This window comes from Cricetulus griseus, chromosome 5, assembly GCF_003668045.3.
Source record: "Cricetulus griseus strain 17A/GY chromosome 5, alternate assembly CriGri-PICRH-1.0, whole genome shotgun sequence".
NCBI lineage: Eukaryota > Metazoa > Chordata > Mammalia > Rodentia > Cricetidae > Cricetulus > Cricetulus griseus.
Genome location: NC_048598.1, coordinates 53,428,116 through 53,488,850, shown reverse-complemented (window position 1 = coordinate 53,488,850; position 60,735 = coordinate 53,428,116). Strand labels below are relative to the sequence as shown.

At 50.5% G+C, this 60,735-nt stretch overlaps 2 protein-coding genes across 7 annotated transcripts; both read left to right on the top strand.

Annotated features, from left to right (window-relative positions):
- The first annotated feature begins 1,153 nt into the window (after positions 1–1,153).
- Tnni1 (troponin I1, slow skeletal type) lies at positions 1,154–33,840 on the top strand. Of its 6 annotated transcripts, none has more exons than XM_027417507.2 (11): positions 1,694–1,710; positions 2,247–2,301; positions 6,557–6,601; positions 25,333–25,362; positions 26,032–26,035; positions 28,087–28,128; positions 28,617–28,748; positions 30,277–30,366; positions 31,412–31,588; positions 32,426–32,535; positions 33,487–33,840. In XM_027417507.2, the coding sequence occupies exons 4-10, from the start codon at positions 25,352–25,354 to the stop codon at positions 32,531–32,533; spliced, it is 564 nt and encodes a 187-aa protein (XP_027273308.1). In that variant the 5' UTR covers positions 1,694–1,710; positions 2,247–2,301; positions 6,557–6,601; positions 25,333–25,351; the 3' UTR covers positions 32,534–32,535; positions 33,487–33,840. The 6 variants fall into 6 exon arrangements, with proteins under 6 accessions (XP_027273306.1, XP_027273310.1, XP_027273308.1 ...); XM_035445289.1 differs by lacking the exon at positions 1,694–1,710 and adding an exon at positions 18,211–18,273 and having other exon boundaries at positions 2,269–2,301; XM_027417505.2 differs by lacking the exons at positions 1,694–1,710; positions 6,557–6,601 and adding an exon at positions 1,154–1,453.
- Positions 33,841–43,340: 9,500 nt separating this feature from the next.
- Lad1 (ladinin 1) lies at positions 43,341–55,212 on the top strand. Its single transcript, XM_027417503.2, has 10 exons — positions 43,341–43,563; positions 48,357–48,494; positions 49,799–50,681; positions 51,275–51,379; positions 52,161–52,204; positions 53,303–53,375; positions 53,474–53,608; positions 53,832–53,918; positions 54,152–54,226; positions 54,564–55,212. Exons 1-10 carry the CDS (start codon positions 43,493–43,495, stop codon positions 54,567–54,569), a joined length of 1,617 nt encoding a protein of 538 aa, XP_027273304.1. The 5' UTR covers positions 43,341–43,492; the 3' UTR covers positions 54,570–55,212.
- The last annotated feature ends 5,523 nt before the right edge of the window (positions 55,213–60,735 follow it).

Genomic DNA, 60,735 nt, shown 5'->3' with positions numbered 1-60,735 from the left:
TTGAAAAGGAAAATGACAACCATATAGGGACCATAGGATGCTCTGTGTATTTATCATGGTGGTTCTCAACCTATGGGTTGCAACTCCTCAGAGAATCGTGTATCAGCTATTTATATTATGATTCATGACAATAGCAAATTTACAGTTATGGAATAGAAATGAAATAATCTCATGGCTGGGGGTCACCTTCACATGAGGAACTGTGTTAAAAGGTCGCTCACTGGGAAGGTTGAGAACCACAGTTCTATCGTGTAAGGAGGCTCACTGGTTTCCTGGAGCTACTGAGAGAAACCATTCCACCACTGTGACTTACCCACACAAGTTCAGTTTCTCATGGCTCCAGAGGCCAAAGGCTATAGTCATCCTGTGGGACCAAAATCAAGATACAGATTGGCTACATTCCTGCTACAGCTCCAGGTGAGAAGTTCCTGGTCCCTTTTGCCTCAGATGGCTCTAGGCATGCCACGGTTTGTGCAGCACTAGCAATCCCTGCCTCTGGTCACAGTGCTTTCTGGTCTGTCTGCCATCTCCATGTGCCTTCCTCATACGAGGACACCTTTGGTGACATTTGCACTCCACAGGAATCATCAAAGTCTTGAGATACCGCCTCAAGATCCTTAATGTGTTCACGGGTTTGAAGGACTAGAATATGGATATTTGGTGCTTCATCATTATACCCCAAAAGGTGTGCCAAGAGGGGAGAAACTGAGGCACACACAGCATAAGAAACTGAAGCCTGGAGCTTGAACTCCCAGATCTACTTCTCTGCCACTAACTACTGTCCCCACATGAGTCATGAGAGGAGGCTCAGGACAGGCAGGGCCAGTTCTGTCTTTACCCATCTTGGTAGCCAGAGCCAGAACCAGGGTCCTTCTGGGCCCCCTGGCTCCTCTTTCCTGCCCCCACTTTCTCCTTGGCGCCGCGTGGGAGGCCCTGGCTTTGAGACAGAGGAGTCTGACCTCACGGCAAGAACTCTGCTTTCCTGTCCCTGTGTGAGGGAGAAGCATCTCTCTCCAGCACGGCTGCTCAGCCCACAGTGTGGGAGGCTGGGAGGCTGTAAATCCCCTGTCCGCCCACGGAAACAGCTGGGTCCTGGGCACATCCTGTGAACTTAACCCCTTCCAGGCTTGTGGACTCTTCCTTTGGGCTGAGCTGGGAGGAGGTGGAGGCTTCTTCAGGGCCAAGCAGGGTTTCTGCTGCTGTCTGCGATGCTGGCAACTGGCCCTAGTACTGTTCGTTGAGGGGACCTGAGACTGACCCTCCTGCTCTAAGTCAGGAAAGGCTGGGCTAGTTAACTCTTGGTATGGCTGGCAAGACCACAGCAGGATGGGTGTGGCCTGGGGGCACAGGAGCCTAGCACCCAGGAGGCCCATTGTGCTGAGCCAGACCATCCGGGTTTCTGTGATAAATCCTGGACCAGATGGCCATGCTGCGCGCACACACCTGGCCCAGGGTAGGGTTGCAGACAGCAAGCTGCTTGCTTAGCCCTCTACTAGCAGGATGGAAGCTGTCCAGGGAGCAGGGGCTGTGTTTGTCTTTTGCAGACACTAAATTCTCTATAAATGACTCAATGGGTGCTGACAGTTTCCAGTTCTCCCAAAGCATTTCGTCTCCCCTTTTTTCCCTCCTTCCCTTCCTGTCTCACCATATAACCCAGGCTGGCTTGAAAAGCTGAGTTCTGCCTCTGCCGGCTGAGTGCTGGGATTACAGGTGTGCACTACCAAGACTACTTTAAAGAAGTGGCTTCTCTACCCAGTGCTGGAAATCAAACTCAGAGGATTGCATGTGCTGGGCACGTACTCTGCTACACGCTTAGCTCTTAGCCTCTCTTTCTGTTTCTTCTTTCAAATTTATTTAAATTAATTAATTTATTTTTGTTTGTGCCATATGGGCAAAGGCATGCCATTGTGCGTGCATGTGTGTGTGTGTGTGTGTGTGTGTGTGTGTGTGTGTGTGTATGTGTGTGTGTGTAAAGTGTGTAAAGGCAACTTTAAAGAGGTGGTTTTCTCTTCTGTTATATGGGTTTCTGGGATCAAGCTCAGGTCATCAAGCTTGACACCAAGTTCCTTTACCTGCTGAGCCATCTTGTCAGTCCTTTTTGCCTCTTCTGCCATCATATTTATATGATGCTATTATTGGGATACCTGCCACTCTAAGACACCCAGTATAGGGATGGAAAAACTTAGACTGGGCCCTGAGTTCTGACTTCTGTTCCTTACCCCTCCTGTTGGCCTTGTATCTTCCAGGATGCCTTCAACATCATAGAGCCTTCACCCAGGTTGATTTGCCAGCCCTACACAGGTAATGAAAGCATTTGATTGAATATTACATGTGGGTTAGAGCCGCTGGGTACCGGGTATGAATTACTAAGTAGTGAATTAGAAAAGGATAGCAAAGGAATAAGGAGGGGCAGGATTGTGAAGACAAGGAGGGGCAAGCATCCCTGGATAACAGAAGACATGTTGGCCAAAGACTGCAGAACAGAACCTGGCAGATGACTGGCCATTGTAGGGTGAGAGAAAAGTACCAAGAGCCACAGCATAGAGAAGTATGAGTTGTGGGGACCCAGTTACAGCATTTCAGAGGTGGACCGGGCCTAAGCCTGGTGGGCCAGGCCTGGTCCTGGTGGACTGGGATCTGCTCGTTCCTCAAGCCACAACAGCAACACAGTGGTTCTGAAGAGCCCTCTCAGGATCGCACAGCCAGTGTCAGGCTGCCCAGCAGGACAAGGAACCCTTGTGTAGGCTCAAGCATCAGATCCTGCTCCACCCTCCCTGGCCCTGGGGGAGACGTGGGGGACGGCAGTGGTCGGAAGTTCAGATCCTGAGGAGGCTGCAAGCTCATGCCGCAGGACTTCTGCTGGGCCTGGGGTCACCTGGAGGTCTCCAGAGAGCCAGGATGGATCTGGGAACCAGCTCTGGTTGCTGGAGCCTGGGGGTGGGGTGGGGTGGGGTAGGGTGGGCACGGTTTTGTAGCCTTCCTTGAACAACAATGTTAAAGTTTCTAGATATTTTCCCTTACACACACACACACACACACACACACACACACACACACACTGGAGATGAGTGCAAAGGATGACAAAGCATTCTTCACTATGGAGAAAACATCCCACAAGAGGAGAGGCTGTCACTAGGACTATCTAGAGGCTGGCAAAGGATGCTTTGGGTCATATAGCCTTGTAATGGGGTTGGGAGATCGGCAGAGAGCAGTTTGCTAAAGGATTGTTATGTTCAGAAGCCCAAGGCCACCTGGGGTGGGGACCAAGACCTTCTACTGTGAAGGTCACAGCCCTCTCATTGATCCCCCTCCTTCCTCAGCCTCCCTATCCATCCAGGGCAGTCCCCTGGGAGCCTAGGCCAAGCCTGTAACATTCCAGGGAAAGGAGGTGCTGAAAATCTGGTCCAGGGGAAGCACAAGGGCCACTGGGACAGCCCAAATCTACTTAGCTTTTCCTTGAAATTCCACACTCCCTGGGCGTTTGGCAGGGTCCTGGAATGTGTGCTTCATTGGAACAATTTGTCTTTCATGGTCCATTTGCATCAATCAGCCCATTGTTCAATGCCTTAGCTTGGACCACTCTGGCTAGCTGAGGCCTCCCAGTGCTTGTGGGGGACGAGTTAGGAGATATAGGGTGTATTTGGGAAGGGGCGACCCCTGGTGGCCCAATCTGTAAACACTCAGGTTCCCGGGTTGAGCGTTTTCCTCAATGCTTGACTCTTTATTCCCCACTCCCCACTCGGTTCACAGGAGCCCTGGAAACAATCTGAGAGAAATATTTTGGGAGCTTAAAAGGCATTGATAACACAGGCAGGGCAGGCACTTGATGAAAGGAGGGCGCTGTTGTGAGAAAAGAGAAAAAAAGCCTAGGCCACGCCTGTGATGCATGCCGGGATTGCCCCAGTGTCTGTGTGGCCAGCCATCCGCTCTGGGCCTAGGGATTTATTTATAAAATGAATGGGTGTGGGCAGGAGGACAATATCTAATACTGCCAAAATCCCTTTGATTTTGAACCTACATCTGAACCTAGGGTTTGAATTCTAGATCTACCATTTATTAGTGGAGAGCCGGCTAGTTGCACTGACGAACTTCAGCTCCTCCATCTTGTGAAATGAGGATGGCAACGCCCTTAGTGCTTACTACGTGTGGATTCCATGTTTGGAGTTAGTCTTCTTTGTTAACTTTGGAATCATCCACATCAGTACTTGTGGAACTCGGGGTCATCTGCAAAAGGCAGGGTGCCGGACAGTTTTAACTGTTGGCGGCAGACAGGCACAGATTTGCTGAGGCCACATGAGGTGACTCTATGTTTTGTTGTTGTTTTTGTTGTTTGTTTGTTTGTTGAGACAGGGTTTCTCTGTGGCTTTGGAGACTGTCTTGGAACTAACTCTTGTAGACCAGGCTGGTCTCAAACTCACAGAGTTCCGCCTGCCTCTGCCTCCCGAGTGCTGGGATTAAAGGTGTGTGCCACCACCACCCTGCCTGAGTATTTTTTTTTAAGATTTATTTATTTATTATGTATACAGTGTTCTGTCTTCATGTATGCCTGCAGGGCAGAAGAGGGCACTAGATCTTATTACAGATGGTTGTGAGCCACCATGTGGACTCAGGACCCCTGGAAGAGCGAGCAGTCAGTGCTCTTAACTTCTGAGCCATCTCTCCAGCCCTGAGTATTGTTTTTTTTAAAAGATTTATTTATTTACTTTTATGTGTATGAGTGTTTTTCCCATGTATATGTATATGTGACTGTTAGACCCCCGGAAAACTAAGGTATCCGGGGTCCCAGGCCACAACCTCGGTCACCACAATCACCGGGCAGCAGGCAGATTCGAGAGCTTGCTACAAACTGCATGAGGCTTTATTGTTTTTTTAACGAGCTAACCCCATGTTTGCTCGGGTCTTTCACCCACCTGCCATGGCGGATGGCTAGCAAAGACAGCTTGAACCGCTGCAGAGAGAGATCTTGAGGGCAGCATAAGGGGAGTGTCTAGGGGTACGCAGAGGCTCACGATTGGTGTGCCTCCAGGCTTGGAGGGCTTGCCCTGTGTTGATTGGCCAACTGGTTGTTATGGCCCATAGGCCCTCCCAGGGTGGTTGCTATGCTCTGTGTATCATTGCTGTGCGCTTGTCCATAAAGTACACCCAGGGTCGTAAAGCATAGCGCCATCAGCTAACTTCTGATTGGTTCCTTGTCACGAGGCAGGCACCTAACCTCTAGTGACTAAGACAAGGTCCTAGCGAGCACGTGTTACTGTCATGGCTGCTGAAATGGGGGGGCTGGTCCCTTCATGACCAGAGAGTGCCTGGTGCCTGTAAAGCTTAGAAGAAAGTGTCCACCTTAACTGGAGTCAATATGTGGGTGCTGGGAATCAAACCCAGGTCTTCTGTAAGAGCTATAAGCACCGGCTGGAGAGATGGCTCAGAGGTTAAGAGCACCGACTGCTTTTCCAGGGGTCCTGAGTTCAATTCCCAGCAACCACATAGTGGCTTACAACCATCTGTTATGAGATCTGGTGTCCTCTTCTGGTTGCAGACATACATGGAAGCAGAATGTTGTATACATAATAAATAAACAAAATATTTAAAAAAAAGAGCTATAAGCACTTCTAACTGTGAGTCATTTCTCTAGCCCTAACAAGTGTTCTCTTAAGGTTTATACAGTTCTATTTCTTAGGGGGGTATGTCAATGCTTTTTGTGGGTGATCTTAATATGGTTATGGAGCATAGTACAGATATCCTCTCTGGGGTTCCTAAGTACAAGAAAGTTGTGATATACTTCATGGTGAAAGTATGTGGGATAGACCACTTTCACGAAGGGGCTCATTATAGTGCTGTTGCCTATGAATTCAATGTTAATGGGCAGTATGCATTCAACAAGGTGTCTTTAAGCAGAAATACCCCCAATACATATTATGAATTGATTGCTTGATAATCAGATTGTGTCCAGGGACTCCCAGAAACCAAACCCTATGTTTTTCCTAGAGCAAGTCGTCCCTATGTGCTGATTGAGTGTGTAAGTGACTTTATAGACGACAATTTCTGCAAATATGAAATACCTATAGTCATTTCACGGCATACCAACTGTGGCTTCATAGGTAGTACAGTTATTACTGTCCCATGATGTCTGTGTCCACCTGTCTACCTCCTGAAGCCTCTCTGGCTTTCCTGTGGGCCTTAGAATCCACCCTCAAGTGTCAAGAAGTGGGATCCTCAAGTTTGCATTCTCAGACATACCAGCCTAGCTTTATTGCTCCTGCCTGGAACTTCCTGCGTGAACACAGTTCACTGGGTTCCATTCAAAGGCCCGCACAGCTCTGGTGTGACTCACAAAGGCTCTTTTCACTGCCATGACCTCATCAGATCCTCTCAACAATAGCAGGGTGGTGGCATCACGGCTCCCTTTCTACAGATGAGCCTGGAGTTCACAGAGGCTAAGTAAGCAGCCCAAGGTCACCCAGTATGCTGGCAGTGAAGTCAAATTCCATTGTCTTTCCACCATGAAAAAAAAAACACTCTGGAGGAGGCAAGAGCCAGATTTTGTTATTGATGCTTCTAGGTGAAGGAGTGCATTGAAGTCCCCAAGGAAATTGGCTGGGAGCAGGTGAGTGATAAATATCTTAGCACCCACTCTCCAGCCTCTGTCTCTGCTTGCAGCTCCCTCTCTCCTCCCACCTTCCATGACCTGCAATTCCCATGGGAAGCTCTGAGTTACCTGCCTCATCATCATAGTCACCTTCCTAAAAACCAGCTCTGATGTTCCTGCATCCCAAGAGCAAATGGGACACTTTTGCCTGCAGGAGGGTCCTGTCCACACTGCCCTGTCCACTTCAGGCAGGGGAATCTGAGATCGAAGAGGGCAGACACTGTCTGAGGAGGTTGTCCCTTTGGGTTTTCACACAGCTGCTTCTTGTTATATCTACACAGCCACGGAAAATCCTTGTCTTCCTCAAGTCTGTTCTACAAGGGTACCAATCCTGCTCATGAGGCCTCCACCCTGTGACTTTATCATCATTCACAACCCTATCTCCTATTGCCACCCAGTAGGGGTTATGATCCCAATACATGAACAATTTCCTTATCTTCACACTTCTGAGCCAGAGAAGCCCCGAGACAGGCAGATTCCACTGAATAGCCCAGCCTGGCTTCAGAGTCACAATCCTCCTGCCTCTCCCTCCCAGAATGCTGGGATTACAGGTGTGTACCACCATGTCTGACTGTACCTTTAAATCTTTGACAGGTTTCTCTGTGTAACAGCCTTGGCTGTCCTGGATCTAGCTCCATAGACCAAGCTGGCCTCAAACCCAGAGATCCTCCTGCCTCTGCCTCCTGAGTGCTGGGATTAAAGGGGTTTACCACCACGACCTGGCATACTTTTGAATCTTTTGGGTATATATCCAGAAGTGGAGTTCCTATATCATGTTATAAATTTATTTATTTTTCTTGATGAAAACTGCACGAGGCTTTATTGTGGTTTAACGAGCTAACCCCATGTTAGCTCGGGTCTTTCATCCACCCACCATGGTGGATGGCTAGGAAAGACCATAAATTTATTTTTTAATTATAAACTTTTAGATTTATCTATTTTATGTGTATGAATGTTTACTTACATGTATATATGTATGTGTGTGTGTCATATGTGTGCCTGGAACCTGATGAGGCCAGAAGGTGTCAGATCCTCTGGAACTGCAGTTGCAGTTAACATCTACAGGCCCACCATGTAGATCTGGGAACCGAACCCAGGTCCTCTTCAGGTAGCCAGTGCTTCTGGACGCAGAGCCATCTCTTCAGCCCCTGCTAGCTTTACTTTTCAGATTGCGAGGCCCTGCCACACTTCTGGGAGCCCATCCGGCCTCCCACCGACAATGCAAAAGGTTCCAAAGCCTCCACCTCCCCACCTCCTCTTCCTGGGATTAATGGCGTGCGCCATGAACACCCGGCTCTAAAAGTCTTCTTTTTAAACTAAAGCAAAGAATAAATGAACAGAGACTGAGAGTGATCATGTAGAGTAGCATTTTGCAAGTGAGGAAACAGGTGCAAGAGACTTGCTCTGCTCCTTTCATTCTCTTGTGTTGGGGTAGTAGTTGAGTGTAGCAGGGATCAGAACTGGTATATTTCCTCATGGACGTGCCCATGAGGAAATGTACCATCTTTTCCTCGATGTCTGCTGCAGCCGTCCTGATGAGTGGTCTGCACTGTTTGTTTCTGAGACAGTGTCTCCATATGGGCCAAGGTGGACTTATACTCAGTTTCCTGACTCTGTCTCCAAAGTGCTGGGGCCTCAGTTGTGCTGTGTTTCCACACTAGTCTGGCATGCAGCTTTGATTTGCATTTCCCTAATGGATGGTGAAGGTGACCATTTTTTGTGGCTTACTGGCCATTGACATAGCTTCTCTGAGGAAATGTATCTATTCAAGTCTTTTAATCTGTGTGAGATGGCCCTCTCATGTGACTGTCAAGCTATTTGCTCCATTTCACATTTAATGTAGGACTTTCTCCATAGCCACCTTTGCTTTTACTTTTACTTATTTTTTGGTGTTAGGGAGCAAATTTGGGGCCTTATGCATTCTAGGCAAGGGCTCTGCTACTGAACTGTATCTCCAGTCTTAGTTACATTTTTAAGTATCGTTGTATTATATTTTAATATGTTACTGTATTGCTCATTCTGTGTTATTCATATATGAATATTATATATCACACACACACATATATATATCATATATATATATATATAGAGAGAGAGAGACAGACAGACAGACAGACAGAGAGAAAGAGAGAGCGTGAGAGAGAGAGAGGGAGAGCATGCTCAGGCTGTCCTGGAACTTACTATGTAGCACAGGCTAATCTCAAATAATTTGAAATTTTCCTGCCTCAGCCTCTTGGGATAATAGGCACATAGCACCATGCCCATTTTAGTTTTGTACTATTTGATAATGATGATTTTTATGGTTTGGGCTTCCATCCTAACATGCTGAAATCTGGTTGCCATTGTAACGTCATTAGGAGGCGAACCCTTTAAGGGCAGCCTGGGGTATGAGGCTCTGCCCTTGGGGGTGATTTTTTTTTTTAAAAAAGACTTTTTAAAAGGGGCTTTCAGCCGAGGTGGTAAATATCTGGAATCTAAGCACTTGTGAAGCTGAGGCGGGGGAACAGCCTAGAGTTAGAAACCAGCCTGGGCTACATAAAGAGTTTGAGACCAGCTTGGACTATGTGGTGTGTCTGAGGCCAGCCTGTACTATATAACAAGAGCTCCCCTTCCCACTTCCCCCCCAAAATTCTATAGTATTTAAATAGACAAACATGTAAGGGGGGGTCTCTTTCTTGCCTGTTTACTTCTGCTATGTGGGAAGGTAGCACTCTGGAGTCAGGAAGCTCCTTCTTGGAGTCCCTGGGCTATAGAGCAGGGAACCAGTGGGTCTCTGTAGGTTATAGATTCCCCCATCCTGGGCATCCTGTTTCAGCATGATGGACTAGATGATGACGATGGTAACTGCCTCACACTTGGCCTCTAGTTCTCTCACCTTCCAATCCCTCCGTATACCACAGGAACTGTAATGTCACCCTGGCTTATATGATGCATGCATATATATATGGCTTCATGCATATATAAATGCATGAAGGCCATGCTCCCCAGCACCTGTGATCACTTCTGTGTCCACTCTCAGTTACATCATCGCCTTCTGCTGGTACACAGCCAAGCCCTTCACGTCCTACCAAGAGCAAACTACCTGGAATCACCTGACTCATCCTTTTTCATGCCACTTTGCTGTCTGCTCTGTTGTCTGACAAGCTCTTACATGTCCTGTGTAATCTTCCTTGCGGATATGCTCTCTCTGAGATAATTTGTCACTCTCCCCTTTGCTCTTGATCAAATCTAGGGCCTTGCTCATGCTAGGCCAGTGTGATACACTGGGATATATCTCAAGAAACTTTTCTTGAGACAGTCTCATCTTGTAGCCCAGGCTAGCCCAGAACTTAAGATTTCCCTGCCTCCTGAGTTCTGGGATTACAGAGGTGTGCTCCCATGCCTGGACACATCTTTCTTCCTCATGGGACAGGAAAACACAGCTGTTATTATGCGTGTCAAAAATGTTTGGGGGAAACTTTTTGGGAGAAGTTAGTTTCGCTGTCTCGATTTTGGTATGAATCACAGAGGAGTCACACGTGTCAGGGCTCAGGGAGGGGATAGAACATGTGTTTTAGTCCAGCCTGAACCCTGAATAGTTCTGAGGAACTCAAATCAGGAAGTGGAAATGTTCGTGGGAGAGAAATGTCATTTTGACGCCAGGTATGGAACTTCTGGCTTCCTGGACTCCACTAGTCACTTTGAAACATTATATGTATATATTATATATATAATTATATATATTAATATAGCCTTGAAACATAATTTATTTAAAGATATATCTTTCAATAATGTAAACAGCAGCATGAATTTTCTTCAATTGGCCTTGTCTCTCTTAAACAGTTAGAACCAGGTCTATTTGCTCCCTCCTCTTTGCTGCCCTCTAGTGGCAGCTAGAAGTCCTCAAGTCTTGGCTATGTCCAGAGAGAACAAGGGCTGTCCATGTGTGTGTGCCTGTCCAGTGCACTACGAACAAAGTCTCTCTAAGTCCTTGGAGACATCTGTGTGCACAGTACTGGTGTCCTCTTCCCCATGCATCCCTGACGTCTCTGAACCCTCTGGAATTGGAGTGTGTAAGAGGTCCTGGCTCTCAAAAATGTGGTTTCACAAGTTCCGGGAGGAAGCTCTATCTTTTCCCTGAAAAGTTGAGGACAGCACACTCAGTTAGAGCTTCCAGGGAACTCCTGTGTGGGCCTCAAGGAAGACCCCAATTTAAGGAAGGCAAACACTGTCAGAGCTGCTGGATTGAGTTTACAGTAGATGCTGACATGTCCGTCCTGTGGCTGCATTTGTTGCTTTCCAAGCCTTCCCTGGTGTTGATCCAGAGGACCTTGTTGGGACAAGGAATGCATGCAGAATGCGCAGGAGGGATGGGGGAAGAGCAGAGACTGGAAACACATCTGCTTGTTTATCCCCTGGGTGGGGCAGGAGGAGGGATCGGAATGAGAGATGGAACAGTCATAATGCAGCCAGATACTTGGAAGTTTCCATAGATGTCACACACATATCACAGACACGCGGTCCTTGAGTGCTCCCTCAGGCAGCAAGGAGAACTTCATCTCCTTCTCCAGGAACCTCGGTGTCTAGACACTCACGGAGAACTAAAATATAGACAAAACAACAACAACAAAATCACATCTCCAGAATCGGATGCTTCATTCACTACCTTTGGGGTTATTTTATTTAACCACAAGATCCTCAGAGCTCACTAGCAACGGGCAAGCCTATTCGGAATGACTTGGACTGAAAACAATTCCCTGGAGCCAGCAAGATGGCTCAGCAGGCAAAAATGCTTGCAGGCAACCCTGGTTACCTGAGTTCAGTCTCTGGGACCCACGTGGTGGAGGTAGAGAACCAACTCTTACAGTGGTGACGTGTGTGTGTGTGTGTGTGTGTGTGTGTGTGTGTGTGTGTGTGTGTGTAAAATTTAAAAATGCCTTGGTTGATTTTTATTGATGACAGACACTTTTCAGGACTAAGAAACTGCACTTTTTTTTCTTGATTATCTTATATCCTATATATCTATCATATGTCCATCTATTTTTCTATCTATCCAGCCAGCCAGCCAGCCAGCCAGCCAGCCAGCCATTGTATAAGGAACACTTTCCTGATTCATCTAGGATATACTTAAAACCAGCTTGCTCCCCAGTTAGTGTTGGTGAGGAAAATTGCCCAATCCGAGCTCACTTTGGTTCCACTACCTTGATTCAAGGTAAGGCACTGGTAGTTTCCATGCTTGCACTGGTACCTTCTATGCCAATGCCGGCACAGTCTAAAAGGCCAACAGTGCAACACAGGTCCTAACAGGCCACACTGTGAGAAACACTGCCCATAGATTTTTCTCAGGATGGCCTCGGTGAGGAAGAAACTGTCTCAAAATGGTCAACACCACCTTTATGGTCAGCATGGAGGCTGAGAGAATTAATTATATCCTCTTGTCGAATCCCTGCCTCTACAGTGACCACGCTAGGTGGGTGCCTGCAGGACCGTGCCCCCTGCTGGACTTCCCATACACTTGCAAGCAGAGCTTTGTGTTAGGGATTCTGCACCTGTGGATCAGAGAGAGAGGAGATGGTGAGGGTGCAGTTGGGGAAGAGACAGGTTCTATGTTGAGGAGGAGGCGAAAGAGGGGGGCTCCTCTTTCTTCTACAGAAAGAAGTGTAGGAGCTGTCCCTGTGTGGAAAGAGTGGGGCCTCATGGAAACCCACTTTCAAAAGGCGTTTGGAAGATGTTATCTTCCTGGTTATACTTCCTTGGAGTCTTGAAGGGACTTCATTAGACCTGCTAACTAAAGGAGTCACCTGCCCAGGTACCTAAAACAGGAGCATGGAGGAAAGGCATTGGGCTTGGAGGGGACTAGAGAGGATGTTGGTGTGGGGAGGAGGCCGAGTGGCCAGCACACACATAGGCAGGCCCTTTGCTTGGGCTTCCCTGGTATGCCTGGTCCTAGCCTCGCCATGGGATAGAGAGGGATCACTGCTTAGGCGCTAAGTCTGATAACAGCAGAGGCCCAGGTCCCCAGCTGTTGTTTCTTTGTATGTCTGAGCACACTGTTGGAGGTCATCACCTGTGTCAAGGACAGAACAGGGCCGGGGTTGCTCCTCCCCCTGGCAGGAGACAGCTGGTTCCAAAAGCCTGGACAAGGCAGCTTTCCAGCCAGCTTCTCTCTTAGCTGTGAGCCCCCGACCTTACTTCAGGATCCCAGGAAAGGCCCAGATCTCTTCTGGGCTTGGATGAGTCCCCTTGCACTGTCTCTGCTCAAGAAATCACCTCTCAGTGCTAGCCACTTAGAGAACCTTTGTGAGCACCTACTATGTGTGCCCTGGAGGGGAGAAGATACAAAAGAATGGGTCCTGGGGTCCACACTCCAGTTCCTCTCAGAGAAGGAAACAGATGATGCTGGTGTGGGGGTGAAGTGTGGGCAAGAGGGACATCGGGGCCTGCAGGGCCAGGAGGAGCAGCACCTAATACAATCGGGGTGACTGGGAAGACTGAAGGGTGGTGGGAAACTGGAGGGAGGGAGTCCCTGAAGGTAGTGCCAATGCCCGTGGCTGGAGCTGGGGGAGCAGGACACCAGGGAAGCTATGAGGAGTGTGAATCAATTCCATAGCCACATCATGTCTTTGCAGGAGCTGGAGAGGGCTCTGGCAGCGAGGAAGCTGTGGTGGTAAAGCTGGCTATGACCAAAACAGACCTGGTGGCCCTATGCAGATCAGACACCTTGAGGGGGAGCAGGGCAGGCCCCAGGGCTCAGCTGGCTGTGGGGAGTGGCTCAGGGGTGGTTGCTGTGTCTTCCTGTAACCCTGAAGACAGAGGGAACAGGTTAGGGGCAGACAAAACAGGACTCACACCAAAACTAGTGGATGAAGAATGCTTGCAAATGCCTGGATGAGAGTGATGGTCCAGGGAAGGCCTCAGACAGGGATTCAGGAGGGATGCAGATGGTTGGGAGCATAGAGTTCATTGGGGAGTTATTAATGCCTTGAGTAGACAGACAGACGATAGACAATAGTGTGGTGGGGCCTCTAAGGAGAGCTCAATCCCAGCACCAGGGACAGGCAGCATCGCTGGAACTCTGAAGAAGAGAGGAAATCATGGCCCATGCGGTAGAAGTGTGAGTCTCTTTGTATACCTTCCTAAAGGTGAGGTGGTGGCACAGGCTTCACAGTGCAAGTCTGCAGCTGGCTCTCTGACTCTGAGGTGGGAGGCAGGGAAGGGAGCAGGATATGTGGCTACCAATACCTGCTTTGATATTAATTCACTCACCTAGGTAAGAAACTTGGGTACCAGGTAGTCTGTTAGCTAGAGATTCACAGGCTGTCTCAGCAGGGCTTACCTGTCTGTTTCTATGACAGGGGAAAAACAGCTGCAGGTACCCTGGTCTAAACAACAGCTGGATTTTTTTTTTTAGTTTTTTTTTAAAGATTTTATTTATTATGTATACAACATTCTGCTTCCATGTATATCTGCACACCAGAAGAGGGCAAAGATCTCATAACAGAGGGTTGTGAGCCACCATGTGGTTGCTGGGAATTGAACTCAGGACCTCTGGAAGAGCAGTCAGTGCTCTTAACCTCTGAGCCATCTCTCCAGCCCCCCCCTTTTAATTAATTTATATTTAAATTAAAATAATCTTATTTTACATACCAATCCCAGTTCCCTCTCCCTCCTGTCCTCTTATTCTCCCCACCAATCCCCCATCCGACACCCCTTCTGCTCCTCAGGGAGGTGAGGCCTCCCGTGGGGGATCATCAAAGTCTGTCACATCATTTGGGGCAGGACCTAGGCCTTCCCCCGTATATCTAGGCTGACAGAGTATCCCTCCGTAGGGAATAGGCTCCCAAAGCCCATTCATGCACTAGGGATAAATACTGGTTCCACTGCCAGAGGCCCCCTAGACTGTCCAGGCCCCCCAGCTGACACCCACATTCAGAGGGCCTGGATTAGCCTTACGCTGGTTCCCCAGCAGTCAGACTTGGGTCCGTGAGTTCACACTTACTCAGGTCAGTGCAACAGCTGGATTCTAACCTTCCTTTCTCCCTCTCTCCTTCCCTCCCTCTCTTCCTCTTTCCTTTCTTCCTTTCTTTTTAAAATTGTGTCTATTTGTCTTGTTTTGTTGAGACAGAGTTTCCTATGTAGCCCTGGCTGTCCTGGAACTCACTCTGCAGACCAGGGTGGCTTTGAACTCAGAGATCCACCTGCCTCTGCTTCCCACATTCTGGGATGAAGAACATAGCCAACACACCTGGCTCTAGCATTACATTCTCAGTCAGGAGGTCTTTCAGGAGTCCCCCCCCTCTCCTACCACCTCCTCCTCTTTGCTTCCATCTAAACAATGGTCAGGTGGCATGGCTGGGACTTCATCCCCATTACCTTGCTCTTGGCTTCTTAGTCCCAGGACAATGCTCCTGATGACAAAGGGGGACAATCATTTGTGTTCCTCTTGTTTTGTTGCCTGGAGGAGGGAGTGTGGAGGCAGAAGAAAGGGGTCAGAAGTCCTAAGCTGGGACCCTTTTGAGGTCTGGGCATGACTTTCCTGGGGTGCTCAGTGCCTGGTATTTAGAAAACTCTAACAGGGCAGCCGAGTGGACAAACATATAGCTGCAAAGTGGAGTGCCTGGGGACCTGCCTGGTTCTGAGGGAACTGGAGGGTAGTGGGGAGAGCAGACTGGCAGAGCAGCTACTCCGCTTGTACCCATACCTCGGGCCTGCGGGCTTTGGGGCAAGCTCAGGCCACATTTGGACATTTTTACCCCATGTTGTGTCTGCCCAGAAGGGGACCTTTGAGTGATTCTCACCTTTGTCTCAGACCGTTGACCCCAGTGTGACCTGGTTAAAAACACACAGTTCTGGACCTGACTCAGCCCTGCTGAAGCAGAAACTTGGGGTTGGGAACCAGAACTTGTGCTGTGACAAGCCTTCTGGGAAATTCTGAGGTATCACCGTTTAGAAAGCCACTGGGTTAGCATGGGCTAGCATGCACTCACTCTGCTACACACCAAGTGGAATCCTGCAGGGGCAAATAAACAATACAGACCCTGTCACCGGCCCCTTGAGACGGCTTTCCCAGGGGCAAGGTAGACCAGGCTCACCTGAAAGCTAATAGAATCACATGAGTTGTGCAAAAGGACACCTAGGAGGGCCGAGGCAAGCAGGTCTGGGAAGGAGGTTGCCTCTCTCTAAATTGTGTGTGTGTGTGTGTGTGTGTGTGTGTGTGTGTGTGTGTACAAACATCCCTGCTCTGGGGGCCTGAGAGTACAAAGGCACAGATACGGAAACTTTAAGAGCCTGTGGTTCTACAGAGTGAATGGAGTCAAATGGCCAGGGTAAGGTGCCGGGCAGGCTGGGCAGTGCATAGGAGAGGTCTGCGGGCTGGAGTCGTCAGGCTGGGGGTATACTGGGCACGGGCAGTGGGCAGGGTGAGGTAGCATTAGGAGAGCTCCATGATGACCTGGTGTCCCAGTTCCCAGGTTCACTGACTGCTCATGCGCCAGTCTAAAAAGAATTTGTTTATGAAGGGTGGGACCCGCACCTGGTTGCTAGCTCTCTCCATTTCCATGCCCCACACCCCTTTCCTGTGCCCCACAGGGGCAGCCCCGAATCCTACCTACTTATTATGGGGATTTCTGGTCAGGCAGCCTGTTCTGCAGGGACCTGCCAAGGCATGGCCCAGCCCGAGGCTCAAGGCAAAAGGGCCCAGGTGACAGCAGGGAGGCAGCCTGGGGTGACGGTGCCCTTGTCTATCACAGCACATGGCTGGAGGCAGGAAGTCGGCGGCAGAGAGACAGGGGCAGATTTAGTGTAGAATGGAGTACAGCTTTAGCTCAAGGAGCTGGAGGGAGAAGTGAGACAGCAGGTTTGGATGCAGGGTGTGGGAGGAAGTCCCAGGCAGGCGTGGGAGGTAGCAGTGTGAGAAACGCTGCCCTGCTGAAGGTGGCAGGGCCCCACCCAGCCGCTGTGGAGCCTACAGGAGCCGGAAGACGCTCACCCTCCTCACTCGGTGGGCTTTTTGCATTTGCTCCTCTCATTCCCTCTCTGCCCAGCTTAGGCATCCCCGGAGCACAAAGAAAACTTCTTCCTCTTGGAGTCTTAGAGCTGAGAACAGAGGCAGGAACTTCTGGCTCTACAGACACCGACAGACCTCTAATGAGTACCCATAATTCAAAGCAGCACTTTAGTTTTTAGGGCGCTTTGGGTCCCCGACTGATTGATCCACTCCAATTTACAGTAGCAAAATCTGAAGTTGAGAACACCGAAGAAATACACGTTAAACGGTTTACTGAGCAGGTCACGTATATCAGGCTGTCACCAGGGACCGGGGTACAGTTCTTGCCGTGGGTCATGGAGTGAGTTGCTTTCCTACTGTGAGCTCTCTTTTCTCATCAGTACAATGGGATTAACAATAGTGCCCACCTCAAAGTGATTCTGAGACTTCAGTGAGAACTCACTAAAGGGCCATGAAGTCACACAGAAACAGAGCACTTGCTTTAGCACATTTGAGGCCCTGGGTTCAATTCCTACCACTGTCCAAACCAGAATACACTAAGAACTTAACATTGGCTAAGTGCTTGCCTGCCTCACACCAGACCTTCGCAAAGCCCTTTGTACACATTACCTCACCAGAGCCCCACAGCAATCCTCTGAGGTAGACACTATTATTATCTCCATTTTATAGATGAGGAAACGGAATCTCACAAGGGTCAAACTGCTCAAGTTACACCAGATCAGATTTGCTGGGAGTGAGGCTGTCTGTCTCCAAGCTTGAGTGTTGACTCACTGCACTAGGCTCTGTCTCCAATGACACAAGCCTTCCTGACACAGGCTGATCTGTGGCGTGAAACTGAGGAGTGTCAGCTTCTCTTTGTTCCAGCAACTCTATCTTCCTTCATCCTCCACCCTCTCCTCAAGGTTCACGGTAGATACCTGGCCCCAGAGCAAGGATAGGCTCGGCATGGGATATAGTGGGTGTGGAGAGGGAGGCTTGTGCTCGACTGTCATTGAGGCATGGTCCCTGAACAGTGTGGGAGGGCTGGCTGGCAGGGCAAATGAACAAGCTTTGTCATTTGCTAATTTAGGTTCTTCTGCTTTCCAAACAATGCCAGGGCAGCTGGGGCTAGCTGACAGGTGTCTGTTCCTGTGACGACTGATTCTACTACCCATGGCCTGATACTTCCTTCCTCCCATTCTCTATGGTCTTTCTAGCCCTGGGAGAGACAATAATGACATTGAAAACCAGTGTGAGCCAGGCGTTGTTGGCGCACGCCTTTAATCCCAGCACTCAGGAGGCAGAGGCAGGTGCATCTCTGTGAGTTCAAGACCAGCTTGGTCTATAAGAGCTAGTTCCAGGACAGCCTCCAAAGCCACAGAGAAACCCTATCTCGGAAAAAAGAAAAAAAGAAAAACAAAACAAAAACAACAACAACAAAAGAAAACCAGTGTGACTAAAGGCTGGACACTCTTCACCTAGGTCTTCTTTCTACTTTCACCAACTCCCATCCAGAGTCTTTTTCCTAGTTATGCCGCACACTTGTTTCCAACCTAGAAAGCCCTGGATACTGCTGACATGCCTCTTCCCTCCCTCCTTCCAGCTCAAACTGCCCTCAATTCACAGCAACCCCCCTGCGTCAGTGTCCCAAGTATGGAGATTCCAGGTGCGTCATCTTGTACCACTTTTGCTATATTCATTTCTCGTTGGGTTGAGGGCCAAGTTCTGATCGTGACCATCCTCTCAAGGCACAACTTCTATCTACACTGCCTACGATTTTTCCGGGGACTTTTAAAAGAAGCTAAAGGAAGTTTATCGCCTGTCCCAAGGAGGGATTCCCCAGGAGGCAAAGAGGAGACCCTTGGAAGCCAGGCCCCCTAAGGTCATGGCATACCCCTAAGATAGTTTACCAATGAGAAAACCAAGGTTTTAAGAGGGCCTTGGGGAGCCGGTATATTCAGCCTTGAACCTACATTTAGATTAGGTTCTGAAAGGTCAGCATAAAAGTTGGGGATGATGCTGAGGTGGAGTGGAAATGGGGGTGAACTAAGCTTCTGATTCAGCAGAAAGTAGGAACTGAAGGTAAAGCTGGTAAGGCATTAGAACAAGAGCTGTTCCAGCATTTTCCATGTGCAAGTGGTCATCCTAGGAAACCAGAGGAGAGCAATGAGCATGGTGGGACGGGTTAGCGCCCGGACACAGGTGCAGCTGAGTGCATTCTTCAGCCCCTGCAGTCCCACCCTGAGGGTTATAGAAGCCTCAGTGCCTGCCGGGCTTTGTGCATTAAGAGGAGGAGGCTGTCTTCTTGTTTGTTCAGTGGACACCTATGGGCCTTAGCAGAGTCAAAGACAAAGATGGAGTGTATTTGGATTAGAAGGAAGTACTGAAGTAGAGTTGGTTAGTTAGACCAGTGTTAAAATTAGGGAAGTGTCTGTGACAGAGGGGCTGTGTGGTAGACCAGAACTGCTCACCACATGGCCTCTCCTCTCCATGTTCTCCTGGACTGTAGTCTTCCTCTGCTGACTTCCTGTGATCCTCCCAGAAAGAGAAAAACTGGCTTTTAGGAAGGGCAAGCCCTAGGGGCTTTTTGCCAGGAGAGTGTCAGAGGCTACCTTAAGACTACCTTGCTTTGGTTACACTCTACCTCCTCTCATTCTTATCACTGATTTTTCTGGCTGGCCCCAAGCCTACCTGACGATCAAGCCTGAGGCCCTGCAAGTCACTGGAGAGAGCCCATTAAGTTCTTATTGCCGCTATAATAAGCCACCACAAGCTTAACCATTAAAAAACAACACAAGTTATTTTACAGTCCTGAAGGGTCAATGCCTAAAACAAGACTCACAGGCTGAGAAGTGATGCATTTGCAGGCCTGCTTCCTTCTGGAGGCCAAGAGAGGGATTTCCTTTCCTCTTCGTGGTCCTGGATGCCACCTATGATCCTTGGCTGGCACTCACTTCCTCCAACTTGGAGGACAGTGTGTTGCATCTCTCTCTCTCTCTCTCTCTCTCTCTCTCTCTCTCTCTCTCTCTCTCTCTCTCTCCTTTGGCCTCTGCTTCCTTTTCACATTCATACCAACCCTGAGCCTCACGCCTCAGTCTTTAAAAAGGCACCATGAAAACTCAGGAAAGTCTCCTGTCTTAAGTCACATCTGCAATGTTCCTTTGCCATATAAAGTACCATATTTATATTGCCATTAGGATATGGGCATGTTTGTGGGGCCATTATCCATGTGACCCCAGGAAGTTCTGCCTGGGGATTCTGGAGAGCTTTGAGTGCAGTTTCTGGCTCCATGTCTGAGGAGAAGCCAGACATAGCCTCAAGGCTCTGGGGTAGCTGTCCCTGTAGAGGAAGTGAGAGACCTGTCCTGAACAGAGGTGAATGGAAAAGGTGGTGACCTTTATTGTTAGCAAGGGGGTTGGCCAGGAGGAAAGTGACAGAGGCACACTTGGCAAGGACAGCGATTGGCCTAGCAGAGCAGAAACACTCAGGGGTAGAACTTTAGATAGAGACTCCTACTGGAGATCACAGGGCATACCAGTGGGTGGGTTCTGGAGGTCTCTGCACCCATTTCCCTACCCAGGGAAATTGGAAATTGGATTACAGGGCATAACAGACTTAGTTTTGAAGGCCACTTCTGAGTTATATTAGGAGACAAACCCTGGACAAGTCTGTCGGCTAGACTGCAAAGCCAGAATTGGAGCCGTGAGTCGGGGTGGACCTGAGGGTGAGAGTTAAGCTGCTGGGAACCACAAGGTGTGGAAGGAAAGCAAATGGAGGTAGAACACTGGGACCTACCACAAAGGGGCTCCAGGCTTGCTTTTCCCAAGACCCTCCACACTGCCTTGTGTTTCCAGCAGAGAGGACACCCTCCTGGGTGGCCTGCATTCACAATGACTTGCTGTAAGCATACAGTCACCTAATTTGTGGTTTGTTTCAGTCCTCTTTTTTTTTTCAGTCCTCTTTTGTACTTCTGTTTTGTGCTTTGCCATATTATCTTTACTTTCCTTTTCAAAAAGCAAAATAATTCATGTAGTCAACTCATCTTTGGTGTGAGGTCTTAGAAGAAATTTCTTGTAGGTGCTGGGGAGATGGTTCTGCTGTTAGAATGCTTGCTGTGCACTGAGTTTGGCCCTTAGCACATATGTCACAGACTGGGCACATCACCCCAGCACTGGGGAGGCAGACACAGGCTGCTCTCTGGAGCTCTCTGGCCAGGCAGCCCGGCTGAATCAATGGACCCCAGGTCCCAACAAGAGAGGTCTCAGAAAATGCAGCAGGCATTTCTCAAGGAATAGTACCCCAGGTTGGCTTCTGGCCTCCCCATTTACCATTACACCTCTGTACACACTTATATATACACCACACACATGAGAACACACACACACACACACACACACACACACACACACACACACACACACACACCAAATGTTTAAAAAAAAGAGAGATCTACAAAATTCAAGGCAGTAAGCCCCAGTGGACCTTTCCCCAAAGGTCCTAGATTCCTCTGCTGCAGCTGTTCCGTGTGATTGGTGCCTGTCTATTTTCTACCCCAGCCTCTCTACTGGAATCCTATGCCCAAGCCCCATAGTTTTTGAGACCCTGTCCTTTCTCCCTGGCAGCCATCCAGAAAGAGGCTACCCAAATGTGCCCTGTGAAGAACAGGCTTGAAGTCATCTCTGCTGTTCAACCAAATATTAGCATCCTCAGGGCAGGTTATTTCTTCTTGTTGGGCACTGGAACTGTACTGCCTTAACTCACCCTTGCCCACCAATTCCCTCCCTACCTGAGCCCGCTTCTGACCTCCCAGAGAGGTCAGTGCTCTGCCTGTCCTGCCTAGCCTGGGATCTTGGCCCACAAGATGACCGACTATAATAGCCACAGGATTAACATAGCAGGCATTGTCTTTCTCTGACTATAGGGTGGGTATTATGTGTTCATCAACAGTCCTAAAAATACCCGATAAACAGGTGCAGCCCTGCAGTCCCAGCCTCCTGGGTCAGTTAGCCTCTGATTGGCATGAAGATTAAGCAGGGAAAAAGACTGTTAGTCTCCCTGGGTTCAAGAAATGGAAGGTGGGGTGCTCTTTGGAACCTGGACAATGGAGACTCCTTAAAGCCCACCCAAAGAAGTGTATAGAATGTCTTCAGATCCTCAGGCTTCCATGAACATAAAGATGGCCCTGCTGCCACTGTGACTCAGCTGGGCCCCAGAAACATGCCACCAAAACCCTGCAGACAGCCTCCTATCTCACTGGTGCCAGCGTCTCAAACAATTATGTCGTCGTCGTCGTGGGCTTTTTGAGGTTTTTGGAACATGGACTGGGGCTTCATGTCCACGTGTATTGGCAAGAGAGACAGTGACAGTCTGTTGGTTCCCTCCCTAGTCCTTAATGGTTCCTCAGGCTTCCCAACGCCCAGATCTCCTTCATCCCACTTCCTGTTCTCATCTCTGGTCGGCTCCACAGCTGGTCTTTTACTCTCTATCTTTCCCAGTCGAGTGATGGTTTCCCCCAGTCAGAGGCTCTGTGTGTGTGTGTGTGTGTGTGTGTGTGTGTGTGTGTGTGTGTGTGTACTCCTGATGCACACACACTGGTCTCTAAGCCTGTGTGCCCTGTGGTATACACTGCAGCACGCATCTGCCCTGTGAGGTGTGTATGGTGGGAGGGGGTAGGAAGGAGGGGCAGCTGGAGGGGCAGTGGCTGTTCTATTTTTACTGGCCAGTTGCCGGAGGCCACAGTTTTCATAGCCTGCCCTCAGCTCTGCCCCCACAGTCTGCAGTTTGTGGTGAGGCTCAGGCCAGCCTAGCTCCACGAGGACTAAACTAGGTAAGTGTCTATGGCCCTGACCATGGACCTGGGTGAGCCTGGGTAGAGAACTGGGGTTTTGTTTAAAGGGGGAAATAAGGTTTGGGAGATGTTTCTTGTTTGGATAAGTAGGTTTGTCAGCAGAATGCTTTCTAATAGTCCCAGCCTTTTGTCCCATGACATGGCACCTCTCCTATAAGATGCTGTGAGAGGTGGAACCCAGAGGGACAGAATAGTCCAGCATGTTCCTCAGGAGTCCAAAGCAGAGCCCATTTGATTGTGCTCTCACCAGGGACTGCAGCCAGTGGCATGAAGGACTGTGCTCCTGGTGGGAGGGGTGGCTCTGGGGCCTCAGGTCTGCATTCAGGAGGTGTCTGGGGCGCAGTGACAGTGGTCAGTGCCTTCAGTGGCAGGACAAGAAGATGACTGGCATGAAGGACTCTCAGGAGACAGGTCTAGATGTCCCTTTGACCAAAGAGACCATTTTATTTCTTTGTCCTTTGTCTCTGACAGGTGCTTTTAGCTCTCTGACTGTCTCATCTGCAGGTGAAGACAGACTGCCAATGCTCTCCATTGCTTCTGGCTCTGAGTTGTAGAAGGGATTGCTGGGTCCTCTCATGGGGGAGGCAGATGGCAACAGCATTTAGGGTGAGGGCTCAAGGAGCCTGTGAGCCCCTAAGCTAGGACGATATCCACACTGTGATGTTGGGAGGAGCGGAGGAGCTAAGGGAAGCCCCTACCCTGAGTTTGAAGTCATAAAACAAAAGAAGTTCTAACACTGGACTTCCTGGTCACAAGCTTGGGAACCCAGCTTGTTAACACCCTGTTCAGGAGCATGGAGGTGCCCTTGAACTAAGATCCAAGGTCAGGGGTGGGGAGCAAGGGTAGAGCTTGAGTCTACTTAGATGCTTGTGTTCCTATCAGGTGTGTCAAGAGGCTAGTTCCTTTCTCTATGCTGTCCCTCACACAGGTTTGCACACTCACACACATTCAGGCTTGGTGTGGAAAGGCTGTCAGCTTTCACACCAAGGGCCTCAGGGCCAGGAAAGTGAGCATTGAGTTAGGGCCCGGAGCCTGCTCCCTTCCCTCTAGTTCTGGGTTTTCTGTTATCTCCTCATTTTCCACTTGTGGTACAGATGGAATTCGGCCCTCAGCCTCACTGCTATCTACATCCTGGCTTCTAATCAGGTCCCTGTTTGTCTTCCACAGGGCCTGTCAAGGGGGCCTGCCTGGTGGGTGTCAGAGCACAGGTCAGGGCCTCATGCTTGCTTGAGACCCCTGGATCTGGCATTTGTCTGTGAGGCAGTTGGGGACTGCCTGGCGCTTGGCAGGAGGCCCAGGCTGGTCCCTTCAGTGGGCCCCACATTGGCGACAGTGGGATCTTACGAGATAGAGGAAGGACAGACATGGCTAGATGCCCACCAGGGCAAAGCACTTCCTAGGGAGACAGATGTGAGACCCACTCGGCTGCACCTTGCATTCTCAGAGGCCAGACGGATGTGGGTGGGGTGCATCTTTGTCAGCCAGTGTTTCTTTTTGGACTTCCCCAGTATCTTCAGAAGAGCAGAGTCCTTGACCAGCAGCTGTGCATAGGATCTAATTTCAGCTAAGCATCTTGGGAATGCATAGATGGTTCCCACACCTCTTCCCCTGCGCCCCACGGGGACAGCTGAGACCCCGGGGTCACCTCCCACCTAGCCTCACTCTCCCCACAAGAGAGGCTTAGATGGAAAGCTCTGTAACAGGCTGGGATTCATGGTCACTGGTCCCAGGTTTTTTGTTTTTGTTTTTTTTAATGGGCGCAAGAAGGGTAGCTATGGAATGACATTATTGGTGGGCGCCTTGCAAGGCTCCTGTACTGCTCCAAACTAGGTTCATGAACCAAATCTAAGCAAGGACGCTGAACCCCATGCCTGCTGCCTCTCTATATACACCGCTCCTCCCACTCTCCACTGTCTCAACCTCCTGACCCACCCTACATATCTGTCCCCAGCCTGGCTGTCCCTGCTTCCCTACAGTCATTTCCTCTACTCTCTGCCTACCTGCTCCAGGATGCTCTAAGTCAGGGCCCAGACAAGAGGGTGGATCAGGCCTGAAGCCTCTGCAGCCTTCAGAAGCCCATCTTGACCTGGGTCCAGAGACGGCCTGTCAGTGGCTTCAGACTGCTCCACAGCTGTGCTCTCTCAGGATGCCAGGCTTCTATGCCATTATGCCTTTAGTGACTGAACTTGCTTTACTTCCAAGTGAGATCTGGTTGGAATAAAATGTCCAAGGGTTAAATATTAAGAAGCACAACACTTATCTAGGCTCCAATTTTGCAGAAAGGAAAACTGGTCAAGAAAGAGTGAAGACACACTAGGAGTTTTTTGTTGTTGTTGTTGTTGTTTTTGTTTTTTTTTCCCCCCCGTCCTGCTGTAATCTCTACTCAGGGCTTCTGACCACCTACCCAGGGCTTCTAGGCACCTATTGGATGGCTCCTCTGGAGTTGGGCCAAACAGCACCCAGCTGCCAGCTCCGTGTCAACTTCTATTCTGCTCCTCCCGCACCTTCCCTGAGTCCTAATCCACACCTAATCCGGGTGACAGCTGAATTCAGCTTTGTGTTCAAGTCTCTCTCCATCAAGTCCTATTCTTACTTTCCAACCACATTGTCCATATTGCAAAACAGATTCCATCCTGTTTTGCACCAGAGTCAGCAGTGTTTTTCTGGAAACAGCCATAGGTAAATGTTTTAGGCTTTGCAGGCCACAGGAGGATTTTGTCCGTGTATTCTGTTTCGTTGCTGGTGTTAAGCAGAACAGACAGGTGTCCTGCTGGAATCTGTCATGTTGACTTCTTCCTGTTATCTAACTCTCCACCTACAAGGGGTTCGCAGCTGAAGGTACAGCTTTTCCACTAACGATTCTTCTGTGCCCTCTAGGTGCTGCCTTGCTACCACCATGCCGGAAGTGTAAGTTGTTTCTTTCCTATACAGGGCTCCTCGGAGGCATGTCCCTTCACCACAGATTTCAGCCTGGCAGTTTGGGACAGCCTGGCTCACCCCGCCCCAAGTTACTCCCAGCAGAAGCTCCTGAGATAGGGATGGTTCTTAGTGCCTGGTCAGCACTAAGGTGCTTCCCTGAGGTGTCCAGGAGCTCTCTCAGCTGAGCAGAGCTCAGTTCCAGGTTGCCCTGGAGGATGTGTTTGGCCTAAGCTTCAGAGCTGGCTTGTCAGTACTGGTCAATAAACTGCACACACTAGACTACCACATCACATGGCCATGGCAGATGAATGAAGCTTTGAGAATGCAGGCCCAGGGATAGAAGTTTCGCATTAACTGTGGCCCTCTGTCAAAGCTTACACAGCCTCCCATTAGATCGCCTACAACCTTGAATGACCAACACCTCCCAAAAGGAAAGTCCAGTAGCCCAGAAGGTTGTTGGGTTTTTATTCTTATTTGCTGAACTCCTGAAGTGGTCCCCCTGCCCGATGGCTGATGTCTTTCAGACATGTTGCTACTCGTGCCCTCCTCTCCAAGCAAATCTGCTTGGTTCTGTTGCTGCTCATGTCATGTATTTTGTTTCCACTCACTCTGTGCTCTGCTTTTTCCTCCGGTCTGTCCTATGATGGATGCCTAAAGCGAGGTGAGTGATGCTGGGGTTTCTTAGGTCTGCAGACTGATGAGAATGGGGTGGGCTTGAAGAGCAATCAGAGATTGGGTCAAAGCCAAGGTGGGAGTGGGGATGCCAGTGGCTGAGAAAACTCCCAGGAGAAGAGAAACAGTGAGTGAAGATGCTGTATGATGCTGGGCTCCATGGATGCAGGGGGTCGCTGCTCCAGGCCACAATGCTTCTCACAGACATTCCTGTGGCCGGCACCACAGATCGCAGCATGGCTTCATACCTTTGTGAATGGAAGTTCTCCCTCAGCCTCTCTCAAAGCTCCTGCATCCATCCCTGGGGCATCATTCTGCCTGTTGAAAAGTTGATGCTGCACAGAGCCATAACTGAAGGTGAAGGCTATGACTGAACGCTGAGGAAGGCGTGACGCTGTGGTCACCCTGCTCTGGATACTCTGTGGTCCAGATTTCTTCGGGCTGCTGAGAATGCAACCTGCATATCACTCAGGGGTGGGGACTGAAGGAAAAGATGATGTGCTGACTTAAGTGGAGAGGAAGTGTCACTGGTGGAGGGAACACTTGGCCTGGATAGTCTCAGCAGAAGCAAATACACTATTTTCCAGTGACCTATGAACTCTTGAGTTTTGCTGAGGCTCCTATTAGAGTGAGTCCTCAGAGACTGTTGGTTAGCTGAAGAGGCCAAGTGCTTACTGACTGGTGGGGAACCAAGGCTGCAAAAGGTCATTCCTCATGGTGTGTCTGGGTGGGTGAACCAGGAGCTGTAATGACTACAGCAACCGGCCGTTTCTCTCCTTTCCTGGAGTGTAGGCTTTCAAAGACGAAAAGATAAGCTACTGTGAGCAGGTCAGAAGTTGTATGCTCACTGTGCTGAGGCTCATCCATTCCCTCTCCCAGACACTCCCACAAAGCTTCATCACTTCTGCCTGACATACTGCAGGGACCAAACACAGCTGTGCTCTCCCAGGGTGGTGCTCCATGGGAGCACCCAGGAGTGACACAGGGCTCCCCAGCTTCATAGTCCCATTAGTTAGCAGTGAGGTAGCTCTGTAACCTTCACCACACTGGGGACACTGCCACAGGGCTGGGACTTTAAACATTCTTTTAGACAGGTTCTTCCATGTAGCCCATGCTCTCCCATGATGGCCCACACCATGTGAGCCTCCTGCCTCAGCCCTGAGAGTGTTGAGATTACATATGTGATCCACCATACCTGGCCTTGGCAGGGACTTACAAAGAGTTATTAGAACATATCTATCTAGTCATCAAGAATTTGCCTGTAGCCAGGTGGTGGTATCACACGGCTTTTATCCCAGCACTAGGGAGGCAGAGGCAGGTGGATCTCTGAATTCAAGGCCAGCCTGGTCTACAGATGAAGTTCCAGGGCAGCCTGTTATACAGAGAAACCCTGTCTTTTAAAAACAAAACAAAACAAAAACAAAAAAATTAAAAACAACAAAAAGCCAAAACAAAAACAGATGGAAAAAAATTAATTGCCTGCTCATTTTGATTAGAAGATACAGCAGTGTTTTCAAATCTTAAAGATTTCTGTGGGTGAAGGTGACTTGTAGAGCAGTTTGATGTTCACACAGACATACTTCCCTTATTTGGGAAACATGTAGCATATGTCTCTGGCAGGAAAGAACATCAAAATATAGCTGCATTATCACCCAGAGTGCTAAAACATACGCCTGTTTTAGGCTTTTCGAAAAGGTTGCTTATCTGTGCCCTCATTTTATCTTGGTGGCACTGTGAACTAAGTACAGCTGTCAACATGTTCCCTTGCAGATGAGGAGGCACCTTAGAAAGCATATTTGTAGAACCCAGCCTGCAGCAGACTGAGGACTGCAAGGCAGGGCTTCAAGGTAGCTGACCGAAGCACAGCGTTCCTTGAATTTGACTGGTTCAGTCCCAAAGATGAGCTTTAAACGCCCTAAATAAATGAGCAGAGGATTCTGGCTAATGATGAAGAACCACAGCTGGTACTGTGCTAGTCTGGACCAGAATCCCTGTTTTATAGCCCCTGTTTTACCATTGGTCTTTCCTTCTCATCCTCAGAGGAAATCCAAGATCACTGCCTCCCGCAAACTCATGCTGAAGGTAAGGCTGGTCCCATGGGAGATGGAGGGAAAGGGGTGCAGAGGGCAGGGAGGGAGAGGAGGGAGACCAAGGAAGGGTAAGGGAAGAAGCTTGGTCGTACCAGAGCTGACTGGTGCAGGGACTTTATCCTGCCCCTCCTGCGTGCCTGAGTGTGTGTGTGGGGAAATAGCCTGGGGAGGGATTCCTTGTGGAGGGAGAGGAAGGGGCGTGGTTTATTTTGATACCTTTCTCTCTTTGGAGCTCTGTGGGGCAGACGGGATAGCAAGGAGGGAAGAGGGCGACTTGGGGTAAATAAGCTCTGGGGCTCAGGAATGCCATGTGAGCCGCTCTGTGTGACTTACACAGGGCCTGCTAGCAGCTACTGCACACACTGCCACACTGAGCGATGGCCTCAGACCCGGAGTCTGGAGGCTCTTTTCCCCTCACTCGGTGATGCTGGATAGGGAATGAGAAGAACCACCTTGGCTCAGTGGCTTTGTCCTTTCTAGAGCCTGATGCTAGCCAAGGCCAAGGAGTGCTGGGAGCAGGAACACGAGGAGCGAGAGGCGGAGAAGGTGCGCTATCTAGCGGAGCGCATCCCCACGCTGCAGACCCGCGGCCTGTCCCTCAGCGCCCTGCAGGTAAGCCTGGGGGGCTGGGAAGGGACCCTCTGTGGGTCTGAACTAACATAGCTCTGTAACTCACAAACTCTGTAACTGCACCTGAGGTGACGATGTGATACTCCAGTTTACAGACTTGAGAGGGGAGTCCCAGAGGGGGAGAATGGACTTAGTTGGGCAGAGCCGGGGTCTGGCATCCCATCATCTAGTGCAATGGCATGACCTTGGGGATGAGCAGGATTTAGGAAGGCTCATATTCCTCCAAAGATCTGCCCCTCCTTTTAGAGATGAATCTTCACTGTTTGTAGTCAGTTAGGAATTGCTTTAACGCCAGTGACTGGAGAGAACAGACCAGATGCAAATATTTCCACATGTCTCCCGTGGCAGTGGCTATTTTAATTTTATTATTTTTGCTTAACGTATAGTTTTCAAATTTTCTACTATTAACTTATGTTACTTTTATGATAAGAAAGCTATGTTTTAAGAAATGGACTATAAGCCTTCTGTAGAGGCACATGTTTGCAATCTCAGTGCTCAGGAGGTAGAGGCTGGAGGATTGTGAATTAAAAACTTTTTAAATTAAAACATTTTATAAATCTATTTTGATCATATTTCTCCTCCCCTAACTCTTGCCAGATTCTTCTTACCTCCTGGCCACTCAACTTTATGTTATTTCTCTCTCTAATAGAAGAAACAAAAAAAATGAAAATCAAAACAAAGAAAGAAAGAAAGAAAGAAAGAAAGAAAGAAAATCAGGGTTATGGTGGTGTTCACCTTTAATCCCACCACTCAGGCAAAGACAGGTAGCTCTCTGTGAGTTTGAGGTCAGTCTGATCTACAGAGTGAGCCAGGACAGAGCTACATAGTGAGACCCTGTCAGAGGGAGGGAGAGAGGGAGAGAGAGAGAAAAAGAGAGAGAGAGAGAGAGAGAGAGAGAGAGAGAGAGAGGGCAAGAGCAAGTGAGCGAGAGAGAGGGAGGGAGAGAGAAAGAGAGAGCGAGAGAATGAATAAAACACACACACACAAAAAAAAACCCAAAACATGGAGTCCATTTTGTGTTGGCCATCTACTCCCGGGCATGGGGCTTGGCATACCCAGTAACCCTCCAATGAGGGACTGATTTTCCCTCCCCACCAACTATCCATTACAGGCAGCTTCCTGGTTAGGGCGGGATTTTGTCAGGCTTGAACACGTGTGGCTCTTGCATGTACTGTCACAGTCTCTGTGAATTCATACATGTGAAGATTGTGAGTTTGTGCCTAGGCACCCTCAACGACAGGGCTTTCAGGCCAGCCTGGGCTACATACTGCCACAAACTAAGAATAAATAAATAAAGCCCTAAGTTATCGTTTACAACAAGCTAGAATAAGAAAGCACACACAGAGCAGAAAGGAGAGCAAAGGCTTACGTCCTGAGGCGTCACCCTGATGGAACTTCTAGCCGCTCCTGTTGCCATCACAGTTCTAAGTGTGGAGAAGAGAACAGGGAGGCTGGAGCTGGTGGCCCTTTCCCCTCTCCTCCACTCTCATGCCATCTATCTACTCCTCAGGACTTGTGCCGAGAGCTACATGCCAAGGTGGAGGTGGTGGATGAGGAGCGATATGATATTGAGGCCAAATGCCTGCACAACACGAGGGAGGTAAGGCCAGGGAGGGTGGGCCTGGGCCTGTGCTGGGTGGGCTGGGCGTCCTATGGCCCACCTCTTCCCAGGGGCTGGGGGGCAGCCTCTCAGCATGAAGCTTTAGTTTTCTGCCCTAGCACCATAAGAGGGAGATGGGCGGGAAGGATAGGCGCACATGAAAAGAACAAACTTCCTCCCCACCTGTCAAGAGAGACCTTCGGAAGTGGCTGTCCTGGCTCACCCACACGAGTAATCAGATGTCTGTTAACATCTTACTTCTGTGAAGGGCTGTCATGTCTGCTGCACCCTTTGATCTTCCCTACACACCTGTGGGTGACATGGGGGCTGTTACCCGACCCTGACAAATGAGGACACAGAAACTTACAAAGGCTCAAGTCACACAATGGGGGCCTAGTATACACTTGCTCTCTGCTAATCACTCCCATACTCAGCCCTCCTTAAGCATGGGGTGCGAGAGGCGTGGGGCCGGCCAGTAGAGAGGTATGGGGGAGGCGGGACTTCCGGTGCAGATGGGCTGCTTCTGAGCATTGGCCCAAGGTGAGCAGGCACTTCCCTACCCACTTCCGCTGGCCCCGAGATTGATGTGTGATGTCATTAAGCTCCAGAGAACTCCCTTATAGACCACACCCTATTCCCAGGGTGTAGGATTTAGGGCTTTTCTACCTGCTGGGTTAATCTAGGCTCTGCTGCTCTGCACACCGCCTGGGCAAGGCCTGAGCAGCAAGAGCAGGTATGGAGGAACAGAAAAAAGCAGTTCACTTGCCACACAAGGCTTTCCAATGTGAATGATGGCTTAGTGGCTTTTCATTTATTTGAGGCTTGGTAAAGGGAAGGGGGTGAAGTTAACTACTGGGCTTACTCTGTAAAAGTTCCTGGTGACTCTTTGGAGAAGGATGGGTGGTTCTGGCACCTCAGAAAGTATAGCCTGCAGCCTGGGGGACTTGGGAGGCAGCTCTAGCTGGAGGCCTAGCAGTTAGATCCCCGGGAAGAGAGGGCTGGGTCTAGCGTCCCCCGATAGAGCTTGGCTCCTTCCCTCCAACAGATTAAGGACCTGAAGCTGAAGGTGTTGGACCTCCGTGGGAAGTTCAAGCGTCCACCCCTGCGCCGGGTCCGTGTCTCAGCTGACGCCATGCTCCGAGCCCTACTGGGCTCCAAGCACAAGGTATCCATGGACCTACGAGCCAACCTCAAGTCTGTGAAGAAAGAAGACACAGAGAAGGTGAGGGCCACTCTCCTCAGACTTCCTCCTCCTGCCTAATAACCTTTACCTGTCGATTCTCACACAGCCCAAGGCACTCTAGTTATTCTATGATCCAGAATAGTCTAGAACCCCCTTTGAGGTCAGTGTCACAAGAGGGAAGACAGGCTGCTTCCAATCTGAGGCGAAGATAGCACAAGACAGGCTGACTGAGGAATAAAGTGAGAGCCTTGCTCCCAGTGTCAATTAAGGAGCAACTATTGCCCCTGTCACCATGGCTTCTCATTGTGGCTGTAGGAACTTGAGTATATAGAAATTGGAGAACTGAGTTCAATTACTTGCCTAGCAAACAACAACTTCAAGTTTGTTGGCCTCACAGTAAATGCTCAGAGCTGACACACTGCGAGAGGCAAGTGTGAGAGAGAAATCTCTGATCCAGGAAACCTAATAAAGATAAACAAGCTCGGTAATATGCTGACAAATGGAAACCAGCCAGACGAATCAGGAGAGGCTTCTTGGAGGAGGTGACTGAGCGGTAGTGTGTCACACAGGAGGGTATAATGGGGCTTGGAGGTGAGGCTGTCTTGGGATACACTGGAAACCAGCCCTGTGACCCCATCACAGTCACCTAGGACCTCCCAGCCATACAGCCTCATACTCTCTGTGGAACCTCGGCTTAACCTGTGCCCTGTATGGCTAAGGCATCGTCTATCACATGCTGGGCAGAAAACATGGGGATTTCCTATCTCTCTGAGGAGGTAGATTTTCTCCCATGTGATGTCTCGAGCTCAGGGGCATTTGTTGCTCCCCACCCCTCCAGCCTGGTGAGTTTCTGACATGGTTGTGGATTACCTACAGGAGCGGCCCGTGGAGGTGGGAGATTGGAGGAAGAATGTGGAGGCCATGTCTGGCATGGAAGGCCGCAAGAAGATGTTCGATGCTGCCAAGTCCCCAACCTCACAGTAGAGGTGCTTAGGGGAGGCTCATCCTGGGGTCCCTCAGAGTCCCCAGGATGCTTGTCTTGGGGCCCCCTGAGTCCATGGGGTGCTTGTCTTGGTGCCCCTCAGAGTCCCCGGTATGGCACTCAGGATACGTAAGAGATGTAAAGCTGATGTAATACGCAGGAGAATTCTTAGGAGTCAACCCTCTTGAGCGCAGGCCTACTCTAGTACCTTCAGATACTAGGCCTGGCATGTCTGTGTCAGGTCCCCTCATCTATAAAACTGCGGCTTGTACCAGATTGGTAGTCCTGAGCCTGGTTGCAAATGATTGAACTGGAAACTGTGGGGCTGGGGGAACCTAGGAGGTCCTGAGGCAGGCCCGAGTCTGAGAGTCCAAGGTTAGACAATCCCCAAGGTCCTCCAGCTCTAACTCTCCAAGAATCTCACGTCTTTCACAAGCTACTTGGTGACATTCTTTATTTGTATACCCCCAACAAAGCACCCTAGTCACTGGTCCCAGGGGGGACTACCAGTTCAGAGACACTAAGTCTACTCCCCCAGAAAAACAGCCAGAGGAACCGACAAAGAGGAGGATTTGAGCCATAACAGCCCTGCTGCGGGAGCGTGGAAAGGAGGGGCACAGGCAGGTCTGCAGTTGGCACACAGCAGACAAGGCTCTCTCCCCAGAGCAGATCTCAACTAGTGATGGGAGAGGGTTCACGAATGAAGGGGAAGGGCTGAGGGTGCAAAGGTCAGCTGTGGGAGGAAACCAGTCATGGAAAATGACAAGGACAAGGAGGACAGGCTCAAGTCAAGGAGCTCAGGTTCTGGGCAGAGCAGCTGATGGGTCTCATGGGTGGTGCAAGGGAGAAGCCCCAGAGACCGTGGGGACTGTGTGTGCTGTGTGTCAGTCAGTGACACCTAAACAGCACGCATCACTGGTATCTATTTGATAGCATCTCCTCTCTGTCCTTACAGATTGGCTTGCTGTATGGCACTCCGGGGTCATACTCCAGCCCCACTCACCCATCTTTCTGCCAGCGCCTGGAACATCCCTGCTATGCCCTTCCTCCCTCCAGCCTGTATGGCCAACTTTGGCGTCAGGATGAAATGGCACAGAAAGGAGAAGAGAGATGCGAGTGTCTGAGACTTCATCCCAGCAGCACACACGAGGTGTGCTGGGGTACCACACCGAGGGGCCATAGGCTGAGGAGGGAGGCAGAGAGAGCACCTGCCCTACAGCCCCCCATATTGCTACCCTCTGTTTCGGTTGCTACCTGCAGTGTCCACAGGCATCACAACTCTCCAGTAAAACTCTATGTTCCTGATGGTTTCTGAAGCTCTGTGGTTAGTGTTCAGAAAGTGAAGACGAGGAGTGTGTGGAAAGGGATTTGAAAAACTTCAGCCTTGAGTCAGGAGCTCAGGATCATAATGGAAGGCTAAGGATTTGGTGGCCACCTGCTAATGTGCCCCAAGGAATCTTTCTTCCAAGTCACATTGACATCACACACTCTCACCATCCAGGGATCTCAGCTAACACCTGGATCTCTAACAACAGGTGTGCCCTTCTCTAGCTGTCAGAGGGGCATCCCATTTGGTAGTGTACCCTGCCTAATTTTCCTAACCTCCATAAACATGGACTGTCTGTTCACATGTACCTAACTGTTGTGGGCCAAGAGGTCAAGGTCAAGGTGCTTTCAACGGCCTTGATGGTTTGCAGATTTCTTTGCACTCAGGCCTCTCAGGAGGGAGACAAACTGTAATTCCATATCTGGCCACCAGGAGGCTCCATCCATCATCTCTGTGTCTGGCTGCTCAAGTCTTAAGTCTTTGCTCTCTGCTCCAAATTACTCCCTCCCTTACTGAAGGCAGAAGGAATTCCCAACTTCTCTGCATGGACCCTCTGTCTGTTCCCAGAGGGCAAGAGTCTGTCAGGGACCCTATCTCTTCTCACATTCCCAGTCAAACATCCCCAAGACTCATTCTTTCTCCAAGGTGGTCCTGCCAGTGGTCTGACCTTTGGATCAGTTCCTTTTTCTATCTCACTAATGTCTGGACCCAAAACCTTAGAGGGGCTTAAAACAGGGGGAGATGAGTAGGTGTAATGAGGGAGTTGGAACAGCCCTGGGTCCCCACCCCACCCCCACCTCCACTTAAAGGAGCAAAGAGCAAAATTCTGGGACAGAGTGGAACTTGGCTTTAGGGTGGTGCCAATGGCAGTTCCTGAGCTAAGACTACAGGGAAGTGACTGGTCCCCAGGACTAGTCCCCGCAGAGGCTGAGCTGTCTGGACAGTTCCTTTCACCTGCCCCTGGAGATACCCGGCTCTACCCTCTGATCTCCATGAATTATCTGTCATGAATGCCAATGGCCGGTGCAAAGTGCAGTGTTGTTACCTCCTGGGGCACAGTCTGGGGCAGGCATGCTCAGCCTGCCTGTGGCGGTAGAGACCAGCAACTTGGGGTGTGTTAGGGAAGGCAGCATCTAGAATGAGGTTTTGCTATAAACACATCAGTAGGCAGAGTCAGGGGTGTGCAAAGAGCACACTTTCCATGCACTCATGCCTGTAGTCATGGATACACCCAGTCACACATACAAACAAAGAGAGAGAGAGAGAGAGAGAGAGAGAGAGAGAGAGAGAGAGAGAGAGAGAACACGCTGGGGAACCTGGCAGGGCTGGTTCATGCCACAGAGCATAGGGTGAGGCTTCGTGCCTGAGCAGCCAAGAAACCCACCCTTCCTTGCCTCCCGGCTCCTCCCGGCTGGCCCGGCTCCAGAGAATGTCTCAATGTTTTGTCTCTTTCCAGCCCTTTGATAGAACCTGGCCTTAAGTTCCTGAGGCAAATTTCAGTCTGCCAGTAGACTATTAACCTAGGGCTTTGACAGATTGGGGTCTCCACCCTGCCCTATAGAGGTGGGAGACTCAAAGCAAACAGGGTATACAGAGAGAGGGCTGCTGGGAGGTGGGGGGTGGGGCTCCCAACACAACCAAGCCTATGGTCCTCTGGGAAAGGGCAGAGGACCCACGCAGAGAACTCCAGAAGGTCACCAGCCCCATTATTCGGCTTCCGGTGCCCTGAGCTGTCTCCTTGAGGATGGACTAGAGCTCAGATAGATACCCAGACTTATCTGGGGAAGACTGAACCCCTCCACAGCAAGGAGAAGATGGGCTTCAGCAATGGGGGAACTCATCGAAGGGTCTTTTGTTGTACCCTAGGGTGGGAAGCGTGATATCTCTAGAGTCCTGATTCTGCATGGAGGTCCACAGTCCACATGACTGGAGTGAGCCTTGGGGCCTCTCGCTGATTGGCAGCTCCCACACATAGCATGTGACCATGTGCCAGGCACCGCTTTAGATACCGTAGTCATTTAACCTTCACATCAATCAACCCTGTGAGACAGCAGCACTGTCTCCATCCCCATGCTGTGGGGAGACATTGAGGTGCAGGTAGTCTAATGACTTCCCAGAGTCACAAAGCAAAGAGGGAGGTGGAACTTAACTGCGGCAGATAGCCAGCATCCAGACTCTCATCCACTAGTTCCATGGCACTATTTGCAGTAATAACAATGACAAATGTATCATGCCAATTTGTCACACGTTCTCAGAAAAGCTTGGAGGCAGATCTCTAGGAACAGAGCCCTGGAGGGTTTAGGACACTAGGATATAAGGGCTGGAGATTGACAGCTGTGGCTTCATGGGGGACTCTAGTTCCACTTGCCGTGGAGGTTACTCTTTTCTAGGACCCATCTTGCTTCAACGGAGTCCAACTAGCTACTGTTCAGTAAGGACTCCATTGGAGTCCTACCTGTCTACCAGGGAGTTCCCATATCCCTACCAAAAGGGGAAGCCGTTATATGAGAGGCAAGACAGACCCGCACGGGCAAAGGGGAGGTCTTCTTCAAATAGTTGGACCTAGGCTGAGAGTGGAGGCCCAGGACCTTCTTGGGGAATATCTGGTGTGAACAAACCCATAACAGCTGTGTGGGCATGCCTCTCTCTGCAGCTGGGGATGGCAGGATGTTCCTCTCTCCTGGTTAGGAACAACCAGGGCAGGATGTCACCTGCTACCACCATGCCTGTATTAGAGTTCTCTGGAGGCCAGCTAGTGTCTTCCCTTTCTCTCACAAGGTGCCCCGTTCCCTCTGGTCCCAGGGCCCCAAGCCCAGCAGTGTATCTGAATCTCACTCTCAGTGACTGGTGCACTTAGGGCAAGCCTGTACTTCTGGGGCTAAAGTGTCATTCTGAAGGAGGGGCCAGGTTAAACTTTAGCCACAATGGCCCCCCGTGAAGTGAGTCACACCCCCCACAGGGTTCTTGGGCTGGGCAGCTGTAGGGGCAGTTTTGTTCCAGGTGGGTGACCAAGCTGCTAAAGTCTGGGACAGGTCTCTGGGACCTGTGTAGATGGCAGCTTCCTCTCCTGACCCCCTCAGGGGTCTCTTTTCTCAAAATGTTTGCCAGCCTGTGGGGCCTACATGCAGGGAGGGGAGGGGGTTCTTTATTCCCAGGATATATGCCCAAGCTGGCTGTGGTCCCAGGCCCCAAGATCAAGGCAGAACAGGATGAACTTGGTAATCCCTGTGGCATTGGCACCGAGTGTGGCAGTCAATGTGTGGAAGCTTTCAGAAGCAAAGTGTCTTGCTCAAGGTTGTGTGGGACTCGGACACAGGTCACCTGACCCCAGTCTGCTTGGAAAACTGATTTGAAGGAAAGCATTGGTTTTTCTAGCCAAAAGCTGAGACTGGGGCTCTGAGGAACCTGCCTATCTCAAGACCCCACCTGACTCCAGTGCCAGCAAGTGGCTTTCTTCACTGGTGGGGCCAGTACAGGCTGGGCAAGCCTAGTCCTTTGCCTCCCCTGGGTGACAGGCAAGTGTTTCAACTTGGAGCCCCTGGGGGGGGGAGTGTGTGAATGCCATGGCTGCTTAGAGAAAGGGTGATCCGGGGTATGGGGAGCCAGATGCCACTGGTTAGTGAGGTACACACACTGTGTTCTGGTGACAATGGTCCCCTGAGAATGCCTCTCCAAATGGCAGTTTGTGATCCTAGCTTGTCTACTGTGCTCTGCTGAGGAGCCAATACCACAGATGCATGGTAATCCCAGAGCTGATGCAGAAAAATGGAAATGGCTGGCCTTTCTCCCAAAGCATGCAAACCTCTCAGTTGCTATTTTAGTATTAAAATAGCCTTTGCGTGCTAATTGCTTTCTAATGTCTTTTAAGACAAGGTCTCCTTGTAGTGTGGGCTGGCCTTGAACTCAGATCCTCCTGAGGAACAAACCACTCTGACTTCTAAGGTTCTTAAGTGACAAATTAAGACAGTAACAACACCACTTCAGTAACAAAAACCAGGGACCACTGGTCTAGGGTCCTCAGGATGTGGGTGCTGTTGCTCTATTTTTTTCCTTTCTCCAACAGTGCCAAAGGCACAGCGGCTACTCAGTGGTGAGAGAAACTGAAGTGAAATGTCAGGGTGTAAAGGCCAGCTGGTCAGGGCTGGGGATCCCCCAGATTTCCATTCTAGCCTTCCTGGAAAAGATTCCCTATGAGTCTTGTGTTTGGGGGGATTCCAGAGTCTGTTGTAGGGTGCCTCAGAACCTCAAGGGAGGGAAGAAGAGGGGTGACCTCCTCCTTATCTTTGGCTGAGAAATGACAGAAAACCCCTGTCCTTGGTCAGGGGCTTCCCAGCCACAGCGGGCTTTGCCTTGATGGATTTTCCTTGAAGGAAGTGACCATCACATGCTGACACTTTAAACATATGTGTAAATAAAGAATTATAAAGTGAGCACCCTTGTATGGACTGTTTGCTTATTTTTGTGGTGCTATGGCTTGAACTCTGGGACATGCAGGCAGAATCTTGGTCACCAAACTACACCCCAGATTCCAACCACTCAGTTTCAGATCCAGGATATTGTGAAATACCTTTGAAACCCTTGGGCCCCTCCCTCACCACAATGCCTTTCTCTCCATAAAGGTTAATAAACAGGATCTTCAGTTTTGTGTTTACAGGAGTCTCCCTTCTCCAAGAGTTTGCTTTCTACAATTTCAGTTACCCGTGGCCAACTCTGGCCCAAAAATACTAAATGGAAAAAAAAATCGCAGAAACAAGTAATTCATCCATTTAAAATCCCATGTGATTCTGAGTAGTGTAATGAACTCTTATTCTATCCTGCCCAGGACCTAAATCATCCCTTGTCTTGTGTATCCTGGTGTAGCTTCTATCTACTAACCATGTGGCCATCTCTGTTCCCAGATAAGCTGTGTGGTACCACAGTTCTTGTCTTTAAGTCATCCCTATTTCCTTAATGGCTCTAAAGCACAAAGGTCCTATAGTTGACACAGTTATCACAGTGTGTGATTAAATTGTTTCCCCACCCCATCCCCCCTTTTTTCCCCTGTATCTCAGGCTAGCTTGGAACTCACTGTGTAGCTTAGGCTAGCCTTTAACCCTTGGCAATCTTTCTACCTCAGCCTCACAAGAGCTGGGATTATATTCAGGAGCACCCCCACCCTCACACACTTGCTCTAGATGATTTGGTGTTTTGTTTGCTTATTTTCTGTGTAGGTAACTGGATCTAGGGCTTTACAAATGCTAAACATAGGTTTTCCAGCTGACCACCAGTGCCAGCCCTTTATTCTTAGCCATTCTTTGTAATCTCTTAATGTGTCTATATTATCAATTAAGCTTTCTCTTAAGTGTGTATAGGAGAAACATCACATACAGGGTTGGTACTATCTGTGATTTCAGGCATTTCCTGGAAGTCCTAGACGGATCCTCTAAGGATAAGGGACTGCTACACATTTCTCTGGTTCTTTGTACATTTCTATGTTTTGTGAACCCCTGGTCTGCGCATTGCTAAGGGTCGAACTGTCCTGCAAGCTTTATATAAATGCATGCATTGTGCCCTTTCTCTTTCAACACTGGGTCAAAAATTCACCCCTCTGCAGTTTGTTCATTTTCACTGCCAAGAAATGATGAAGATGCCATCCTTGATTCATTCCCTTCTGCTTCTTTGAATATTCATGGGCCTCTCCTCTGGTGTTCATGCCCAAGAGTTTTTCTATCCAGGAATGCAATTGCTGGAGAACAGGAACATAGTTACCTTTGGCAGCTGTACCATTTACACTCCATTTGCAACTCAGAGAGCTGTTGAGGCATCACACCCTGGCTTTACCTGATCCCAGGGGTCCTGGATGCTTAGAACCCCTTGATCTCAGCTTCCTGGTGACTCCAAATGTCACTTTCAATGGTACAGACTTTCTTCTCAAATAAAGTTAGTGTAATTCTCCCAAACTGCTATTGAGCACCCGGTGTGCTCAGCACAGTGTTCAGGGAACACTGAGGGGAGATTCGTTTTCAAGATGTTTGGGAAGTCAGGTCAGGGGCACAGATACCAACACCAACTCTATGCTGCTGAAAACGCATCCCTTCCTCTTTCCTCCTCAACCCCTGCCCTCGGGCTATGGACACACAATGCCAAGCCATCAGCTGAGCTCCCACACCGACATCTGGACATCTGATGACCTTCGGGACAGCTCCTTCTAACACCTTTAATTCAAATGGGTATTGGGTGCCGCTGACCCTCTGACAAAGCGGAGGTAACTCCTCAAACCGAGCATTAATTATCAGGTTAAAAGGTCAAGAAACCCTCTGTGGTCTACAGTCAACTTCCTCCCTCAGTCCTCTGGAATCCCTGGCCCTCTGAATCCCTGACTCAACTCAGTCTCTCTCACACCAGGCAGAGAGGAGCCACCAGCCATGGCAACCCACAGCTCAGCTTTCCGATGCTAACCCCACCTCCTGCATAAAGCTACCTTTGATTACCCCCGCCCCACCCCCTCCGGTCCCTAGCCCATTGTGGTGGCTCATGACTTAATTCTAGCATCCCCAGCCTTCAGGATGCAGAGGCAGGTGGACCTCTGGAGGCTGCCAGTTCTGACTTCTCAACCTGCAGGGCCTGCAGAAGGAGCCGTTGATTCCATTTCGGATCTTTCAGGCAAGATAAAATCCCCCATCCAGGCACCTGACCTTGGCTTGCTCAGTTCCGCGTGGAAAGCAAATGGTGCTGCACCCACCCAAATAGTTGTTAACCGGTGGTATCCGAGTTGCATTAGGTTGGTGCAATATTAGTTACAGTTGTCTATGGCCCTCTTTCTTCCCAGGAGAGCCAAACTGCTTCCATGGCACAGTTAAACGCTGCCCCTCAGCCCACGGTGGGGTGGGGTATCAGAGAGCAAGGGCCGTGCCTTTGGTGCATATGGTATTTATTTATTTATTTATTTATTTATTTATTTATTTATAGCTGTTGTGCACTACCGGTCTGCCTTTGGTGCATATGATATTTATTTACTTATTGCTGTTGTGCACTCCCTGTTGGTGTGTTTGAGCCTCATCTCCTTTTGAGGGAGATTGACTTTCGAGGGGATGTTTCTGAGATGAGCAGTGTCTGCTCATCTCAGCAGAGTCTTCGAGATAGTTCCGACTTCTGGGGTGTTCTCTAGGAGCCCCCACTTCCCCACAGCTGCCGGCACTCTACACCTAAGATTACGGCACCTGCTCTAACTTTTCTGCTCAGCTTCCAGCTCTTGGGTTTCTGCGGACTAAGTCGATTTCCAGGCAGCGAGCTCAGCCTGACCCCGATCTTTGGGTCCCGCCCCCGCCCCAGTCCCTGGCACTCCGGACCGCGACTCGGGAGAAGACGCGGGCCGGCGCCAAGCTGGTCCAACTGGTTCTGAGCAGGAAGTCTCCCGCCCTCGCCCCCAGCAGCAGAGCAGCCCCGCGCTAGCCCCGGCTTCGGTGCAGCAGCCCGCAGCCCGGTGCGACAGTCCCGCGCGCGGAGCGGCCGCGCTGGAGACCCGCCCCGGCGGAGCTCAGCCCGGCTTTGTCTGGGACGCCCACACCCCAGAGGCAGCTCCCGGGGCCGGCGAATGGGAGCGCGGCGGCGCGGGGCCGAGCCGGGCTGAGATAAGCTGCCATGTGACCCTACCTGGCGCGGGGGAGGGGCCGCAGGTGAGCGGCGGAGCGCGGAGCTCGGCACGCGGCGGCCGCGGGGCTCGGCAGCATGTCGGTCAGCAGGAAGGACTGGTCCGCGCTGTCCAGGTGAGAGCGGCCACTGAGGCCGGGTGGGCCGGGACTGGGGGGCAGCCTTTCCCCTTTGGATCTCCTCTCCCGGACACAAGCCTGCACCCCTGCCGAAGCGGGCGGGCCCCTGGGTCTTGTTGCTCTTCGGTGGAGTCAGAATTGAGACCAAACTCTCGACCCCTCAGGTGACAGGGAGGGTGGTCTCCCTGCTCCGCAGCTTTCTGTCTGCTTAGGTCCTAACGAATAGGTTAGGGGAAGGCTGGTCCGCAGCCTGGACAGCACAGGGTGCCACTGTCTGTGAGGGCAAAGAAACAGTTTACAGGACTGGGAAGATCCAAGAGTTACCTCAAGTCTTATTCTTGAGTGAACCTCCAGTTTCTACGCCACTGTTAAGACTTTTAGAAAAGGTCTGGGAAGAGTCCTTTAGCCCCACCTAATGGAGTCAACAGAGCCCGGTCTGTGACTAGGGTCAGAGAAAACAGCTCCCCCATCCTGAGAGAGACTCAAATTCTGAGTTTGCATTTGGGGTGGCATCTATGCTGGGGGAAAGAGAGTTGCTATCCCTGTCTGTGCTGCAATCCATGTTTGTGACCTGGTCCCAGTGGGTCAGAAACTGTATTTCCTATCCCCACCTGCTGGACAGCTTATCAGGGTCAGAGAAGCCTAGGAGTGGGTGGGTATCTAAGAGGCAGCCCCTCTCTTTGTGCCTCCTCTTGGAGCGGCCCCTCCCTCTCCAGAACTGTCGAAAGGAGCATCTTTTCTTCCACGTCCTGCCACTGAGTCCCCAACTTGGAATGCATCCTTTGTCTTAAGGGAGCAGAGGCTCTTTCTATTCCTTAGGCTCCAGCCAGGGTAAAGAAGGCCTCTTGGCCTTCCTCAAGTGGGCTCTAGGTCTTCAGGCCTCCTATGGGGTCAGAGCTATCTCTGTCGGTGCAGCCCAGCAACTGTCCGGCAGCACAGGTACCATAGCTTTGCTTATCAAGGGATTTCTCACACATTTTCCATCACCTAAGATCTGCTGCCCCTCAGGGTCTCCCCGAGGGCTTCAGTGTCAGTCTCTCACAGAAGCTCATCCATTTGGTCTGAGGAACATCTCCTCAGACCCGAAGGACACTGCTCTGAGGACATGGTTGCCCTCAGCTGCAGTGCAGAGAGGCCCATAGTATCTAGAGAAGGGAAAGGGCAAGTCCAAAGGAGAGTGAGACCCAATGCTCTGGAAAGGGAACCCAGGCTGCCTTAGAGGTCAGACACACCCCAGGGAAGGTATGTGCTTGAGGGTGGAGCTGATGTGGGGGCCAAGGCCTTGGACTCTGTCTGTGGGTCAGTGTGCATGGGGTTGGTGCAGGAGTGTCTTTGTTTCTGGGTGTGGGCACATCGGTGCCTATGAATGCATGCTCAGATACATGGAGAGCAGCTTCTGTGTGGGTGAGCATGTTTATGGCCTGTGTAGATAAGAGATGTCCATGTGGGCAGCTGAGTTTGCTCCCACAGTGCTCCACTGAAATGGTTGTTGAAGATGTTAACACTGCAAATTAGGTTAAAAAACAAAACAGATCTCTCTTCCTTACAAGTGCCCAGACTGATTTGGGTGTTTGTGATTTTATTTTAAAGCCTGGCTCTCTCTCTCTCTCTCTCTCTCTCTCTCTCTCTCTCTCTCTCTCTCTCTCTGTGTGTGTATAGAGGATTTGGCTGGGGGCACTAGGATTTTTAATGGGAAGGAGGAGGTCTGGTCTTAGCTTGTCCTCTGCTCAGTTGGACATAGACTCATGTGGCTGCAGGGGTGGGGCTGAGTTCCCGTGGGATGTCCAGGCTAAGTGGTAGTGAAGCCTTGGGGAACCAGTCCTGCCACTGGAGGACCTAGTCTGGCCTCCCTGCCCAGTTCTAGCCTTCATGGAACCCGTGGGCAGATGCAGCTGCTGCCAACCGTCTCCCTGATGAGGCACCTGGAGCAGAGGACCACTCCTGCTCTGCTCTCTGAGTGAGTAACAAGCCCCAGCGGGCTGCAGGAAAGGGCTGTGAGTCACCATGAACCAAGCCTTCTAGGCTGGGGAGGCCTTTGCTGAGGGCGTGACAAGGGTGGCCTCAACTAGAACCAAGGCGGAGATGTGGTGAGCCTGTACTCACTGTCCTCAGCCCTGAGGCTCAGAAACTGCAGGCCTGGGATGGGGCAGTGATGAGCCGCTTGCCCTTTTCTCCATGTGCTGACCTGGCGACCAGTGAGGATATGCCAGCCTGTCTGTGGGGGGTGAGGGGAGGATCTGAGAGCCTGGGACTAAGTGGCCAGTGGTTAATCATTTCCTTGCCAGGCCCTTTAACAGCCCTCTCACCTCCCATGCCTCTCTGGATTCTCCTGCTACCTTTCTTTAGACTGTCTGGTGCGGAAGGAACCTCAGGCCACCCACAATAGCTCCTCAGTGTGTGGAAGAGGAGCCTGAGGCCTGCCTGCTCAGGAACTGTGGCTGTGGCCCAAAATCACAGGCACCTTGAGGGCCCTTCCACTGTTCTCCATTCCTCAGGACCTGTTCTTTGAGCCCAGAGTTCACTAAACGCTTGTGGGGCATCTTCACAAACCCTCTAGGTATTTAAACCAGAGAAGCCAAGCCTTCATCTGCCCTGTAATAGGCTTCTCTGTGACCACAGGTGTGTGTGTGGGGGGGGGGGGCATTGGTTCTACTCCTGAGTGTAACAGGACAGTGGTGTCTTTAGCCATCCATAAGAAAGGGTGGGGTTTGTGAATAAGGAGTGGGGAGGGATAGCAGCCTCACCTGGAGGTGCAGAGAGGGACGTGTGTCCCCCAGTGAAGGCCAGAAGGTGGAGGCAAAGGTGTGGAGGGGGGTGAATAGTGAGCTGCTTGGCTAGGCTGCAGGGTCAGCTGCCAAGTCTCTGGGCTGTTAGGGCCTGCAGGTTTCACATAGGGCCAGGCTCTAGGGCTCCGTGGTTGCTGACTTTCCTCAAACCTCTGTTCTGGTAACTGCGCCCTGAGCTTGGCTGCCCCTGCTCCTGCCTCGCCCTGCTTTCCTTCTGAATGTTCAGCTGTAAGGCTCTGATTTAGGACCAGCATTGCAGGACATCTTTTCTGATCCTTGTGTCCTGGTTAGGGCGTGAAGCTTTAAGAGGGTGACTTAGGTGGGAGGTCTTGGTTTCTTCTTTTTAGTAGCCATGCTTTCTCCAGAAAGTTGCAAACTCCTCCAAGCCTCAGGTTTCTCAAATTCGAGCTGGGTAGCACCACCTTGCTCATAGCCTTGCATGGATTAACATCAGTGGTATTTGTAAAGTACTTAGACCAGCCTCTGGTGTTATAGTACACTAGTACTCCCCCATCCTCCTTTATTATTTTCCTAATTCATTTGTTTTTCATCACATTTGAATTTCAAGCCCTGTTCTAAGCCCCCCAAATAATTGATTTTTTACTGGGGTTTCAGTCATTGCACCTGATAAGGAAGTGGACCTTTGGCCTTCCTTCTCTTCCATTTTTGTCCATTTCTTCCTTTAGAGGCCAATAATCCTTGCTTATTGGAGATAACATTCTTCTGCTGGGGTGGGGTGAGATAATGAAAACACTCCTGTTTTTCTGGGTGTCAGGAGTTGAAGGTAGCCCCATGATTTCTGAGCAGTATGTGCTAGTGTCCACACCTCCCTTCTTGAGTGTTGGGGTCTGGCTGTAAAGCTTGGAAACACTAGAGTAGACATCTGACCCTGACTTTTGCAGTCAGCTTTGGCCCATCCTGGTCATGAGGCGTGTTTGAGGAGACCTGATTCAGGCTGATGACATATTACATAGGGCCCCAGTGGAGGACAAACAAGCCCCCTGCTTCTCCAAGGACAGCGAGAAGCATATGAGAACAGTGTTGCTCATGGCCAAGGAATCCTGGAGGCTCCAGCCCAGCCCTGCTGGGTGTGGGTGGGGAGTGTTCACTTTCCTCAGGATGAGGACCCTCTCTGGAGGGTAGGAGTTGTTCCCAAACTAGGACAGGGGGCAAGGTGCATGCACAGTGAGAGAAGGATCAGTGTCCTCATTTGCAAGGCCGCAGAAATTGGTGGAGGAGAGGTGGGACACCAGGGCCTGGTTCATAAGAGACTCATAAGCTTGTGTGCAGTGAATGAAGAATCAGCTCTTAAATATCAAAGATTACAGGGCCCATGTGAAGGCCCAGGGGAGTCCCTGGGCTTAAGATCCATGGTCAAGGACATACGGAAAAACCCTGGCCCTCTTTTGTTTGCATTGAGGTGGAATACACTTTGTGACTCAGATGAGCAGACGTTGCCCTCATAGTGGTGGAATTGGGATATTTCAGAAGGTTCTCTTCTAAGGTCACTCCTTTCCTTGGGGTGATGACTTGCTACATGCTGGTCTCCATGTTAGATACCAGAGGTCTTCAAAACTCACTGCTCTGTCCCTGTTCTCCTCTATAGTTCCTCTGTAGGCTATCCCTAGCCTACCACCTTCTCCTGAGCATCAGCCCTCACACTAGGCAGGGCTCTGCACTCACAACCCCCTCCTGGGGCCCTGTGCCACCAGACTTGACACTGCTGGTTCCTCCTCTTGAATCAGGACTATGTACCCAAGCATGTCTCTCATATCAGCCATGTCTAACTGTTTTTGTCCTGGTTTGCTTCCTTGCTTGTATGGTCTGACTCCCTTAGCCTCCAATGAAGGGTGAGTAATGTGTTATTTTCTTTCCTGTTGGATTTTAGCTCCCAGAATCATGCCTGGCCTGTAGACACCCCAAAAGCATTGGGTGAGTGAGTGCTGGCTCTATAGATATGATGCTCAACGCAGGAGAGCCATCACCCTCTTCAAAAGTGAAGAAGGGAAGGTAGTGACTTGCCCAAGAACAAGAGAACTAGAGACCAGGTCCCCGAGCCTGCCTTGCAGACACCAGAGATCCATACATACACTTTAGATGCAATTCAGAGTATACAAATTGTAAGTTTTGCAACAGAGTAGTTAGTCAGGAATAGGCAATGAGAGGGATCCCCCGCCCCCCACCATCTAGGGTTTTGATTTCTGTCTCTTGCTGACACCCAGGAGTTTCAGGTTTTTTTTTTTTTTTGTTTTGTTTTGTTTTTTGTTTTTGTATAACTGACTAAAGCACTTTAAAAAGACTTGTATTTCCCATTCTGAGAAACCTCATAAGTGAAATAGTTAAACTTGTCCGACACATTCTACTTTAAATCCATCCTCACTTTAAATAATCCTCCTTAAATATATATAAGCAAGGGTCCCTTTGAGGAATGTTTATGTCTGTTCCCTTCTTCAGCTGCAAGCCAACACAACATGCCTTTAAAAAGTTTCCTCTTTGGGGCTAGATTGATGGCTCAGAGGTTAAGAGCTCTGCTCTTCCAGAGGTCCTGAGTTCAATTCCCAGCAAAAACATGGTGGCTCACAACCATCCGTTATGCGATCTGGTGCCCTCTTCTGGTGTGCAGATATACATGGAAGCAGAATGTTGTCTACATAATAAATAAAAATCTTTAAAATAAAATAAAACAGTTTTGTCTTCAAGGACAGAATTATACATAAGAAAAAGGAATACATCGAGGCATACGTTTCTTAATACTCAATCTTAGTTACAGATTAAGGTGCCGCTTGTTAGAGCCCATCAGTGTTCATTTGTTATTTGTCTGGGTGGATGAAGGTGGGTTTCTGGTAGTGTAGGTGAATAAAGACGGCAAGAAGGGCAAGTGCGTGGGTTGGTTGGATTGCCAGATGACTGGCTGGCTGGGTGAATGGATTAGTGGGGGTTGTTTGGCTGCCTGAAAGTGTGTCCAGTTAGTCCCACAAATGCAAGGTCACAGGAGTGGAAACCAAATGCAGAGTATGTGGAGTCCCCTTGCTGCTCCAGGCAGGTAGAAGACAGTTTTAAAAGCTGAGAAAGACCATAATAAGTGAAAGGATATGATGGTTTTTCTCTCAGTCTTATTTGGGAGTCTACCCTTAGCCCTACTACCAGAGGCTAAGGACTTTTGTGGGGAGTGAGCAACTTTGAGGCAATTTTCAGTTGTTGTCTGTCAAGAACTCAGAAGTGAGAGGACCTTGTCAAGGTCACCTTCCTTTAGACAGAGCCATGCCACCTTCCCTGATCCACCATCCAGAGACCTTCTGTTCCCACAGTAAAATCCAGCCCATTGGTGCTCATCTTGGGGCATTGGTACCCCAAGGAGCTATTTGGTAGTGCTGGAAAATGTCTTTGGTTGTCCTAACTGGGTGCTGCTGCTACTGGTGTCTGGGGTGTTGCTCTGTACCCTCTAATCCAGGGCAGCTCGTCACAAAGTGGTACCAACCCAGAGACACTGCGATTAACTAGATCCCTGCAATTGTGAAGAAAGGAACTGCACTGAAAAAATAAATTTTCTAACAGCCATGTTAAAGAAGGAAAAGCGGAAAACTAAATAATATATCTTATTTGCTTTAATATACCCCAAAGCAATCATTTCAACATGTAGTCAATGTACACTTTTTTATCTTCCTGATTTGATACAGACTCTCACTGTAGCACAGGGTAACCTGAAGTTCCTGGGCTCAAGCCTTCAGCCATCACAGAAGGTTAATGAGAAATGTTACACTTTGTTCTTCATCCTGGGTCTTGGGAATGTGGTGTGTATTTGTACTTAGAACATCACTGTCCCAGCCATCTGTACTCCATGCCCCACCACCACTGGCAGCAGGGCTGCCTAGAGGCAATTGTCTCTTCCAAGCCTGTGGGAGTCTGGCTAGGAAAGGTGTTGTCCGGTCTCTGGGCTGTTCTGATCCCTACCTCCTTCCTCTAGCCTGGCCCGGCAGCGGACTTTGGAGGATGAGGAGGAACAGGAGCGTGAACGCAGGCGGAGGCACCGCAACCTGAGTTCAACCACAGATGATGAATCTCCCAAACTCACCCAGAATGGAGCTCGGAGATCCGTGGAGAGGTACGTGGTTGGGTTAGAATCTGAACATCATGTCTCCATTCTGAGTGGAAGGGGGAGCACCTAGCTGCCCCAGAAGACTATGTGAAATCTGTTTGGCCTGTTAGAGATTTGGTTCAGGAATAAGGTTGATGGTGGGAAGATGAAATTCAAGTTCCTCATCATCCCTAGACCCATCCTCAGACCAATCATGGTCCCCACCGTCACCATCACACTCCTGGTGCTGTTTGGTGAGCCTGTCCATGAGCCCCACTCTGCTGAGCATTTTATTGATGTATGTAGCTCGCTCAGTCCTCATGATGTTTGAGAGGCCACTGTTAGTAACTTGTCTTACAGCAGGAGAGACTTGGGGAAGCATGCTTAGGTAACTCGTCGAGGTCCTGTACCTAATGAGTGTGGCCACAATGTTCATCCGGCTTTGTCAAACTTTCCTTAAATGGACTACCCCCATACTCTGATCATCCCCATTCCGAGTGGAGCAAAAGGGGATGACCAATCTTGACATCTAGTTTGGGGATTATGAGGGGAAGGAAGAGAAGGGCCCAGAGCTTCCTGAATGTCGCCTATGTGCTAGGAATTTGCTGTCACCAGGTGGCTCTTATTTCACTGCCTAACAAGCTCAGTTTACAGGTTTGAAAAGCTCAGACAGTTAAGTTAACTTGCCTGAAATCACATGAAAAGCAGGGTGACAGCAGGCACGGACTCCTTTAGCTGGGGACCAGGACCTCTGAGTTTTGCACAATTATTTTATGTTGCTTTTGTTCCTAATGAAGAAAAACCAGGCTGTGTTTGTGGGCTGACCCAAACCCATGACTGTCACCATGTCCCAGACATACCCTTACGATGGACAGGATACTGGAATGGTGCCACAGAAGCCTTGGGCTTTCCTTCTAGCTCCCTACCAGTTAGCTTCCTCTAGGCTCTGATGGACTGAACTCACTTCTTTGAGCCCTCCTGACCAATGTTGCCCCAGGCCCAGAACCTACAAAGCAGTTGCTTGATTAGTGTTAGTGATTGTGGTTGAACATGGAACAAACAGTTCATTGTACACTGGACAAAATCTGTGATTTTTCTAGAGCCTGGGGTGCTTTGCTCAAGTGACCCTTTGGAGGGGCAGCATACAGCATAGATATAAGTGATTATTTTTAAAATAGTGGTTGTGGGGCAAGGAGAGCAGGGTCTAACTTGTTTGCTTCCTCCTTGGTGGCCCTGGAGGCATCTCATTGAGTCAGCTACACCCAGGGTCACCCTCACTCCTGATGGCATCTGATTCTGTCCACCTTATCTCTCCTTGTCTTTTGTTTCAGGCTGCCCAGTGTGGAGGAAGCAGAGGTCCCCAAGCCATCACCTCCAACCTCCAAAGATGAGGAAGAGGACTTCCAGGCCATCCTTAGAACTCGGAAGGAACGGAGACAGAGGCGTCAGGTGGTAGAGGCTGTCCAGGCTCCAGTGCAGGAGAGGCTAGAGGCAGAGGGGGAAAGGGACAGCCCAGGCCCTGAGCAGACCGTGACACAGCCCCTTGTGCTTAAGAAGAAAGTGGAGCCCCTACCTCGCCGGAGACTGAGTCAGGAGCAGCGAGGTCCTTGGGCCCAGGAAGAAGAGAACATAAAGGGCAGAGAGCTTGGGGGAGGGGGAAAGGGGCTTCCAGAGGAAGCAGTGGTCCAGCAGAAGACCTTGGTCTCTGAGAAATCGCCTGTGCCAGAGAAGACTCCAGTGCCTGCCAAGAGACTGACTTCGGAGAAAGCCTGTCCCTCAGAGAAGGGGGCAGCTGCAGAGAAAGCATCCTTGACTGACAAGAAACGCAGCCCAGAGAAGCTGGTTCCAGAAAGAACCAGTTTGTCAGAGAAGTCACCCATCCTTGAGAAGACACTTGTGTCTTTGAAGACAGCAGCACCAGAGAAAAGGTCCACTCCAGTTCTAGAAAAAGCCGTTGTATTTGAGAAGATGCAAGAGAGGCGGCTGGTGTCAGAGAAAGCGTCCATCTTCCAGAAGTCACTAGTCTCAGAGACAAAGCTGACTCCAAAGAAAGCAACAGTCTCAGAGCAGCCCCAGGCCCCTGGGGGAAGCCAGGTCACCACAAGGGAGCCCCGAGAGAGGGCTGTCCCTGGGAAGAGCCCACCATCCTCTTCAGAACAGGGTACTTCAGATGCTCCGACTAAGGTGTCTGGCTTCCCACCTATCACACTCCAGGTAGGCATTGCCCCTTTCTCCCTTGCCCTCCCTGGCAGTCCAGTCCTGAGGCCTTTCGCTCCCTTGCTTCCTCCTCTCCTCCCACTTTTGGGCTGGCTTTGACAGTTTTTTTCCTCCTAGCAAGTCAGAATTCCTAGCTACTGTCTGAATAGGACCCCGAGTCCAAGGCGGGTTGTTGTAGTGGTCACCTGTGGTCCCCCCTGCATCCTCATCCAGGCCCTGGGCTCCAGCCCCCAAGCCATTTATTTCTGTTCAGAGCCAGGGTAACCTTGTCACCTGTCCACTACAAAGCCCTCTCAGGAAACCGGCACCCATTAAGCATGGGGGCCTTGGGCTAGTTAGAGAGCTCTTAGGGAGCCTCAGAACCCCTCAAAACTAAGCTCTGCCTGGAGGCCAGGCAACATGAGACTCTATGGTCACTGCATAGCAGAGGCAGGAGAGTGAGTAGACAGTTTGACTGGATCTCCCATCTCTAGCTTCTGGGATGAGCCAGGCCACCTGAGGTCCCCCTGGAAGTTTGGGCTTGAGCCTATGAGCGCCTACACTTGTACCAAGGAAGGCGAGTTCTTGTCTGACACCTTTGCTCTACTCAGGTAAAAATTCCCAGCAAGGATGAAGAGGCAGACACATCCTCACCTACGCTGCTCACCTACAGCAGTTCCCTCAAACGCTCCAGCCCTAGGACCATCTCCTTTCGGGTAAGGGGCAGGGACACTACACCCTAGTCATCAATCTACTGCAGAGCATGCAAAGGAAACCATTAAGCAAGAGCCTGGGTTACACAACAGAAAGTCTCTTTAGAAACTGAATAGAGAGGAGCTTTGGATTTCCATGGGTGTCCAAACCAGACAAGTCATTTTAAATAAAGGAAAGCAGGTTGAAGACCTAGAAAATGTGTGCAGAGAGCAGCCCCACCTAGTGGATAATATCAGGACTGCAGGAAGATGAACTTACCAGACCAGACAGACCTGTCATGGCCTTCTTGTATCTTCCTTATGGGGTAGGGACAGGGCAGAGAACAGCAGGTTTCTTTCCAGTGTTCTCTCTGCCCCTGCCTTGCTTCCATGTGATGAAATTGGAACTGGTCTGTCTCAGTACTTAATCTTGGTTCTTATTGTTTACTGGGTCATCTGCTCATCCATTGAATGTGCCTTGTGCCTTGATACAGGCCCCGGGAAAGAGGCCATATGCCTGAGGTTGACCTGTATCCTCAAGGCTCTTGGTTAGTGGAGAAGCAGATAGGAATACAGGTTGTAACAGGTACTTCAGCAAGGCCGGGGTGAGGTGGTGGAGGAAGGGCTTTGGACCCACACTGGAGGGTGAAGGCAGGTGCTTATGGACTAAGACTTTCAGTGAAAGCTTGGGCTCATTTGTGTGGGGGAGGACTTGTTTCTCAGGAAGAAGATGTACCCTGAGAACTAGAATCCTCACTGGAGAGGGGGCATGGACTTGCCTAAGACCCTTACCTTCTCATTTCAGATGAGCCCCAGGAAAGACAACTCGGAAACAACCTTAACCCGCAGGTGAGCTATCTTGACTCCTTTTTTTTTTTTTTTTTTTGTCTGCTCCTATGTTTGTTTGTTTGTTTTTTTCTTTTTCTTTTTTCCTTCACCTGTCGACATTGTGCTAGGCTGTGCCACAGCATACATTAGGGGAGGTGCAAATTTTGCTTGGGACTCTAGATTTGGCAAGGTGACAGGATTGATAGGAGGTCCTGGGGTTGGGTGAGATGACACTGGGAGGGAGCAAGAGTCATGATGGCTTTGTGTGCTTTGTCAGGGAGTTGAGTACTTGTTCTGTGGTCCCTGGGAGAGTTGCTTGGAGGAAACACGGCTTTAATGGATTTCTGAAGAGGGAGGAGGCTTTGGTTTATCTTGGAGCTGGGGTGAGAAAGGGTAAGAGAACTTTCCAGAGGGGAGACTGTGGTTAGGACAAGGAAGGAAAGGCTCAGCTGTGGCAGGCCTAGAGCAGTAGCCGGGAACCTGCATGTTTAGTAGCTACCCTTGTAACACCAGGCCAAGTAGATGGAGGATGGTACACTGCACGGGAGGGGGGGGCAAACATAAATCAGATCTAAAATTTAGTGCTGGTGTTACAAGTTTCATCCACCTGTGCTGTACTTACCTACCTGCTAAACCTTTAATAAGGGCTTACGTTCTTAGACCCAGGGCTGGGGGTCGGAGCAAGAGAACAACCTCAAACTAACCTCAAACTACTCACATTAAACACATAGCCACCCAGGCAGGCAGCTTCAGAGGTGACAGTGTGAACCAAGGGTGGGAGCTCAGGGGCTATAATGACCTCCCAGCCTGTGAGAACTGAGGTGAGGGGAAGTGGTGGGGTGTGAAAGGAGAAGGGAGGGAGGAGAGATGCCCTGTGGAGTAGGCAGGCTGTTCCTCGGAGGTGTGAAAGGTGTGAAAGTTCTGGGCATCTACAGACTTCACCCTGACCGAGTCATTATAATCCACTGTACATCAGAGGCACCTGCATCAGCCCCTGTCCTTCTTTGCCAGCGGGATAGGGTATCAGGGGGTTGTTTTTCAAGCCCTGGGAGCAGCCCTGGCCTCCCTGGGGTACAGAGTCTCAGCTGGTTCATCTCAGTTTGTCTTCCCGACCTACAGTGCCAGTGTGAGACTGCCAGCTAGCACGGTGAAGCTAGGGGAGAAACTGGAGCGATACCACACAGCCATCCAGGTAGGAGCAGGGGGTCCCCTGGAGCCTGTGCCAGGGTGGAGGGCACTATTTATGAACATTACAGTCATGGCTCAGCCACTCGCATTCCTGATTTACAGAGATCCGAATCCGTCAGGTCTCCAGGCTCCTCCCGCACTGAGGTCCTTGTGGCTCCTGCCGGTGTAGCCAGCAAGCGCCACCTCTTTGAGAAGGAGCTGGCAGGCCAGAACCGCACAGAACCAACCATCCGAAAGGTAAGGGCCAGGTCCCAGCTGCTGGGGCTCTAGGTTGACATCCCTGAAGCATGGCAGTGTTAGAAACTGTATTGTTCTGTATTAAATCTCCTTTACTGGGTGCAGAACTTCTCACAGTGGGGCCTTTGCCAGGTATGCATGGCTTGTGTGGAGTGGACACCTCTGGAAGAGTCTTAGTGTTATTAGGGATTCTGAGCCTTAAGGTGGGAATTTTTTTTCCTAGGAGAATCTGCGACTGTCAGGGGTTGTGACATCAAGACTCAATCTATGGATCAGCAAGACCCAGGATTTTGGAGACCAGGGCCCTCAGGTACCCTTATCCATATGTCAGGCCAGAGGAGGGATAGGCCCAACAGCAATGGGTCATTTCAGACGTGGATCTGGTGACAAAGGTTATAGGGTAGAGACCCAACCTGTGGGTGAGATCTAAAGAGAGGAGTGGGTCCTTGTCCTTTCAGGAAGACCCTGGAGTAGAGGATGGGGGGAATCCAAAGTCCCTCTTTACCCCTGAGTACTTGGTCTCTATTTTGATGTCCTGATCAGGAGGTACAGAAAGAGACATCAGTCACCAGGAGGGCTCAATGGGGAAACAAGTCGACCATGTCCCTGGATGCAGAGGTGAGTGGGGCAGAAGGGGCCCAACCCTGAGGTATGGTGGAAGCCCCCCTCCCAGACCTATCCAAATGCATGCTCTAAGTGGGCTGCAATTGTGTGGTCTGAGTACCCAGGTTCTGTCCATCTCTATGTGCCCATGAGGATAATGGGAGCCCTTACTGGCTTGGCTGAGCCGCAGCTTGGCCACACCTCCCCCATCTAACCATCAGGTTTCTGGTACTTACCCAGTGTGGGTGGAGCTTGCTTGTCCAAAGGGTTATCTTCTTGTCCAGAGGTGCTCTCCCCATAGCTCCAGGAACCCATCCATTTTCCTTGTTCTAATTGGTCTTTGTCCCCACAGGTGTGACAAGCCCTGCCAGGACAGAGCTGCAGACCTGTACCCCAAAGGCCCTTCTTCATGCCAGCCCCTGCCCTGCAGCACCCCTGACTCTTGCTTCCCATTCCCTTTCTGCCTCTCAGCCAGTCTGGTCAGGGCCCCTGGGGGCCAGGAACATGAATGACACTCCTGCAGCTCTTCCCCAGCCCTGCCTGGGGGACACATGTGCTTTGGCGCTGTCCTGCTGTGGTTACGATTATCCTGAGCCCAGAACACAGCCTGGCACATCAGCCATACAGTCTCTGTGTTCTGTGTAGAGAGAGACTGTGCGTTCCTCTGCTCACTGCCAGCATCAGGCTGGGTTATTTTGCCAACTCCAGAGATATCTGTCTTGTCTGCTCCCAGTAGGTACTCTGTGTGCCTGAGGTGTCCCCAGATGAAGTCCTAGACCTAGCCACTACTCCCTGAGGCTTTTTAAAGCCAGACTGGAAAGGAGTCTCAAGGCGTTGCCCATGTGCTGCATATCCCTGCTTTGCCATCGCCCACCCCCTTCTTGCCCCCGCCCCCAGCCCCAATCCAGAGCTCAGTGCCTTTTTGTATTACCACTAATCCTACTCTCAGAAAAGTCTTTTCTCAGGAAGGATGTGATAAATTCGTTCATTCTCAGGTGTAAGTGGCTGGTAATGCTGATGGGTTTGTCCCTGCAGGCTTTGCTTCCCTTTGGAGTCAGCTGCAGGGAGAGTTGGGAGGGGGCGGGTCACTGGCTTTGGTGGAAGGAGGAACACACCTCCTTCCCATCTTCTTTCATATTAAGGTGGTGGGTTTGTCATCAGCTTAGTGATTTAGTGATAGTACGGAACTGGGGGCTGGAGAGATGGCTCATCAGCTAAGAGCCCTGGCTGCTCTTCCAGGGGACCTGGGTTCGAGTCCCAACACCTACATATTTGAAACTCCAGTTTCAGGGGATTTGTGGGCACAGTGTGCACATGGTGCATGGTTACATACGCAAGCAAAGCACACACAAAATAAGAACATTTGAGAGTACACCCTATCTTTCTCCCCAGGCTTCCTCTTCCTAGTCCGGTACCATGGCCCCATGTGTGCAGTGTAGAATGCTGAGTCACCCGAAAATGCACAGCAAACCAAGAAAGGCAGTCCAGGGCCCTGCAACCCCATTATGGCTGGAGTCCAAAGGAGGTTTTCAATCATACAGCTCTCACCCCAAGCTGGTTGCTCTGGTTTCACCCACAGTCAGCTTGAGGGAGAATGGGTGCAAAGGCTACCCATACCCACTTTGCAGCCTGGGGCAACCCCGAAGTTTCTCAGAACATGGCTAATAAGTATGACACCGGGCCCCCTGCTCCCTTAGTTTACGGGGCAGAAGCAGCCAATCCCACCTGACTTTGTGTCCTAGGTGAAGGCCACTAGGCTAGAGACCCCCAGAGCCTTTATGTGTTCATTTGTCAGTACCCAGTGCTGGCTTACCTCCGTGAGTTCCTTGCAGCTGGTCTTACACTTTTGCTGGGCTGCCTCTCCAGGAGGCAGACCCTGAAGACCTGCTTGGAACACCCTGTACATCCTGCCAAGGACTTGATCTGCAATTGAGGGTTGGTGGAAATGTGGGCAAAGCAGAGGAGGTGGCTGTGTGCCACCTGGACAATGGAGGCTAAACTACCCTGGTTCAGTTGAACACCTTGACTAGGACCCCATGCCCTCCCTTCTCTAAATCTCAAGAGTTCAAGCAGGTGACCTCAAACGGCTTTGGGATGTCCATGTTGCAAATCTGGGTTAGTTCCTTGGCAGGTGAACTTTTGTAGCTCTTAGAAGAGGCTCATGGGTGTCCCCCTCAGACAGTGGAGGAGATGGTCATCAGGTGCAGGCTCAAAGTGGTGTGACCTCTGCCTGCAGCCCCTCTTTGGAGGGCCCTTTGTGAGCAGGTGGCTGGGGAGAGTGAGGCTCCACTCCACAGCTCCTGCCACCGGCTTTGCTCTGGAGGTGGCTGATGAACAAGAAGGGTGTGGAGGTGGCTGGAGCCAGAGCCGCATGCGTGCGTGCGTGCGTGCGTGCGTGCGTGCGTGTGTGTGTGTGTGTAGGAGGTGACATTTGAGTGCCCCCTGGAGGTGAGTCTGCCTCCCTTCTCTGCTGCTGCAGTGGCCTTCGGACTCAAGGAGCATCCTGTCATCGGGTGGGTATCCCAGTGGACATGGACCAGCTGAGATAATCACATTTCTGATTTTCTGCCTATTTTGTGGAGACATGATTATTTGTAATGATCATCCTCTAAGTTGCTTCTGGAGCCACCCTGCTATGCACCAGTCTGGCTGCCAAGTAGTGGCTGTCTGGATGAAGCCCCACACTTAAGGTCCCCAGATACTAAGAACCCACTAGTTTTGTAGGAGGAGGGTGCTCTGTGTGGGTAGATGGCCTGCCCGAAAGGTTATCGGTGTTCTTGGAAAGTATTTTAAGTTGGGGGGTAGGAAAAGCAACCCCTAAATTCTGGGAGATTCTAGACTGAGATACAATGCAAAATGGGATTTAGTGTGCTCCACTGGGAGAGGAAACTGGCTGCCGTGTTCTTTATGAGGTCAGCCTGGCTTTATCCTCATTATTCTTCTTAGTCTTCTCCCTCCTGCTGCCTTTCCCAAGCTCCCCCAGCTTTCCTGAGCCCGCCCTTTCCTGGGATGCTGCCCCCAGGCCTGTGGTTTCATCTGGTTCTGTTGCTGACCTGCTGGCAGCACAGAGACACACATGGCTTGGGATAAGCCCAGAGCTAGGGATCAAAGTCACTGGGCTCAGAGGCTGCTAGGGACCATGAAGGTAACTGTGTCAGCTGGATAATGGGCAAGTTGGCTAGAAGTGTGGACATCTTGTATGCAGAGGGCCCTTACACATAGAGGCATCCCTGTACCTCATAAGTGGTGGTGGAACTAGAGAGGCTGGGCCTCTGGTCAGGAAAGAAGGGCAGAGGCTGGCTGAGTCCGGTGTGGAAAGCAATAGTCACTCACAGTGTCTGGAAGAGTCAGGGGTCTCAGGGCTTAGGGCACCTGGGAAGTTGGGCCTGGTCCATGGAGGTAAGACTTCAGTGGGACCTGCTGAGAAGACTGGGCATGGAGGGTAGGAGACTGGAGAGAGCTCAGCTGCCTCCCAACTTAGTTTTTTCTTTTGGTTTCATCACACCCTGATCCCCACCTTATGCCAGTCACCCTTTGTGGGCTGGTGGACATCAACATTCAGACTACAGCAAAAGCTGGGTCCTGATCTTATGGGCCTTTTGATGTAGTGGGCAAGCCAGACAAAGTTGCTCTAACTGTGAGAGGAAACCCCAACGATCGTCTGCATCCCACTCATACTCCTGCTGCCCGACTAAGGAGTACCGTCCTGGTGCTACCCTCCTCTGGCAGTTGGAGTTCATTCCTGTGAGGAGGACATGGTGTGTGGCTCGGGCCTCATGGAGACAACTTTCCAGGTGCTCTTTCCAAGGCCTGCGGAGCCTGCCATCTGCCCGAGGCCACTTGGTCTAGTAGCAGCAGCCCAGAAGATGTCTTTCCCCCAGCTCTTGCCTTCTGCTCCCCAGGACCTGGCTCTGAGGCCCTTGAAGTATCTCTGAGGTTGACTTCTGTCCCCAACCCTGTTCCCAGCCCTCCCCCCCCCCTGGGCCTGGACTTTGGCATCTGCTTTATCGGGATTCTCAAGAGGGACAGCTGGTTTATGTCCCCGGCATATCTGCTCTGGTTTTAAATAGCTTATGTGGGCAGCTGGAGGACCACATGAGCTTATATGGCGCTGGGTACTTGCTCCTTTAGCCCTGTGCCCGGCACCTGCCAAAATAGCAGCCAACACCCCCCATTGTGTCGTCCCTCCCCCCATCTTCTACTGCACATTCCTCCCACCACAGGGCTTGGCTCATGTGGCCCCAGCCCACATGCCTGCTTAAAGCCCTCTCCATGCCCTGCCCTCGGCCAGTCCCTGCTGAGGCTGAGTAGATACCGCAGGACCCGTGTGCAGCCCCTGTTCAGAGGTAAGACTAGCGGCAGGCTCTAGGAGAGGGTGGAGATGAGTGGGAGAATGAGGGATTCAGCCCTGGCACTTTTCCCTGGTCTGTGCTTGTGTCCACTCTGAGTGGTCACTAGGTTGATGGAAATCCACGGTCCCTTCTAGAGGGGAGACCTCCTCCACACTCAGAGGAACTGTATGCAGGACAGACTCCAACAAGAGTGCCGTGGAGTGGAAGGAGCCTGCATTCTTGTGGGAAGTGAATGGGAGGCCATGATCTGCCACTAAAGATACCGTGTGGTTTTAAAAGTCTTGAGTAGGTTGTTTTCCCTCCCTAGATCTTTATTTTTTTCATGAGTAGAGTGCCCTAGATCATTGTTGGGTCACTAAATACAATGAAACCCTAACCAACAGGGATCCCCAGATTGCTCAGTCTGTCTCCTTAATTCCAGGTTGAGGACCACCCAAAGCTTTCTTCTAGGGCCCAGAGAGCAGGGTAAGGCCAAGGCTATATTTGCCAACAAATTCTGGTGACACAGCTCCCATGTCCAGGGACAAAGATGCTGTCCTGGAAGCACATCCAGAGACATAGGGGCCTGAAGGGGTTTCTCCAAGCAGATGTGCTATCCACTGGGCATCTGGGACCGGGTGTGATTCCACGCCTGAAGGAGGTCAAGAGTGGCTAGCATGGAGTCAGGGGGTGATGAGTTCAGACCCCTTTCTCAGGAGAGATGAACTAAGCCTGTCAACATTGGAAGGATATTCCTGGGACTCACTATGTCCCTTCCAATGTGATCCTTGCTCCACCCAACTTGCCCTTTGGGTTGCTCTTGTTCAGTGCCTTTGCATTGTGGGCAGGCTTTCTGACTTCTGGGCATAGTGAAGGGTTGCTTAGGAGGTAATTGCTCAGAGTCTAAGAAATTTCCAGCACATTCCAAAGAGAGTCCAGCTGGGAAGCTACCTGACCTCCAGGATTCTTCCTCTGATCCTCTTCTCACAGGACAGGTCCTCAGGGCAAAAGAATCTGAGGGGATCAAGTTACCCATGCCCCTCCCATCCACCCTCTGCTGATTCCTCAGCTTGTCTCCTGGGCTAACAGCTGTAGCTTTAGGAAGATCCCAGCTCAATGCTGTGGACAAGGGCTAAAGGACAGAGCCTACACTCCTCAGGAACCACAAGGTCAGAATCTGAAGCTAATCTATTATGGGTAAATCAATGAAAGGTTCAGAGACTTCTAGTGAGTTACTTAAGGCCACACAGTAAAAGCTGGGTTTAAAACTCAGATCTTTTGATCCCCAAAGAGAGCCCTCTTTTGGCTTCTGTCGTTTTGCTTTATTACCCATGAAAGGTGACCCCTGTGGCTTGCTGTGGGGGTAGTCAGATGGTAAGAAGCTGGTGGAGGGTAGGGCCCTTGGGACATGTTTGTATTCACCCTCCAGCTTCCGCATCTCCTCCCATTTTATAGCCCTCAGGCTTAGCCTCCCTGTTTCTTTTGCTAGTCTACCTGGCTTAGGTGTGCCTCTCTCCTGGAAGCACTCCTCAGACTCTGAAGCCTGTGTGCTATTTTTGGGAGCTGGATGGTGTTTCTGGGGGCAGGGTGGGGAGTCCAAGTTGCTCCTACCTCCTCTGGTCTCAGCAAGATGCCCAGTGGCTCTAAGTTGTGCGAGGGCAGGAGAGAAGCCCCAAGTGATAAGACCCGGGGCAGCCACACACCTTCTCCCAAGAACTCTCCCCATCACTCCCGACACCCTCAGACTCATCACAGATCCTGACTGCTTCCCTGGGGTTTGGACCCGACTCCTGGGCTTAGGAGTGGTCATGCTCATCCTGAGATTTAGGTGGAGGACATCTGGTATTCGAGTCTTCTTTCAGTAGACATCTCCTTTCCACGATCTTAATAGGGGGTAGGCAGGGTGACATGCCGCACAGGGCTGCTGTTGAGAGTCCCACTTGCAGAGGGCTCCTCTCACCCCCAGTCTCTGTCCTACTCCAACAGAGGACCTGGCCTGGACCAATCCCAAACTGCAGTGAGTTCTGAGTCTGAGACAGTCTTCACTCACAACATCTGGCCAGTGTTGGCTAGCTTCCTGGAAATCACCCAGTCTCAAGGGTGGCTTTGAGCTGACCATCAGCTCAATCCAGGAGCTCCCTGCCTTTCATGGATGTCCATAGATGTGTGTTGGGTTGGGTCTCAGCCCTCTTC

Excerpts from the sequence above, each read along its gene's own strand:
- Tnni1 (XM_027417505.2), top strand. The coding sequence starts at position 1,327 with ATGGGTGTGGCCTGGGGGCACAGGAGCCTAGCACCCAGGAGGCCCATT. Across the intron at positions 30,367-31,411 it reads GCCTGCACAACACGAGGGAG|ATTAAGGACCTGAAGCTGAA; the intron begins GTAAGGCCAGGG and ends TCCCTCCAACAG. Across the intron at positions 31,589-32,425 it reads AGAAAGAAGACACAGAGAAG|GAGCGGCCCGTGGAGGTGGG; the intron begins GTGAGGGCCACT and ends GATTACCTACAG.
- Lad1 (XM_027417503.2), top strand. The coding sequence starts at position 43,493 with ATGCAGCTGCTGCCAACCGTCTCCCTGATGAGGCACCTGGAGCAGAGG. Across the intron at positions 52,205-53,302 it reads GAAACAACCTTAACCCGCAG|TGCCAGTGTGAGACTGCCAG; the intron begins GTGAGCTATCTT and ends CCCGACCTACAG. Across the intron at positions 53,919-54,151 it reads TTGGAGACCAGGGCCCTCAG|GAGGTACAGAAAGAGACATC; the intron begins GTACCCTTATCC and ends TGTCCTGATCAG.